This window comes from Bufo bufo, chromosome 6 (assembly GCF_905171765.1).
Source record: "Bufo bufo chromosome 6, aBufBuf1.1, whole genome shotgun sequence".
Taxonomy (NCBI): Eukaryota; Metazoa; Chordata; class Amphibia; order Anura; family Bufonidae; genus Bufo; species Bufo bufo.
Window position 1 is genome coordinate 299628202 of NC_053394.1, and position 72089 is coordinate 299700290.

The window sequence follows — 72089 nt, forward strand, 5'->3', positions numbered from 1 at the left end:
TTAACGCACTTAGTTGCGTAATTTCAGTGCAGATTCTGCAATTAAATTTCCAGGACAAATACGTGATGTGTGAACTCACCCTTAGGCTACATGCACACGACCATTGTTCTGGTCTGCATCAGAGCCGCAATTTTTGTGGCTTGGATGCAGACCCATTCACTTCAATGTGTGCTGTCCGCATCCGTTGCTCCATTCCATGGTCCGCAAACAATAAATAACCTGTCCTATTCTTGTCCGTTTTGCGGACAAGAATAGGCAGTTATACCAATAGCTAATTGCGGACTGCACACGGACGCCATCCGTGTTTTGCAGACCGCAAAACACACAACAGTCGTGTGCATGAGGCCTTAAAGGTCATTACACTTTGGCCACGTCAAGCCATCTTGTCTTAAGTCCATGCTCTGTGCCTTCATAGCGAATATAATGATTGTATATATCTATGTAGGGTGGACTGGCCATTTATCATGGCCAGGCAATAGCCAATGTTGTCACTGGATGAAATGATTATAATCAAGGCCATGCAAGGCTCAGGCCAAACAATGCCAAGGGCTGCAGGCAGTTGGGCAATGCCTGCCATGTGTAGCCGACCAGACCATTTCACCTTACCACAAAGGCCTTAAAACTGAATACATTTAGGAAAGGGACAGCCTGTTATTTATCCAAGTGCATGATATTCCTGCAGTTACTTCAACATGAGCAACCCGATTTCACTAAAGAGTAATTCCTTTTATTCTAGGGTTTCTCAAAGAAGAAAGTTTCATTGCGACGGGCGTGAAAAGAACGGACACCTTGACGCTAAAGCTTTCCTCCATACAACTGCAGCTGGTGGAAAGACCACAGAAAAGTGAAGAGGAAACCTGCAGCTGTAGACCTGGTGAAGATATTCCATGAGCCTAACCCATGTGAAACAACTGGCACAAAATGTGAACCCTTGATATAAGGCAAATGAATCCCCATAAACCCAAGCAGCATTGGGGGTTGGCAGTCACATACATGCTGCAGCTCTATACACAGATGACCAACATGCTGCAACAGCAAATGACAGTGAATGTCTCTACATGGTGCACTGTATGACAATGCAGAGTCTCTGCACTGGTGCTATATGTGCTTTTCTAACTACACGCTAAAAACGTCCAATACCCCGAGTGTGGTCCATTATAAACCTTAGTATTGTCATAGCTCGTCTACACATAACCAGAGAGGAAACTGGTAACCACAGCGCGTTCCTGATACATACGGGTGGCAAGGGGTTAATAGTACAGTCATGGTTATTGGGAAGCATAAAGAAAAGACAGGTGGGGTATTAAGATTACAGTCATGAACCATACGGCAAGACCAAAAACTAAGGTTGGGGGGATTCCAGTGACCTAAAAATGAAAAAAACACCACTTATGAATAACCCTCCTCTCATCATCTGCTCATCTGCATAGACAGCGAAGTGCATAACCACCAAAAAATAAAAATCGTCCCCATCACCGTATTAAACACAAACAACGTCCATTAAAACAAGTCACGCTTCAGAGACTCTTTGTAATCCGGCAATTCCGATACGTCCCTTGGTCTCTTGTGCCAGTGTCTTCTCCAGCCATGTCGCACAATTAGTGTTGCTGAAGATGCAATTGGCATTAATCACGCTCCCAGTTTCAACCAGTTGAGGTCCACAGCCCGAGTCCAAACTCCAGTGTCCTGACCCCGCAGCAGCCTGGAAATGGTTGTGCCAGGTCTCTCTGGGTAAGTTAAAAGTGCATTCTGTGGAGTATGAGGCCTGGGAGCGCTGGGCAGCTTCCGGGGAATCCTTATTCAACAGGTTACGTAATCCAATAGTATAACTGCTCTCCCTTATAGTGTCTACACTGTGGAGTTTTACTTACCCCTCAAAACCTCTTCCTACAGATGTATTAAACTATTCAGTTTCTCATGGCATTAGCAAAATTAATCATCTTATAAGTCTAACAAATATAGAATGGAAGGGGCAGGATCGTAAGCTCCTTGACCAGACCCAGGAGTTGGAACCGTACAATGCCCCCTCCCGTGCAAGGTGTGGAGAGGGCGGTGTCGGTGGCAAGGATATGGAATGCATAGACAGGCAGCAGGGGGCACCCAGCTCCTTTATGTTCACAAATGTTGTCATGCGGGAGCAACCCCACCCTGTAAGAGGCGGATGGAGAGGAGAAGGGCTGGGGTGAAGAGTCCAGGCAGCAGAGACTGGCAATCTCGTCTCACCTTGGAATGGGCGGCAGCGGAGGAGCTCCACGGGTTACTAAAAAGACAAAGGTATACTTGTCAAAGGAAATCTACCAAAATACACTTGACCTTACAGGCTGGGAAACACAGCCCGTGTTTTAGCTGCATGTCCTGGGCCAACCGGTTTCCCTGACCCAAACTGACTGCGTCATACTAATTTATAATAAAATCAGTCCGTATCTGATCGAAGGGCTACTGCCATGTAGTCATATTATGTGAGTACACTGCAGTAGCCCCACAATCAGAGAGAGATTGGCTGTACCATAAATTACAATCATACAGTCAGTTCAGGTTAGGGAAGTCGCTGTAAGCCCGGGAGATGTGGTTGAGATGAAATCTGTAACCATGATCATGGCAAAACAATATATGTATTAACACAGGGCTCCAGATGGCGACCAAAGCGGTCGCCAATGCGCCTTAAAATTTGCAGATGGCGACAAGACTTTTTAGTCTTGTCGCCATTTGCGACTATACAGCCGCGATCCTGCGCAGCCTACGTTCTCTTCACTAGCACAGTACACAGTGGAGAAGGAAGGAGTCCCTCCCTCTCCACTGTGACGCGGCCGACACTACCACCAATGGGGATATAGCAGGGAGGAGGAGGGGAGGAGCTGTCGCCACTGTGCCACCAATGAATGTAAAACATAAGTAGTATGGGCAGCGGTATCACAGACCCGGCCTCAATAACAGGGCATGCGATCCGCGGCCATTAACCCCTCAGGTGCCCCAGATCGCATGCCCTGTTATTGAGGCCGGGTGCCGGGTCTGTGATACCGCTGCAGACAATTGTATGAAGGAGTTAGAGGACCTTTCGTGGGTCCAAAGAATATGAACTTAGTAGCAGGCTGCATAGAGCGGCGCCCAGGAATCTAAGTGCACTTACTATTATTCCTGGGCGCCGCTCCGTTCGTCCGCTGTGGCCCCCGGTATTTTCAGCATTCAGAGGAAGGAGGAGGAGGAGGAGACGCCAGTGTCTCTCCTTCTCCCTGACAGCAGCGCTGTCCAATCACAGCGCAGAGCTCAGAGCCAGGGAGAAAAAAAACCTCCCTGGCTCTGAGCTCTGCGCTGTGATTGGACAGCGCTGCTGTCATGGAGAGACACTGGCGTCTCCTCCTCCTTCCTCTGAATGCTGAAAATACCGGGGGCCACAGCGGACGAACGGAGCGGCGCCCAGGAATAATAGTAAGTGCACTTAGATTCCTGGGCGCCGCTCTATGCAGCCTGCTACTAAGTACATATTCTTTGGACCCATGAAAAGGTCCTCTTTTTAATTACATTCATTGGTGGCGCAGTGCTCCCCCCCCCCCCCCCCCCCATTATCACTTGCCACAAGTGATATCCAGGTGCCATCTCTGACAGTCCCATAGAGAATGAATGGAACTGCAGGGCGCATGCTCGACTTGCTCATCCATGAGGATGGGGAACGGAACCCCCATTCTCAATTCGGCACAACCTCTTTAATGTGCAATATAAAGCGATCGAGACCCCTAGCTTCTTGATAAAATCCACAGGCTTTATTGAAAAGATAAAATGACACCATATAGCATAACACCGCATGCCTGGCCTACACGTTTCAAACCCTGCAGTTCTTATTAATCATGGCCCCCAGGCAGGGTTTGAAATGTGTAGGCCAGGCATGTGGTGGTGTGCTACATGGTATCATTTTATCTTTTCAATAAAGCCTGTAGAAGCTAGCCTGCTGGATCGCTTGCATGTTAACCTGGCACAACTCCGGGTCTTCCATGCACCTAGTGGTCTGGGTGAAGCAACAGTCTCACTCTCTTTGTAGGATAAACTTCACGCCTAAAGTTGACTATCCAAACTCTGCTCCCATCCAGGCCTTACCTCTGATTGATTTACTGGGGTAGATTTTTTGAAAGGGTCTGTAGTCCTCGGGAGCAGGAAACTCATCCACTGAATGGAAGGAGTATTTTGATTCAAAGTCATCTGTAATACAAAGTTACAAGTACATTACACACCAGACCAGATATAATATGGAGGAGGCCGCTCAACTGTTTTGAATATATTTAAAGGCAACCTGTCATGTTGAATATGGTATCTGAGCTATAGACATCATACCATAGAGCAGGAGGAGCTGAGCAGACTGATACATGGTTTTATAGGGAAATATTCAGTATAACTTGTATTTTATTCATTTAAATTCCTTCTCACTCTGGGCTTTGAAGTCGTGGAGGCTATATGTGTATGCACAGTCATGGAGGGCAGGCTGTCAAAGCTCACTAATCTGGGTGGAATAACGGGGGAAACAGTATTAACAAGGTTGTCCAGCTAGAAAGAAAATGAGTGGTAGCAGGCCCACAGTTAGTGTGCTCCTCATAGCCCCTGGCCTCCGCTCTGAGTCACAGCTATAGCGGTCTCCTGATTGGATGCTGCACCCGTCACTCAGGGCAGAGAGCGCTTCAGAGAAGCCCCGCCTCCTGGGCATTTGAAAGAGCAAAATTTGCCAGAATAAAATGTAACTACTGAGGAGAACATCTCCACAAAAGGTACGTTTGTACTGATCTTCCCGGCTTTACCTAGTTACTAGCAGTTTAACATGGTGAAAAGTGCTGTCAAAAATATGAAGACTGCCATGGCAGTGAAAGGGTTAGAGGACGTACTGCATTAGTGTATGGCTTCCTATTATTAAACACTTGGACATGTGCTTGTATGCAGTGTAATGGTCCTTATACCATGAGTCAGTGATATGGCCATGATCATTTATTCTGAAACATTCCTCCTTCCAGCTCCGCAGAAACCAACCCAGTGCCATCTACTGCATTTCCCTCACTACTACATTTTTCAGCATACTCTTACAGTGCCCTCTGCTGGCTGCTGTGTTCCTAGGCAAAGACCATTTAGGCCAAGCGTCTGGTTCACTGCTGTCCGTCCTGCTTAGGAGCTCCACCACGGACTCCATGTCCATAGGCAACAAGGGCAGCTGCGGCAACCTATATACGGTCACTTTACCAGTGAGTCTTGCAATTCATCCTCACAGTCCATGAAGGTAACAAACACCTTTATATATCTTATCTTCCTGTGTGACAATGTATCCAAACACCGTCCTTTCCGTAGGCTACATGGAGAATGCAGTTTCCTATACCTCTGCACTCCGCGGTTCGGAAACTCCGTGTTATCCATATAAAGGGGTTTGTTACCTGCATGGACTGTGAGGATGCATTGACAGACTCGCTGTTAAAATGACTGTATATAGTTTATCGCATCCGCGTTTGTTGTGGCATATGCCGTGTTCCTAGCCCAACCACAAGTCAAATCAGCAGCATATACAGTACGAGTTACAATAAAGTACAAACAGTGACTGCAGATAGTGTCTCGTAGCTGCAATACAATCATGTTACCACTTAGTCTACTTGGCTCTATGAGAACAGTGTACTGATGTTCTATGTACTGTACTGCCATCACTTTAGGACACCGCAAAAACGGAGAAAGAAGGGGCTGCAGTGCTACACGAGTGCAGTGTGCCCTTCAAAGCTTTCCTACACAGCACCGGGCCCCAGTCATTTACAATAAAGGGGATGCAGTGCTACAGCAGTGTTGCTTCCGTTCATTCTGAAAATTGAGTGGGGGGGGGGGGGGGCTGAGCTATGGGACCTTAAAGGGGAATTAATAAAATGAAAATACTTAAATATTACTTCATTATAAATATATTTCCAAATACCTTTCATTAGTTATAATGCCTCATTTTGTCTAGGGAGCAATGATTAGTAGAAACAAAATGGCTGCCGTCCTATTAGTACACACAGAACCTGTCCTAATCACACAGCAGGTCAAGTTACATTACAACACTGAGGTAAAGAGCTGCCTCATCCTCCTCTCTGCTTTGTTTGTCAGGGATTATGATCCTTACTACAGTTAAATATGATCTTCAGCTGAATCTCTGTAGTAATGAAGTTCATAAGGAGCCATGAAGTACAGAGCGGACGGGCAGGACAGACTGTGGTAATGGAGACTGCATACAAGTGCTGCTGCTCATTAGCCACATCTGCTCATGAACGCCATTCCTACAGAGATACAACTAAAGTTCAGCTGTATTCAGGAGAATAATCCCTGACAAGCAGAGCAGAGAGGAGGATGAGGCAGCTCTTTATCTCAGTGTTGTGAAGTAACTTGTCCTGCTGTGCGATTAGGACAGGTTCTGTGTGTACTGATAGGACGGCGGCCATTTTGTTTCTACTAATGATTGCTCCCTAGACAAAATGAGCCCTTCTAACTATTGAAAGGTATTTGGGAATATATTTATAATGAAGTAATATTTAAGTATTTTAATTTTCTTAATTCCCGGAGAACCCCTTTAACAGGATGTGAAATATGCCTCTTAACCACTTCAGCCCCCCTAGCTTAAACACCCTTATTGACCAGACCAATTTTTACACTTCTACACTACTTTCACTGTTTATTGCTCGGTCATGCAACTTACCACCCAAATGAATTTTACCTCCTTTTCTTCTCACTAATAGAGCTTTCATTTGGTGGTATTTCATTGCTGCTGACATTTTTACTTTTTTTGTTATTAAATCGAAATTTAACGATTTTTTGGCACAAAAATGAAATTTTTCACTTTCATTTGTAAAATTTAGCAAAAAAAACGACATCCATATATAAATTTTTCTCAAAATTTATTGTTCTACATGTCTTTGATAAAAAAAAAAATGTTTGGGTTAAAAAAAAAAAAAAATGGTTTGGGTAAAAGTTATAGCGTTTACAAACTATGGTACAAAAATTTGAATTTCCGCTTTTTGAAGCAGCTCTGACTTTCTGAGCACCTGTCATGTTTCCTGAGGTTTTACAATGGCCAGACAGTACAAACACCCCACAAATTACCCCATTTCGGAAAGTAGACACCCTAAGGTATTCGCTGATGGGAATAGTGAGTTCATAGAACTTATTATTTTTTGTCACAAGTTAGTGGGAAATGATTTTTATTTTTTTTTCTTACAAAGTCTCATATTCCACTAACTTGTGACAAAAAAGAAAAACTTCCATGAACTCACTATGCCCATCACGAAATACCTTGGGGTGTCTTCTTTCCAAAATGGGGTCACTTGTGGGGTAGCTATGCTGCCCTGGCATTTTAGGGGCCCAAATGCATGCAAAATAGTTTGAAATCAAAATCTGTAAAAAATGGCCGGTGAAATCCGAAAGGTGCTCTTTGGAATGTGGGCCCCTTTGCCCACCTAGGCTGCAAAAAAGTGTCACACATCTGGTATTGCCGTACTCAGGAGAAGTTGGGCAATGTGTTTTGGGGTGTCATTTTACATATACCCATGCTGGGTGAGAGAAATATCTTGGCAAAAGACAACTTTTCCCATTTTTTTATACAAAGTTGGCATTTGACCAAGATATTTATCTCACCCAGCATGGGTATATGTAAAATGACACCCCAAAACACATTGCCCAACTTCTCCTGAGTACGGCAATACCAGATGTGTGACACTTTTTTGCAGCCTAGATGCGCAAAGGGGCCCACATTCCTTTTAGGAGGGCATTTTTAGACATTTGGATCCCAGACTTCTTCTCACGCTTTAGGGCCCCTAAAATGCCAGGGCAGTATAAATACCCCACATGTGACCCCATTTTGGAAAGAAGACACTCCAAGGTATTCAATGAGGGGCATGGCGAGTTCAAAGAAAATTTTTTTGCCACAAGTTAGCGGAAATTGATTTTTTTTTAGTTTTTTCTCACAAAGTCTCCCTTTCCGCTAACTTGGGACAAAAATTTCAATCTTTCATGGACTCAATATGCCCCTCAGCGAATACCTTGGGGTGTCTTCTTTCCGAAATGGGGTCACATGTGGGGTATTTATACTGCCCAAGCATTTTAGGGCCCTAAAGCGTGAGAAGAAGTCTGGAATATAAAAGTCTAAAGAATTTTACGCATTTGGATTCCGTGAGGGGTATGGCGAGTTCATGTGAGATTTTATTTTTTGACACAAGTAAGTGGAATATGAGACTTTGTAAGAAAAAATAAAATAAAAAAATTTCCGCTAACTTGGGCCAAAAAAAATGTCTGAATGGAGCCTTACAGGGGGGTGATCAATGACAGGGGGGTGATCACCCCATATAGACTCCCTGATCACCCCCCTGTCATTGATCACCCCCCTGTAAGGCTCCATTCAGACGTCCGTATGTTTTTTACGGATCCACGGATCGGATCCGCAAAACACATACGGACATCTGAATGGAGCCTTACAGGGGGGTGATCAATGACAGGGGGGTGATCAATGACAGGGGGGTGATCAGGGAGTCTATATGGGGGGATCACCCCCATTATTGATCACCCCCCTGTAAGGCTCCATTGAGACGTCCGTATGTGTTTTGCGGATCCGATCCATGCATCAGTGGATCCGTAAAAAACATACGGACGTCTGAATGAAGCCTTACAAGGGGGTGATCAATGATAGGGGGGTGATCAATGACAGGGGGGTGATCAGGGAGTCTATATGGGGTGATCAGGGGTTAATAAGTGACAGGGGGGGTGTAGTGTAGTGTAGTGGTGTTTGGTGCTACTTTACGGAGCTGCCTGTGTCCTCTGGTGGTCGATCCAAGCAAAGGGGACCACCAGAGGACCAGGTAGCAGGTATATTAGACGCTGTTATCAAAACAGCGTCTAATATACCTGTTAGGGGTTAAAAAAAAAAAAAATCGCATCTCCAGCCTGCCAGCGAACAATCACCGCTGGCAGGCTGGAGATCCACTCGCTTACCTTCCGATCCTGTGAACGCGCGCGTTCACAGGAAATCACCCAGAATAGCAGGGCCGCCGCCAGGACGCAATCCTGCGTACGGCGGTCCTGAGGCGGTTAAAAATGTAATGGTGGAATGTATGGGTACTTTAAAAGGGAATGTGTCATCAGAAAATGAACTATTGTTTAAATTACATTTTTAGGTTTAACCTATCCCTTGGTCGAACTTGATAACTTATGTCTGTTTTCAACTGTATTAACTATAACATATTTTGAAGAATTTCTGATGTTGTTAATTTTCCATGTCAATATCTAAACATAAACCACAAAATTCAGCAGTTTTCGCACTGGCCGCTAGGCCTAATAGGCGCCACTTCTCAGTACAGATCACTTTACTGCAGTTACCTGCTTATCTGTCATTCTAACGTTGCCTGTAAGGATATCACCTCTGTGTATAGATAAGACAGAATCCACCATTCACAATAAGTGATATCACAGTTTATCAGCTGCCTCCTGACCTCTGCACAGGCCACAGAGCATGCCCAGAAAACTCTCCCATAGAAGTCAATGAGGTTACCTCCTGACCACTGCGTCTATGGACCATGGGGTTGCCATAAAGCAATTTTCTTAATGCTTTCTAAATGCTGTTAAGAACATCTCAGGCAAGATGGCTGCCCCCATAATCATGTTCAGAAAATAGAATAAAAAAACTCCATAATCTATAAATAAAAACTGATTAGAAAAAAGGAGGAGATGTGTATCTTGTTTCAGAAAACATTTTGGGTGACACATTTCCTTTAATCTCAGCATGGGGGTGGAAAGTAAGAAACAAGGAGGACAAGACTGGATGCTACTAGTCAGGGAGAGACAAACAGTTTACATCACAATATAGAGGTGTGAGACTATATACAAACCAACCCTACATGGAGATCTCATGTATTCAATATTCTTCCAAGTTCCAACACTGCGCGAGGGAATGCAATCTGCCATTAGAGCAGATCTTACCTGCAAATGACCTCCCAACAGAGATAGAGTCTCTGTGTCCATTCCTAACAGGAGGTGGTGGCGGCGGAGGTCCAGAAGGAGTTCGAGAGGGAGGAGGGGGTGGCTTTGCCCGGTTCTGTGTTGTATCCATTGTGCCATGCATTCGGTAAGGAGGGGGAGGAGGAGGAGGTGCATCACGACCTCCATTACGTATTATGGGAGGTGGTGGAGGTGGAGCTGCAAAACATGGTAGTAATGCAAAACCGTAACATTAAGACAATTATCAATAAAAGTAAGCAGAAGCCAGGGGTCAGCTGTCATGGCTAGGCGCACGGACTCTGGCATCTTCAATCACAGAGGAAGACCAGAGCCATGTTAAAACTTCACGTTTATTCTGAATGTATTAAAGCTTCCATTCACCATAGATAACCAACAAGAACAGATCAGTAAACCGGGTGCGGTTTCTCAGTAAGTGCCGTCATATGCTGGTCTGTTCTTGTTGCTTATCTATAGTGAATGGATTTCAATACATTTGGAATAAAGAATAAATATGAAGTTTAACATGGCGCTGGTCTTCCTCTGTGAATCACACAAAAAGGACACTGCAGTACAGTAACAATACTAGTTCAGTAATGCCCGCCGTGTCTCACCTGCTCCCCTAGAAGGAGGGTCCCTGGCCGGGGGTGGTGGTCTGTTACCACCCGGAGATAGATTTGCTGAAGGTGGAGGAGGAGCCAGTCCTCGCACTGGTGCAGGTTGCTTACGATGGAGAGAGTTGTGCCGTTGTGGTAGATCTGGGGGTGGCTCATTTATGGGGCTTGGTGGTCCATTCACAGAAGGAGGGGGTTGTCTGTAAGGTGGCGGAGGAGGAGGCTGTCCCTGAGAATTAGGGGTCCGCATGTTGACTGGAGAGGGAGGGGGCTTCACTGGAGGTGCAGCAGGGGCCCGATGTCCTGGGGTTGGAGGCAGGGGTTTATCCCTACTGTAGGGTTTGGCGCTTTGAGCGGGAGAAGGTGTTGAACTAGCATGGCGTCGCCCAGGAGGAGGTGGAGGAGGGGCTGAGGAACTGTGCTTCATTCCAGGACTAGTGGTATTAGGGGGGCGCGTAAGATCTGGCAAGGACGGCCTGTGAGCTCGTCCAATTTCCGGAGGGGAAGAACGGTTGCTGCTGCTGCTGCTATCAGTATCATCCTGGGGTCTCCCTCCTGAAACTGGGGGACGGGGAGCAGCTGGTCTTGTAGATGAACCCTGAAGAGGAGACCGACCAGATGGGCTTTCTGAAGAAGATAAAAATTACAAATTCAGGAAATGCTTTACAGAAATCAGAGTGAAAGGATAGCAAGTAGCACTGAAGACTTTTGCTGCCTGTCAGACCATCCCAGAACCAATTTGACATTAATGGATCAGCAATAAGAACTTTCAAATATATCATCAATAGAAAGAAAAGAAGATCATCGTGTACCTGAGATATCTTTGGTCCCCACTGGCCTCAGTTTGGGAACTCCTCCTTGGAAGAGACCTCCTTTCGGCTGCAGTGCTCCTCCACCAGTTGGTCCAAACCCAGAACCACCACTTGAACCTTTAGGTTCTGCAAAACATTACAGCAGTTATGGTACAGAAAATGGGCAGACATTTATTCCAGATTCAATAATACCATGGCACGGCAACTGTAAAAACATCCCCACAACACCTCCTTTACTTAACCTCTTATAATAAGGCAATAAACACGCACACTTGGCTAATCCAAGTGTGCATGTGTATGGTGTAAACAGCTGTTCACCTGATGTAAGACCACACAGGGCAGATTTTGTTGCAGAAATTTCAATGACTGAAAATCATCTTTATTCATCTGAATGGGGTTGTTTCCGCAGAGAGCACTCCGATATCTGCAAGACCCATTTGGCTGAATGGGACAGTGGCAGAAAATGTTGCAACAAATCTGCCATGTGTGAATATACCTTTAGGTGTATGGTCACTTTAAGACCTATGATTATCGAAAGTTTCAGAAAGACACCCTGCTGACTTTACATCGTGCCCATGGATTCTTATAGAGACTGGCCAAATAAATCGACAAGACTTCCTTTCAGTGCCATTTTCTTTAGTATTTGAGTGGCCATCCGAAGCCTTTTCTGCATGACATCAAACAACAAGTGCCTTGCCTAGTCCCCTATTAGCCCAGTCTAAAGCCCCCAATATCCTTCTGTTAATTTTATACTTCTCTTTTGTACCAGTTCTTTCTTTTATAAAAAACATTTGGATGTTTTTGCATCAATTCTGCAATCATTTTAGCAACTTTAGATCTCAATTAATTAAAGATGACCTGTCACCTGTTCATAATTCTAAATTTGTGCGCTTCTTTTCTGCACCCCCTACCCTCATTCCAGCGATATTGCACCCGATTTACTATTGAGGCAGTCATTTCCCAAGAGGGTGTGATCTTCACTGCTTTGACAATGTCTAATCAGACCAGACATCGTCTGCAGCGTCATCTCACAAGCCTGGCGCTGGGACTAACTGTGGCCATTACATCCGTAGGGGTCTGACAGTCGGGACCACCCCCCTTCCCTAACACAAGAATAGGGATCTTAAGTCCACCTGCATGAATAGAGCAGTGGTCGCGTATGTTCATCGCCACTCTATCCATCTCAAAGGGACAAATGGAGACACCCAAGTACAGCTCTCTCCAGCAGTCCCATAGGGTCTGACTGAAGCAGCAGTGCACATGTTTGACCGCTGCTCTATTCAAACAAGGGACCCCCATTCTGGAGACAACCCTCGGGGGTATATTAAACATTAGTTAGAGATAAATAATGACTCCCCTCACTTCTGTTCTCCTATGGTTCTCTTCTATAAACGTACACTGTGCTGACATCCAGTTACTAGGGTTAGCAGACTACTGCTTCTCCATACTGCCGCTGTGGGGAAGGACAGTGACAATGACATTTTTCACTATGACTTCCTATAAGGAAAGGATGCCAGGGGTGAATCTAACTGAATGTGAGGGTCACACCGGCAGGCTGGAATATATCTCCTATAGCTGCATGAGGAAAGTACAGAGTTCAGTAAACTGTACGGCTTCAAACACAGACATTTCACATCAGTCAATATTGATGTAGAAAGGGAGTGCCTAGATATTACATGAATATTTCCTGCTCTTCGCATACAGCAGTACATACTTTCCAACACTGGGGCACTCCGGTCATTCACCGCAGTGGTCTTCTTTAGCTGAGCTCCTTTACAGATATCGTTCAGAAGAGCCCCCCGGCCTCTCTGCTCGCCACGGGAAAGCCGAGGGGGCTCCGTGTTCGCCTGTTGACAAAGAACAAGGACAGATTAATGTATAGCGAGAGAAGCAAAACAAATCTACTCATGTTCGGCCCTCACACAGCGTGGCACACACAGAGCTCCAGCTCACTCAATACCTACGTGGCACAATCCATCTCATGACAACCCTATGATTTCTAATGAGATGCAAGCCACATCTAGAAATAAGAACAGACCTAATGGTGGATAAATCTCTTTGTCTGCGTTTTTTAAATAAATGATATCTTCATAAAAGAAGGCTGGTTACACACTGCCAATATCTATCCCTCCCAACTCCCCAGTCTATGTGCATGCTCAGCTCGAGTATGCATATGTCCTGAATGGGGAGAAGGGAGCAAGCCGCTGCCAGAGCTTCTCTCACCTAGAACAAAAAGATAGGACATATCAGTCCAATCCTTCTATCCCCCAACAAGTCCTCATCCACATCCGATGGTTGGCCAATCCCAGAAAAATCTGTCAGTGTATAGTCAGCTTAAAGGGACTGTCCACTCCTTTACTACTCAGGACAGACCATCAATATCCGATCAGTGGGGCCTTGCTAATCAGCGGTTTCCTTGTAGCTCTGGTGCCAGAACTACACAGCTTCGCCCATTGTATAGTACAGTGATGGCGAACCTTTTAGAGACCGAGTGCCCAAACCGCAACCCCAAAACCCCCTTATTTATCGCAAAGTGCCAACGTGGCAAGTTAACCTGAATCCTACAGTCCAATATAGTATATCTTTCATGTACTTTATCATGTAGTAGCTATAATAGCCTGTCTACATTCAGTGCGCTGCCTGTGCTGTTCATGGTGCGTCCTGCGCTGATGAATGGCAGGAAAGGTCTAAGGGCATATTGGTACACTCAGACTTTTTCCAGGGTGTGGGTGCCCACAGAGAGGGCTCCGAGTGCCGCCTCTGGCACCCGTGCCATAGGTTCGCCACCACTGGTATAGTAGGTCAGGCTGATTACAATGGACAGAAAGTGTAGCCCTAGCAGTGACTTCCAGCACCAGATCTACTCTGAAAAAGCTGACCGGTGTCTGACAACCAGATACGGCATATACTGAGAACAGACAATCGGAAAGAAGTGGACATCCTCTATAAAGGAGTTGTCAGAGAATTTTATACTGATGACCTATCCTCTGGATAGGTCATCAGTATCTGATCGGTGGGGGTCCGACACCCAGGACCTTCTGCAGATAAGCTGTTTGAGAAGGCACCGGCTTCTCTAGTGAACGCCATGGCCTTCTCTCCGCTTTTCCTAGGCCAGTGACAACATGTTCATCCGTCACATGGCCTAGGAGCAGCTCAGCCAAGTGAATGGGGTGGAGCACAATACCAATGCACAGCAGTGTGCCTAGTGAGCTTGGAGAAGGCCGCAGTACTCACAGGAGCTCCAGTGCCTGCTCAAAACAGGTGTCAGACCTCCACCGATCAGTATAAAAATCTTGGAAAACCCTTTTAAATTTAAATTAGCAGCAAAACAAGAACGAAAGCACACACATCAGACACGGATCTCTGTACCGATTACAAGTGGTTCCAATAAATTGACACGGGTTTTATGATGGGAGTAGTACAGAGGATAACAGACTTCACTAGTATTACCAGTCCTAGATATTGAACTTGGTTGTTTGCACTTACCTGGGAGAAGGTCGGAGGTGGGGGAGGTCCCGGTGGTGGTGGGGGGGCGATAGGCATCTTTCTTAATAATATTAACCTCTAACGATTAACTCCTGTAACCAGCCCCTATATGGGGTGGGGACCACACGAATCCTGTAATCAAAAGATGTATAGTCACATCAGAAAAGGACCAGTTTACAGGAGAAGGTGGGATATACGGGGATTACTGCAGTCTGTACTCTGTAAAAGAACTGTTCACAGCAATGCGTTTCACATTTATGTCATCATTTCTGTTGCACGTGGGGACTGAAGCACACAAAACGTACTTGCATTTTGCGGACTACAAAAAGGATACGGTTGTGTGCACACTCACTGAAACAGACGCATCTACATTGCGCCAAACTTATTAATACTGCGGTGACATAGCCACTCTAATCTGAGTATTAACCTCAAATACACCTGCAGCCATAAATGTATAAGCATATCAAACCTGCAGGTTCCTAAAGGCCACAACTTGGTAAGGGTCCATTCACACGTCCGTAGTGTATTGCGGATCCGCAATACACCCGGCCGGTACCCCCATAGAAATGCCATGTTCTATTCCCCCCCCAAGAGCCGCAGACCGGAAGATCGGCGGCGCTCTCCGGAAATGCGGATGCGGACAGCACACTGTATGCTGTCCGCATCCATTCCATCCCCATAGAGAATGAATGGGTCCGCACAATTGCGGAAGTGTGAATGGAGCCTAAGAATATACTTATCCTTCATATTCTAAGTTGTTTGTTAGGCAAATAAAGGCAAAATAAGAAAAACCTGTAGAAAATCACTAACGCTGCCGGAGTACTTGCCCGAGGTTTAATAGAACTGTAAACAGGAAACGGAGAACAAATTGAAGATGCAGATTCCTTCTCGACAAGCTCCTTGAACTTTAGCATACGTAATATCACATGCTATCTTTGCTGCCGTAATTAAAATGTTTATAGGAAACGCATCAGCGAAATCAAGGAAAGCACCATATACGCATGCATCATACAGCACCATTACATGGGAAAGCGGCGCTTGCACAGGAGGGTCATCCACTTGGGACCACCTCTATTAGCAAAACATCAAGTGGAGATTTATCATCTAGTGCTGCTTTTTTGGCGGAAAAAAAAAACCTTGTGTTTTTTTAAATACCACTTATCACATGTGGCATTTCGGTGGCGACCTCGCCATTTTCAGAAAAGGGATGAGGGCAGCAGGTCCGCCACATTTGTCTTCATTTGTTTCTTTGTTCTTTTCCTTATTTCTCCATCCACCTCAGTACCATCGCTGAGGGTATATACACCTATGCTCAGTTCCATCCTTGCAGCAGAAAGGACCTGCCCCACTGAGCTGCAAGCTTGATATAAATCTAGCAGAGCAATGAATGGGGAGATCTCTGGATCCATGTGAGGTACAGGGCTGGTTCTAGCTTTGTTAGAAAGAAGTGGTCATGTTCTATAGGACGTTTTTTACATTAATCATGGGATAACCCCTTTAACAGGTTAAAGGGGTTGTCCGGGCTTTTTCTATTGATGACCTATCCTCAGGAGACATCTTGCCCCGAGCCTGCGCTGCTGCTCCAAGTAACAGCACGAGCGCAGAGACTCTGCCTCCGATACTGGAGTAGTCACTGCACATGCGCCTCTACTAGGGATGAGCGAATGTCATATTTTAAAGTTCGTGTGTGGGTATATGCTGAATTGTGTTATAGATTCCGTTACCACGGACCATAACGCAACCCCATGATGGAATTCCTTTAGAGGCATTCCGTCATAATAGAAGTCTATGGGCTGCATAACAGAAACGGATCTGTTATGCAGCCCATAGACTTCTATTATGACGGAATGAATAACGGAATGCCTCTAAAGGAATTCCGTTAGGAATTCCATCATGAAGTTGCGTTATGGTCCGTGGTAACAGAATCCATAACACAATTCGGCATATACCCGCTCACGAACTGCAAAATATGAAATTGGCTCATCCCTAGCCTCTACACTCCAAGTCACAACTTCTATGAAATAAGTGATAAATCCAGCAGTATTGTTACACTGTGCGGCTATTTTTAATAAAGTATATAATCCTGGAGGATAACGTGCAAATAACTTCACAGATTATAAAAAGGGGGCGGATTAAGGGCCTCACCTTAAACACACAGCCACTAGGTCTGGAACATGGCCTGAAAGCAGAGAACAAATGGAAGGGCCAAGTGAATAGCTTAGAGGGCAAGAGAAATCTAAAGACATTTCCTGGACCGACGGCGGCCCATCTCACCCAAACTAACTGCATCACCCGAGTACGGGACAGCAGCGCCTGGGCCATGCGACCGATGAATGTGATGTCACTGGCCTAGACAGAGCCCCTTCGTACAGCTCATCAGCGGGGGTCCCAGGGGTCGGACCCCTGACGTTCTCATACTGATGACCTAGCCTAAGGATAGGTCATCATTATGTATATCTCAGAGAACCTCCTTTAAACTAGACACAATGGCTAATCCAAATGTAACCATATCTTTTATTTGGCGTTCCAATGCTTCATGGAGAAGAAATTAGTCTTTTTGTTCATACGTAAGTGCACTGTGGGTGGGTCCGAACTCCTTGGTGCACCCTAGCTCTGCTGCTGTCCCCCACCAGCTTCTCCATCTCCTTCTTGATTGACAGGCCAGGCTTAATGCATCACTGAGCTTTCAAACATTTTTTGATCTGTCACAGCAACATTCAAAAGGCTTTGATCTGTGGGGGTCTGAGTGCCGAGACCCCCGCTGATCATTAGAAAGAGGAGAGAGAAGTGCACACATAGTGCACCTACTCTGCAGGAGACAGGCTCAAGAGAAAGTCCAAGAGGTGGCGTTAAGGTGCACCGAGCGGCGCCCCCATGGTGCATTTAACAACTCCTTTAGACATGAATAAGACTTCTTTTTCCTTGGTAAAGCATCAGATCTCCAAATAAAAAATGTATGATTACAGAAATCTGAGCCAATCCTACCAGGCATTGTGCCTAGTCTAAGAGCGAGATTGCCAATGACAGATGCCCTTTAAAATCTCATCCACAGGCTGCAAAAAAATCTGCATCATCAACGGACCTGCGGTGCACATTGTAAAGGTCAGTTTATGCTGTGGATATACACTAAGGCATAGGGTGAAATTCACTGCCAATCAGCAGCAAAAATTCAGCCCCATGTGGCCATACCCTAAAGGCAAGCCCCCTACACCACTATGAGCCTACCCGAGAACAGACGCTTTACCGCAGCCTGTGAAGGTAGAAGTGCCCACGGGTAATAAGCGCTAAGTGCACCTGCTTTACAGACCAGTAACAAGGGGAAATACTGGAAGTACAAGTAAAACAGGACGTTCTCAAATGTGCATCCAAAAAAAAAACCGACTGACCCAAGAGCCTATACTGTACGCAACGCCTCCCAGCTACATCCAATACAACAAGCCCAAACCTGCAGCCACCCATACGAGGTTTCAGCAATGACAAGCCATGAGAGGTGACCATTGTGTGGTCTTCTTCCTGGAGATGGTAGCTACCCATAATTGGGCCACTCTTACTTTACCATTACACATCCTGTTGCAATCTGGCTGCTCGGTGCACATATTATCCTAGGTACGGACCCCATATACAGGTAATACCACCATGCCAGTCATTGCTGTCATACTTCAGATACCAGAATGTGACCTCTATCTCTCCGCTGTCCCCTCCCCATTCAGGAAGTGATCAAAATAAATTCCACACATCTGTATCACACCTTCTCGACGAAGGCAGAGATCTTATAATCCCCTGTAAGGCCTTGTTCACATTTCCGTTTTCCATGGACAGCACTCGTACCCACTGATTTTAGTGTCTGTTCACACATCAGACGTTTTCCACTGACCCACAGAGACATGCACTACTTGGGTAGTCTATGGGTTGGTGAAAAACCACTGACACAACACACATGGCTGTCAGTGCTTCTTCACAGATCATTTGTAGGACATGCTGTGGAAATTCATTTTCAGCCTAGCAGTGTCCATGGAAAACGGATGACACGCGGAGGGCAAAAATAACAATTCTTCATGGATGAAACATAGGCGGATTTTCCACAGACCTCAAGCGGACACAAAAAAGTGAGCGAGACCTAAAGCCCTTGTCTGTCAGGTTGTCCTTTAAGTCAGCCATATTTTTTTTTTAGATTTATATTCATTTCTGGGAAAGCTGGATGACAACGTGATCCACTAAAAAACCCACCTCATGTCTGACAATAAAAGTGAATCACATATGGAGGAGTCCGGGGAGATAGCCAAATATAATACATGTTCAGGACTTTACCTCAATGGGGAAGGGGCAGCTGTGTTGGGGAAGAAGATGGCTAGAAGGTTAGAGGAGTGTTTAAACTAGGTACTGGGGGGGGGGAGAATTACATTATAGAAGGGGAAGATAGTGCAGATAGAGACCGGGGGCAAGGTAGTGGGACTGGGGGAGGAATGGAAGGAGGGACTAGAACAGTTCAGAAGGAAAGGTGTAGGGCAAAAAATATACATAAACCTCTCAAATGTATATATACTAATGCCATAAGCCTGACTAATAAAACTGGGGAACTGGAATTAGTGATGTGTGAGGAGGACTATGACATAGTGGGAATAACTGAGACATGTCTGGATGATAGCTATGACTGGGCGGTTAATGTACAAGGTTACAGTCTGTTTAGAAAGAATCATCAAAACCAGAGAGGGGGAGGGGTTTGCCTTTATGTAAAGTCCTGTCTAAAGCCCACATTCCGTGAAGCTATAAGTGAGGGACATGAACATGTGGAGTCACTATAGGTAGAGATACATGGAGCTAAAAACAACAATAAATTACTAATAGGAGTTTACTATAAACCACCTAATATACCAGAGTCCACAGAAAATCTACTACTGGTTATTATGGGGGACTTCAACTACCCAGATATAGACTGGGAAACTGAAACTTGTATATCTCATAAGGGAAACAGGTTCTTGGCAATAAACAAAGACAGTTACCTCTACCAACTGGTTCAGGACCCGACTAGAGGGACAGCCATACTGGATTTCGTATTAACCAATAGACCTGACAGAACAACAGACGTGCAGGTTTGGGGACACCTGGGAAATAGTGACCATAAAGTAATAACCTTCCAATTATCATTCAAAAGAGCGTTTCTACAGGGAAGAACAAAAATACCAAACTTCAAAAAAGCTAAATTTAGCCAACTAAGAGAGGCCATAGGCCTAACTAACTGGGACAAAGTCCTCAAAAATAAAAATACAGCCACAAAATGGGATATCTTTAAAAGCATCCTAAAATCTCATTGTGAGAGGTACATACCGTATGGAAATAAAAGGTTAAGGAACAAAAAGAAACCAATGTGGATAAACAGAACTGTAAAGAAAGCAATAAATGACAAAAAGAAAGCATATAAATCACTAAAACAGGAGGGTAGCACGGAAGCACTGAAAAACTATAAAGGAAAAAAATAGAACATGTAAAAAACAAATAAAAGCGGCCAAACTAGAGACCGAGAGATTAATTGCCAAAGAGAGTAAAACTAACCCTAAAATGTTCTTCAATTATATAAATGTTAAAAAGTATAAATCTGAAGGTGTCGGCCCTTTAAAGAGTAATGAGGGGGAGTCACAGAGAGCGACGAGGAGAAAGCAAAGCTGTTAAATATTTTTTTCTCCAGTGTATTCACTGAGGAATATAAACTGTCAGATGACATGCAGAATGTAAAAATAAATTCCCCATTAAAAGTGTCCTGTCTGACCCAGGAAGAAGTACAACAGCGACTTAAAAAGATTAAAATAGACAAATCGCCAGGACCGGATGGCATACACCCCCGTATCCTAAGGGAATTAAGTAATGTCATAGCCAGACCCTTATTTCGGATATTTCGGACTCTATACTGACAGGGATTGTCCCACAGGATTGGCGCATGGCAAATGTGGTGCCAATATTCAAAAAGGGTCCAAAAACAGAGCCTGGAAACTATAGGCCGGTAAGTTTAACATCTGTTGTGGGTAAACTGTTTGAAGGTTTTCTGAGAGATGCTATCTTAGAGCATCTTAACGGAAATAAGCAAATAACGCCATATCAGCATGGCTTCATGAGGGATCGGTCATGTCAAACTAATTTAAATCAGTTTCTATGAGGAGGTAAGTTCTAGACTTGACAGCGGCGAATCAATGGATGTCGTGTATCTGGACTTCTCCAAAGCATTTGACACTGTACCACATAAAAGGTTAGTATATAAAATGAGAATGCTCGGACTGGGAGAAAATGTCTGTATGTGGGTAAGTAACTGGCTCAGTGATAGAAAACAGAGGGTGGTTATTAACGGTACACACTAAGATTGGGTCACTGTCACTAGTGGAGTACCTCAGGGGTCAGTATTGGGCCCTATTCTCTTCAATATATTATTAATGATCTTGTAGAAGGCTTGCATAGTAAAATATCAATTTTCGCAGATGACACTAAACTGTGTAAAGTAATTAACACTGAAGAGGACAGTATACTACTACAGAGGGATCTGGATAGATCGGAGGCTTGGGCAGATAAGTGGCAGATGAGGTTTAACACTGACAAATGTAAAGTTATGCACATGGGAAGGAATAATGCAAGTCACCCGTACATACTAAATGGTAAAACACTCGGTAACACTGACATGGAAAAGGACCTAGGAATTTTAGTGAACAGCAAACTAAGCTGCAAAACCAGTGTCAGGCAGCTGCTGCCAAGGCCAATAAGATAATGGGTTGCATCAGAAGGGGCATAGATGCCCGTGATGAGAACATAGTCCTACCAGTTTACAAATCATTAGTCAGACCACACATGGAGTACTGTGTACAATTCTGGGCTCCAGTGAACAAGGCAGACATAGCAGAGCTGGAGAGGGTTCAGAGGAGGGCAACTAAAGTAATAACTGGAATGGGGCAACTACAGTACCCTGAAAGATTATCAAAATTAGGGTTATTCACGTTAGAAAAAAGACGACTGAGGGGAGATCTAATAACTATGTATAAATATATCAGGGGTCAGTACAGAGATCTATCCCATCATCTATTTATCCCCAGGACTGTGACTGTGACGAGGGGACATCCTCTGCGTCTGGAGGAAAGAAGGTTTGTACACAAACATAGAAAAGGATTCTTTACGATAAGAGCAGTGAGACTATGGAACTCTCTGCCTGAGGAGGTGGTGATGGTGAGTACAATAAAGGAATTCAAGAGGGGCCTGGATGTATTTCTGGAGTGTAATAATATTACAGGCTATAGCTACTAGAGAGGGGTCGTTGATCCAGGGAGTTATTCTGATTGCCTGATTGGAGTCGGGAAGGAATTTTTTATTCCCCTAAAGTGGGGAAAATTGGCTTCTACCTCACAGGGTATTTTTTTTTGTCTTCCTCTGGATCAACTTGCAGGATAACAGGCCGAACTGGAAGGACAGATGTCTTTTTTCGGCCTTATGTACTATGTTACTACTATTATCACCCAGCATTTCTAAATTGTGGGAGTCGTAGAGGAAGCCATATTGTAACCAAGTGTTCCCTAAGGGTACATGCACAGCAAAAAAAAAAAAAAAAAAAAAAAAGCTAATAAATGGATTGCATGGAGGCCACTATTTGAGGTGGACCATATTACAGTATTGCTACAGGGTAGGGATCGACAGATTATCGGTTTTACCGATATTATCGGCCGATATTCCATCTATTTTGCCGATATACCGATAACGTATGGGGAACACAGATCGCGCTGCTCTCAGCGCTCTCTGTGTTCCCTCAGCAGCACAGGGGAGAAGGAAGCAGTGTCTCCCTCCCCCTGTGATGCTGCTGCCGCCAATTAGAGGAGAGAAGACAAGAGGAGGGGCGGGGCTGTGGCCACCGCTCCACCAATGAAGATAAGTCTTTCATTAATTCATATACAGGAGGCGGGAGCTGGCTGCAGAATCACATAGCCGGCTCCCGATCTCTATGAGCTGTAGCTGCGGTAATTAACCCCTTAGGTGCCGCGGATCGCAGCTACCGCTCATAGAGGTCGAGAGTCGGCTATGTGATTCTGCAGCCAGCTCCCGCCTCCTGTATATGAATTAATGAAAGACTTATCTTCATTGGTGGCGCAGTGCGCCCCCCCCTTCCCCCAAGCACCCCAGTATTAATCATTGGTGGCGCAGTGCGCCCCCCCCCCAGTATTAATCATTGGTGGCAGTGGCCACAGGATCCCCTCTCCCCTGCTCCTCCGATCGGAGCCCCAGCAGTGTAAGCCTGGGGCTCCGATCGGTTACCATGGCAGCCAGGACGCTACTGAAGCCCTGGCTGCCATGTTCAGCTCCATGCTGCTGTGTGCACAAAGCACAGAGCAGCAGGGACAGTGTGAGCTCCTATTCACCCTGATAGATCTCTATCAGGGTGAATAGGACAAGGGTTCTAGTCCCTAAGGGGGCTAAAAGTTAGTAAAAAAACAACAAAAAAATATATATATATATATATTAAGTATAAATGAAAAAGAAAGATTTACAAAAAAAAAAAAAAAAAAACACACGTTAGAGCAGGGGGTGCACAACCTGCGGCCCTCGATACCGTTCTGTGCGTCCCCCAACCGTCTGGTAGCAGACATTTATGTCTATGTCTTGTGGCGGCTCACATGTATTTTTTATGTATTTTCCCATTAGATGGGAGTCCTAGAAGTGTAACTAGACATTTATGATATATACTGTATGTTCACTATGCCATATAGTATTTTAGTTTCTCTCACTTCAACAAGTGGCATTCATCATGTAGAGAAAGTTAATACAAGCCACTTACTAATGATTGTCCATATTGCCTCCTTTGCTGGCTGGATTCATTTTTCCATCACATTATACACTGCTTGTTTCCATGGTTACGACCACCCTGCAATACATCAGTGGTGGTCGTGCTTGCACACTATAGGAAAAAGCATGAGCCTCTCTGGTGGCCAGGACTGTGGGAGCGCACATAGGCTAGTGCTTTTTCCTATAGTGTGCAAGCACGGCCACCACTGCTGGATTGCAGAGTGGTCATAGCCATGGAAATGAGCAGTGTATAATGTGATGGAAAAATGAATCCAGAAAGCGAAGGAAGCAATATGGACAATAACAATACATTAGTAAGTGCCTTGTATTAATTTTCTCTACATGATGAATGCCACTTACTGAAGTGAGAGAACCCCTTTAGGTTTTGGAATTGGTCCAGACTGACAATGTGGCCCCCAACCAGAAAAGGTTGTGCACCCCTGATTTAGAGCATGTTTTCCCCCATGGTGCCTTTGCCCTGGAGGAGACAGAGTGTACCTGCTCAAGCCATGTGCGAGATGTGGAGAGGCGAGGGGATGATGTTCCCACCGCACTGAAAGTCAATCAAGGGGCAGGAGCCCGGATTTGGGCACCACAACCATGACTTGGAGGATAAAGGAGCCAGGCTCCTTGACTTGAAAGCAAACATTAGCATACCACAGGAGAGGGAAATAAAGTTTATTTTCTCTGCAAACATGAAACCAGAACGGCACCATGGGGGACAACATGCTTGAATCGATAAGCTAGCTCAATGTGCATTGCGCCGCTGAAACCCGGCTAACAGCAGCAGCAGGAGATGGGATAGCGCATTACTACAGAGTGCTCCGCGCATGCGCGAGACTTGGGGAATTGTGGCCGCACTGCAGGCTGTTACTCTCAGGCAAAAGGGGATGGTTAGGCGGCGTGGTTACCTTGACTTTAAGCTGACCGGCATTATAGCGCTGATGGACAATAAAACAGCATTTTTTGAGCTTATGCAGCATCTGACAACAGGATGAAACATAAGATTATTATCAGGCTGCTATGAGGTACTGCTGGCGGGTGAAGATGTTGTTGGCATTATTGGTTTTCCTTGTAATAGCATCTGTTTTAATGGTTAAATACCTTTTTCTAACAGCCAGAACCAGCCCTGTACCTCACATGGATCCAGAGATCTCCCCATTCATTGCTCCAATTATTCTGCTGGATTTATTTCTAGCTGCCAGCTTATGGGGCGTGCCCTTTCTGCAGCAGCAAATGTCAGTTGAAGGATGGAACAGAGCACGTGCTTCAGTAAGGAGGACAGAGAAATTTGAAAAAGAGTAGGTGACGCTATACAGATTTAACAGAGTAACTCAGTAGCTATAATAAAAGTATTCAGATCCAGGTGCTGGTTTCCAAACTGTAGAATATTATTTGTGGGACATCCCCTTGTGCTGTCCGTTTCCGTTGTTCCGCATGTCAGAAAAAATATAAAACTTGTCCTATTCTTTTCCGCAAAAATCGGATCCTGGTACAATACAAAGTCAATGGATCCGCAAAAAACAGAAGACATTCGTAAGTCATTACATATGTCATCCGTTTTATGCGGATTCCGTTCCTGGAAATGTAATTTTTATTTTTAAACTTTTATTCACTTTTTTTTTTTTTCAATTTTTTTTCCAAAGAAATCCAAACAACTTTATTTGCTTATTGAAATTTATACATGTTTCCGTTTTTTGCGGATCCGCAAAAAACGGATGACATACGGAAACATTTTCAGGAACAACGGATCCGCAAAAAACGGACCGAAAATCGGGATATAGAAAAATACTGACGTGAGAATGTAGCCTTGCGTATATGTTTTTTGTATACATTAAACATAAGGGAAAACGTGACGTGAACCCAGCCTTAGGCCAAGTTCACACATCTGTGATTTGGTCAGTTATTCCCATCAGTGATTGTGCGCTAAAACCAGTAGTGGAGCCTACTCTGAGATAAGGTGTAAGGGAAAGATCTGCTCCTGTTCTGTCTTTAGACCCGCACCTGGTTTGGGCTCACAATAACAGATTGAAATCACTGACCAATCACTGAAGTGTGAACTTGGCCTAAGCTGTATGGCCAGCCTTACCTTTAGAGCTCATGCACGCGGCCGGCCAACCCGGAGATGCGGTGCGGAAGAACGGATCGGAACCCAATGGAAGCACTACAGAGTGCTTCCGTGGTGTTTCTGGCCGTGGCTCTGAAGCGCAAAAAAGTAGTGCATGCACTACTTTTTTGCAGTGCGGACCGTCGGATGCAGATCGCGAACCCCATTCAAGTGAACGGGTCCGCCATCTGCATGCGGCTGCCCCATGGTCAGTGCACGTGCATTGCGGACCACAATTTGCAGTCCGCAGCACGCGCCCGCCCAGCACACTTACCGAGGTCTTTTATAGGGGAGATTGCTCTTTGAAAATACATGTTTGTCCCCGCACTCGGCGGCAGATCCAGACACACAGCAGCTCGCTTTTTTTTTCTGGACAACCCACATTTTTTAAGGTTTTGTACTTTCCTTCTAGTAAGGTATGCAGCAAAGCTATGCGGTCACACCCGGGGCTCCCCCATCATACCTTACTAGAAGGCTGGGAGCGGGAACAAACATGAGCTGTAAAGCAACAACAACTCCCAGCAGTTTACAATGCATTTAACAGAAAATCATGCAGCATTTATGACCACCACCAGCTGCACATTTTTCCTCTAGTCACCTGATGTCACACGTGTGATGTCACCATGTAGCCTGTGACTAAGGCAGCGTGTACATGTGTATGATGCACTGGTAACTATGTCACTTGGTCACAATCTCCAGCACACTAACTACTGCTGACAACTCAGCGCTGGCTTTTCAGTGACAGGCTGTCTCCCGGGATCTTTAAAGGGGAAGTCCATCTTTAGTCACCTTCTGACACGTCTGCCATGAGACAGGTGTGCGGCAGCAAAATCTGCCAAAAACAGCGAGGACTTTGTGCACAAATGAAATCGATTACCAAGTACCTTGCCATCTGCCCATTGAATTCACTCCTGGTTTTGGCTTGTAAAACTGAAGGAAGAAACCCGACCACGTGGCCATAGCCTAAGGCCTCCTGCACACGACCGCGTGTCCCCCGTGGCCGTACCCTAAGGCCTCCTGCACACGACCGCGTGTCCCACGTGGCCGTACCCTAAGGCCTCCTGCACACGACCGCGTGTCCCCCGTGGCCGTACCCTAAGGCCTCCTGCACACGACCGCGTGTCCCACGTGGCCGTACCCTAAGGCCTCCTGCACACGACCGCGTGTCCCACGTGGCCGTACCCTAAGGCCTCCTGCACACGACCGCGTGTCCCACGTGGCCGTACCCTAAGGCCTCCTGCACACGACCGCGTGTCCCACGTGGCCGTACTCTAAGGCCTCCTGCACAGGACCGCGTGTCCCACGTGGCCGTACCCTAAGGCCTCCTGCACACGACCGCGTGTCCCACGTGGCCGTACCCTAAGGCCTCCTGCACACGACCGCGTGTCCCACGTGGCCGTACCCTAAGGCCTCCTGCACACGACCGCGTGTCCCACATGGCCGTAGGGTTGGACGATATCAAAAATATTCCCACGATAACGATATTAAGAAATTTATCGCGATAACGATATATATCGCGATAAATGCCCATTTAGAAGAAAAAAACACTTGGGGCCACAAGGAGACATTATACTGTATGGGGCAGCCACAAGGAGACATTATACTGTATGGGGGGCAGCCACAAGGAGACATTATACTGTATGGGGGCAGCCACAAGGAGACATTATACTGTATGGGGGCAGCCACAAGGAGACATTATACTGTATGGGGGCAGCCACAAGGAGACGTACACTGTATGGGGGCAGCCACAAGGAGACGTTACACTGTATGGGGTCAGCCACAAGGAGACGTTACACTGTATGGGGTCAGCCACAAGGAGACATTATACTGTATGGGGTAGCCACAAGGAGACGTTATACTGTATGGGGGCAGCCACAAGGAGACGTTATACTGTATGGGGCAGCCACAAGGAGACGTTATACTGTATGGGGTCAGCCACAAGGAGACATTACACTGTATGGGGTCAGCCACAAGGAGACATTACACTGTATGGGGGCAGCCACAAGGAGACGTTATACTGTATGGGGGCAGCCACAAGGAGACGTTATACTGTATGGGGCAGCCACAAGGAGACATTATACTGTATGGGGTAGCCACAAGGAGACGTTATACTATATGGGGGCAGCCACAAGGAGACGTTATACTGTATGGGGGCAGCCGGGCAGCCACAAGGAGACGTTACACTGTATGGGGGCAGCCACAAGGAGATGTTACACTGTATGGGGGCAACCGGGCAGCCACAAGGAGACGTTATACTGTATGGGGGCAGCCACAAGGAGACGTTATACTGTATGGGGGCAGACGGGCAGTTCCCCAGCCTCTGATCAGCCCCCCCCCAGCCTCTCCCTCTTGTAACCCCCCCCCCCTAGTATTAATCATTGGTGGCAGTGGCCACAGGGTCCTCCTCCCCATCATTGGTGGCAGTGCCCCTTCCCCCCAGTATTAATCATTGCTGGCAGTCGCCACCGGGTCTCCCCCCCCCCCCATCATTGGTGGCAGTGGGCAGTGCACCCCCCCCCCCAGTATTAATCATTGGTGGCAGTGGCCACAGGGTCCCCCTCCCATCATTGGTGGCAGTGGGCCTCCCCAGTATTAATCATTGGAGGCCACAGGGTCATCCCCTCATCATTGGTGGCAGTGGGCCCCCCCTCCTTCCCCAGTATTAATCATTGGAAGCCACAGGGTCTTCCCCCCGATCATCGGTGGCAGTCGGCCCCCCCTCCTCCCTCCCCAGAATTAATCATTGGAGGCCACAGGGTCGTCCCCCCATCATTGGTGGATGTGGGCAGTGCCCCCCTCCTCCCTCCCTCCCCAGTATTAATCATTGGAGGCCACAGGGTCGTCCCCCCATCATTGGTGGCAGTGGGCCCCCCTCCTCTCTCCCTCCCCAGTATTAATCATTGGAGGCCACAGGGTCGTCGTCCTCCTCCTCCCCCCATCATTGGTGCCAGTTTGCAGTTCCGATCGGAGTCCCAGCAGTGTAATGCTGGGGCTCCGATCGGTTACCATGGTAGCCAGGACGCTACTGAAGCCCTGGCTGCCATGGTATGTTAGTGAGCAGCATTATACTCACGTGCGTCGTGGCCGCCGGTCGCTCCTTCTTCTGTCTGTGCGGCGCATTGCTAAGGCTTATAGCATTAGCAATGCGCCGCACAGACCTATGAGAAGAAGGAGCGCCCGGCGGCCACGACGCACGTGAGTATAATGCTGCTCACTAACATACCATGGCAGCCAGGGCTTCAGTAGCGTCCTGGCTACCATGGTAACCGATCGGAGCCCCAGCATTACACTGCTGGGACTCCGATCGGAACTGCAAACTGGCACCAATGATGGGGGGAGGAGGAGGACGACGACCCTGTGGCCTCCAATGATTAATACTGGGGAGGGAGAGAGGAGGGGGGGCCCACTGCCACCAATGATGGGGGGACGACCCTGTGGCCTCCAATGATTAATACTGGGGAGGGAGGGAGGAGGGGGGCACTGCCCACATTCCCGGCACCCGACCTCTGAGAGGACGCTGTGATCACCTGAGGGGTTAATTGCGCTGATCACAGCGTCCTCTCAGAGGTCGGGTGCAGGAAATGCGAGTGACAGAATTCCTTCCCTCCCCCACGCCGGCCGAACTGCTAAGAGCGCCGCCGCAAGCGGCCAGCAGGTATCGGGGACATTTGCACGAGTAGAAGTACTCTGCAAATGTCCCGTATCGGTTCATGCTAGGGCGGGCGGCCGCAGATTTAGAAGCGGTCAGCGTACATGACCGCTCCTATGACGTCACGAAATACCGCGGTATTTACAAAACGGCGATATCGCCGTTTTTTTAATACCGCGGTATATCGTGATACCGGTATATCGCTCAACCCTACGTGGCCGTACCCTAAGGCCTCCTGCACACGACCGCGTGTCCCACGTGGCCGTACCCTAAGGCCTCCTGCACACGACCACGTGTCCCTCGTGGCCGTACCCTAAGGCCTCCTGCACACGACTGCGTGTCCCCCGTGGCCGTACCCTAAGGCCTCCTGCACACGACCGCGTGTCCCCCGTGGCCGTACCCTAAGGCCTCCTGCACACGACCGCGTGTCCCCCGTGGCCGTACCCTAATGGTCATACACTCAGGTTTTTTGAGGCAGTTTCTGAAGCCAAAACCAGGAGTGAATTCAACGAAGAGGAGAAGTCGTATCCCTCCTTTATACTCTCACTCCTATCAAACACTCCTGATTTTGGCTCACCAAAAACCATTAGTAACACACTCAGTCTTGATGCAGATTAGGTGCGGAAATGCCTGACAATGGGGGAGACTGGTGTAAAGTAGAACTGGCTTAGTTGCCCATAGCAACCGATCAGATTCCACCTTTCATAGGAGCTGTGAAAAATGGAAGGTGGAATCTGATTGGTTGCTGTGGGCACCTAAGCCAGTTCTACTTTACACCGGTTTGATAGATCTCCCCCAATGTGCGTGGATTTTCTGCATGTAAATGCAGCTCTCACCTCTTCTGACGAGCAGGCAATTATCGGGATTGAACTGATGTTTCCTGACACTTGCCTTTACAGAGGATGAAATCTGCATCATAAATTGCCATAAAATCCACACCACAAGTCTTGTATGGATCTGGATTTTCCCGACACAATCCCACTGAGATATCAGCAGCCACGTGTGGCCACTGCCCTAAGAATGACCCTCATCTCAATGGTGCCTCTGCCCTTTCTATGGAGCGGAAATCACAGCTGTTGAATTCCTATTCATATCATCTTCCGACGTTAGGTTTGCTTGCATGGTTATTTTTTTATTATTCCTTTGAATTTTCAAGCTCTCTGCTTTCTGTCAATGAATGGCAACATTCTTGTTTACATCCTAAGGCTTTGTTCACACTAGATGCTCCACTCCGTTGGTTCGGACATATAATGGATCCCACCAACACCCAGCGTATAATGGCGGGCCATCGGGTGTTGTCATGGTTTCTGTCATTTTGGCGGGAAGAACAGCGAGCGTGGCATCAAACAGAGCCATTCACTGGCTACAGTTACATCTACTCATGGCAGTAGGCATTACCTGCGCTGATACACTGCAGCAAACTCGGGGGGGGGGGGGGGGGGGGGGAAGAACACTGGGGGTCATTTATCAAACTGGTGTAAAGTAAAACTGGCCCATAGCAACCAATCAGATTCCACTTCCCATTTTGGTCAGCTCCTTTGGGTCCCCCCGCACCCCCATAGAAAGCATACTGACCTGCTTCCCCACTTGGAGGGGGTCAAGTGTTCTGCCCCTTTACGCTTCGCTTGTGTGAGAGGCTCAGGTAGTCGCACATTAATGCACCAAGCGATCAGACGGTCGGCAGCTCAGGGGACAAGTCGTGGCGCCCACACTGGGCAATGCAAAGCTTTCACGGTATGGATTTCTGTTACAATCAGACTATTGCGCCACCATGGCAATGTCATGTGCACCAGGCTGGCGTCTCAGCATGCATGTTATAGGCTACTTTCGGCAGAGGATTCCGGCAATACGGACGCAAACTGATGGCATTTGTCAGACGGATCAGGATCCGTATGACAAATGCATTGAAATGCCCGATCCGTCTCTCCGGTGTCATCCAGAAAAACGGATCCGGCATTTATTTATTTTCAGTCTGAGCATGCGCAGACCGCAATGCCGGATCCGTTTGGCTGGATCTCTCTGCCGCAAGTGTGAAAGTAGCTTCATCTCCGTCCTCAAAAGTCAAAAAGACTGAACTGAAGGCATCCTGATCGGATCACTCTCCATTCAGAATGCATTAGGATAAAACGGATCCGTTATTTTCCGGTATTGAGCCCCTAGGACGGAACTCAGCGCCGGAAAAGAAAACCGCTAGTGTGAAAGTAGCCAAGACGACTAGATCTATAGTCAACGCACGGATACAATCCCCAGGTATGGAAACGTCCAATAATAACACTACTGGAAATGAGGAGAGCGCCACTACAACTCCCATCATGCCCAGGCTGCAACTCTCACTGAAGCCCTATCATTTCCCGGAGAAGAGGAGGGTAACTACAAGTCTCAGCACACCCCCTCCTGTCTGCAGCTGACAGGAGACGATGGGAGTTGTAGTTCCCCCGCCTAGCTGCCGTGCTTTCCATCCGCAATGTGCCTGCACACGTCCCACACTCCAAGCCCCTGCACTGCTGCCTCCGCCACCTCTTCCCTCCCACAGGGCGCCCGACAGCAGCGCTGCCCATCTCTGAAGAGCGCTTACCCTCTCTCCGCTGCTCCCTTCGGTTTCCGGTCTGCCCGGTCTCCGACAACCCGGAAATACAACCAGCAGCTCCTTCCACTAGCACAAAATGGAGTCACCGCAAGGGGCGTGGCGCTCGGCCGAGTGACGTCATCACGCTTGCGGAAAACGAGGGCGGCCATGTTTAGGAGGTCAGAGTTATGATGTCTGAAAGCTGCCATGTTGGGAAGGTCCACTGTGCTGTTATGGTGAGGAGGGGGAGGAGGCACAACACCAGTGTAGAAGTTTGGGGGTACTGATACATTATTTTGTAATTGATATTATTTATTTATCTTTTTAGTTTCTTTTTTAAAGTGTTCACGCTAAAGAATCTGTTCAAATTCAAAGAATGGTTTCAAAAGGCTGTTCATATTTCTCTCTCCAAAATATGGACTTGTGTGGACGCCCGGGTGCTTTATTTTTTATTTCTGGACTCCGTCAAAAATCGTGCCTGCGTTTTGTAGCTGAACGGAGAAAGGACTGGGCTATGGGAAACTTCTATCTTTTATGTCCTAAAACAGGCGTAAAAGAGAAGTAAAAACTACCGTAGTCGGGGGCTGGGGTCGTTTTACAGCAGGTGCACGGACTCCTTTTTTGGGGTTTTTAGTGGCAGTTTATGCATCTGCTTTTTGGTGAATTTTTAGCTATGCTGGACACACTTTTTTTCTTGCTACTGCTGATTTTGTTACTTAGGTGGTATTTTTTGTTGCCATAAAAATCACATGCAGTATGAAAAAAAAGGCAAGCGGTTTCTATGGGTTTTTAGTTTTTTTTTTTTGTTGAAACAATAGTCATGTGTTACAATGACAAGGTGGTGAACGCCTAAGTATAATAGTAAGGAAGTATCAGCATAGGTGAAAAAGGCCCCTTTTACACGAGTATGACGGATTAGGTCCGGGTGCGTTCAGTGAAACTCGCACCATTGTGCAAGCAAGCTCAGTCAGTCAGTTATGTCTGCAATTGCGTTCAGTTTTTTCCACGCGGGTGCAATGCGTTTTGATGCGTTTTTCACACGCATGATAAAAAAAACTGAAGGTTTACAAACAACATCTAGCAACCATCAGTGAAAAACGCATTGCATCCGGATGCAATGCGTTTTTCACTGAAGCCCCATTCACTTCTATGGGGCCAGAGCTGCATAAAAAACGCAGAATATAGAAGATGCTGCGATTCTCTCGCAACGCAGAACTGATGCGTGAAAAAAAACCGCTCATGTACACAGACCCATTGAATCGAATGGGTCAGGATTCAGTGCGGGTGCTATGCGTTCATGTCACGCATTGCACCTGCGCGGAAAACTCGCTCGTGTGAAAGGGGCCTGAGACATGCTATCCTGCCACACAGGGGTTAGGGCATCAGAGACATACCATGTAGGAGATCAGCACTGAAGAATAAGTCGCTGACCCATCCAGAAGAAGTCCCACTCCACATTTGTAATGTAAAAGCATTAGAACCCAATGTACATCACCAGGACCCATAGCTATGTAGGACGGGGAGGTCTAAGGGAATCAAAGGAAGTCCGAAAGCCACGCTGAGTATAAACTGTTAGTGGAGATTGACACCAGACATCCCATATTTTGTGAAAGGTGTGTAGTCTATTCCTATTCTTATACACAGTGCGCTCATAGGATATGACAGTGTTAAAAAGGGATGGAAAGGGAGCCTCTTGCCATCCACCTTAGCGCAATTGCCTTCCAGGCAACAGGGATCTATGTAAGAGAATTTGATTATGGAAATCCTAGTGGACCTCATCTAAAAGACCCAAAAGACAAGTCTGGATTTTTTTGGGCACTGTGCGCCTTAATACAGTACATAGTAAAGTTGTCAATCCCCTCCAGAATGTCTGTAAGTCAGGGCATGCCCAACAAAGATGGCTAACATCATCCTCTGGGGCTGAGCACCTATGGCAGTTAGCAGATGGAATCGGAGTAAGATAACACTGATGCTGTATACACAGTTGTATATCTGTTGGATGCCGTAGATGTCTGGAGAGGGACAACGCAGATGACCATTCGTCAGGTGTGAGATCGGGGATCACCGAGCTTCCACCAGCAAGAGTGTGGCTAGTAGCCTAGACTGAATTAAATAGGAATAGATAGTTGATATTCATCCCCTAGGACCCTGTTTCCTAAGTATGCCTATCATGGGGTGGGAGGATATAGATAAATCAGGAGATGGGAATTGAGCAGGCAGAGCATGCCGTAATTGGAGATACCTGTAGGACCCCGATGTTAGGATATTGTACATGGTTGGTAGTTTTGAAAAATATTTAAAAAATATTGTTCCGATATAGGTAAGATAGTGAAATAACCCCATACTGCACCCAAAAGCTCGAATCAGGGATGGAGAAGACTTGACGGGGGCCTCGGTTGCTCCATAAGGGGGTCTCAGCAGGGACATCAGTATAGCCCGAAATTCTTTTCCCAAGAGTCCAAAGCTGCAGGGCTGACTTATGTGGGGGCAATAAGGATCCTGCCTACATTGAAGTGCATTCAAGGATCTCCCATAAGGAAGTATCTGACAAGTAATGCTGGAGAAAAGGACTATCCGATAACCATGATCTAAGGTGTCGTAGCTGCCTCGCTAGGTAATATAAATGAAAATCAGGCAACGATGCTCCTCCTTTATCCTTAGGCCTTATGCACACGACTTGAATGGGTCCGCAAACCGTTTTCCGTGAAAAAAATAGGACAGGTTATATTTTTTTGACGGACTGGAACCACGGATCACGGACGCAGATGACAAACGGTGCATTAGCCGAGTTTTCAACTGACCCATTGAAAGTCAATGGGTCCGCAGAAAATCACGAAAAACGGATCAACGGACACAGAATAAAACAACGGTCGTGTGCATGAGGCCTTAGGATGCTGGAGTGTGGTAACACGCAAGATATAAAGGACGCCGTGAGTGAGTTAACCCTAGTAAAGAATCTACCCGGAGTTGCCACATCCCCGTGTTCCAGTGAGTATAGAAACTTGGGTAAAGTTCTGATTTTGCGGAGATTAATCCTGCCTGCCACAGAGAGGGGTAACGAGCTCCAAGTTCTGGTTTATCTCTGAGATATGTTAATAAAGGGGAAATGTTGAGAGAATAGGAATGAGAACTGTCCCGAGCAATATGTATACCCAGGTGTTTAAAATAAGGAACAATGGCTGACTGACCCAACACCTCCACAGTTCGTCCTCCAGACCTGGATAAAGGAATGAGATAGGATGTTTGCCAGTTTATAAGCAATCCTGAATATCTCCCAAAAGTATCAATGAGAGAGATAGCATAGGGGGAGACAAGACAAGAATCATGTCGTCTGCTTACATGCCTATCTTTTCTACCCTGGAGCCTATAGTAATCCCTGGAACGGATGTATCCTGCCTGATAGCCAATGCCAGAGGCTCAACAAAAGTGGTGATAATGGGCAACCCTGTCTCGTTCCCCTACGTAGTTGGAAGGAGGAGGATAGAAGCCTATTTACCAATACTTTAGTAGACTGCACATAAATAATGGACATCCATTTGAGAAACACCCCCCCAAAGCCAAATTGTCGGAGGACCTCTATGACATTGGGCCATTCCACAGAATCAAAAGCCTTAGCAGCATCCAATGATACCAAGGCCCAGTCGTGCTGATGGCGCTATCCTATTTGGGCACGGACCTGGACTCTTCTAATGTTATCGGTAGTAGACTTGCCTGGCATAAAGCCTGATTGACCAGACTGAACAATGTCTGAAATGACACGATTAAGTCTACTTGCAATAATGTTTGTGATAATCTTGTAATCAGTATTAAGGAGCGATATAGGAGGATACGAACTACAATGTTCAGGGTCCTTATCTGGTTTCAGTAAGACAATAATGGTGGCATCTTTCTGTGAGTCCGGAAAGCGTCCGGAGGTGAAAACGGCATAAAGCTACTTTCACACTCGCGTTTTGTGCGGATCCGTCCTGGATTTGCACAGATGGATCCGCACCGATAATACAACCGCATGCATTCATTCAGAACGGATCTGTTTGTATTATCTGTAACATAGCCAAAACGGATCCGTCTTGAACACCATTGAAAGTCAATGGGAGACGGATCCTTTTTCTATTGTGCCCTATTGTGTCAGTGCCTCCGCATCGTCAGGCAAACACCAAAACGCTGCAAGCAGCCTTCAGAGCGGAATGGAGACTGATCGGAGGCAAACTGATGCATTCTGAGCGGATCCTTTTCCATTCAGAATGCATTAGGGCAAAACTGATCCGTTTTGGACCGCTTGAGAACGGATCTCACAAACGGAAAGCTAAAACGCCAGTGTGAAAGTAGCCTTATAAAGGGAAAGTAGCTGTGGAGCTATAACATCCTTATACACTGCTCAAAAAAATAAAGGGAACACAAAAATAACACATCCTAGATCTGAATTAATTAAATATTCTTCTGAAATACTTTGTTCTTTACATAGTTGAATGTGCTGACAACAAAATCACACAATAATTCAAAAATGGAAATCAAATTTTTGAACCCATGGAGGTCTGGATTTGGAGTCACACTCAAAATTAAAGTGGAAAAACACACTACAGGCTGATCCAACTTTGATGTAATGTCCTTAAAACAAGTCAAAATGAGGCTCAGTAGTGTGTGTGGGCTCCACGTGCCTGTATGACCTCCCTACAACGCCTGTGCATGCTCCTGATGAGGTGGCGGACGGTCTCCTGAGGGATCTCCTCCCAGACCTGGACTAAAGCATCTGCCAACTCCTGGACAGTCTGTGGTGCAACGTGACGTTGGTGGATAGACATGATGTCCCAGATGTGCTCAATTGGATTCAGGTCTGGGGAATGGGCGGGCCAGTCCATAGCATCAATGCCTTCGTCTTGCAGGAACTGCTGACACACTCCAGCCACATGAGGTCTAGCATTGTCTTGCATTAGGAGGAACCCAGGGCCAACCGCACCAGCATATGGTCTCACAAGGGGTCTGAGGATCTCATCTCGGTACCTAATGGCAGTCAGGCTACCTCTGGCGAGCACATGGAGGGCTGTGCGGCCCTCCAAAGAAATGCCACCCCACACCATTAATGACCCAATGCCAAACCGGTCATGCTGGAGGATGTTGCAGGCAGCAGAACGTTCTCCACGGCGTCTCCAGACTCTGTCACGTCTGTCACATGTGCTCAGTGTGAACCTGCTTTCATCTGTGAAGAGCACAGGGCGCCAGTGGCGAATTTGCCAATCTTGGTGTTCTCTGGCAAATGCCAAACGTCCTGCACGGTGTTGGGCTGTAAGCACAACCCCCACCTGTGGACGTCGGGCCCTCATATCACCCTCATGGAGTCTGTTTCTGACCGTTTGAGCAGACACATGCACATTTGTGGCCTGCTGGAGGTCATTTTGCAGGGCTCTGGCAGTGCTCCTCCTGTTCCTCCTTGCACAAAGGCGGAGGTAGCGGTCCTGCTGCTAGGTTGTTGCCCTCCTACGGCCTCCTCCATGTCTCCTGATGTACTGGCCTGTCTCCTGGTAGCGCCTCCATGCTCTGGACACTACGCTGACAGACACAGCAAACCTTCTTGCCACAGCTCGCATTGATGTGCCATCCTGGATAAGCTGCACTACCTGAGCCACTTGTGTGGGTTGTAGACTCCGTCTCATGCTACCACTAGAGTGAAAGCACCGCCAGCATTCAAAAGTGACCAAAACATCAGCCTGGAAGCATAGGAACTGAGAAGTGGTCTGTGATCACCACCTGCAGAACCACTCCTTTATTGGGGGTGTCTTGCTAATTGCCTATAATTTCCACCTGTTGTCTATCCCATTTGCACAACAGCATGTGAAATTGATTGTCACTCAATGTTGCTTCCTAAGTGGACAGTTTGATTTCACAGAAGTGTGATTGACTTGGAGTTACATTGTGTTGTTTAAGTGTTCCCTTTATTTTTTTGAGCAGTGTATTTACATAGACTTCAATCGGTAGGCCACCAGGACCCAGTGCTTTGCCCTTTGCTATATAGAGGATTGCAGTGGTAATCTCTTCCATTGTAATAGGGGAATCTAACAATGTGGACGGGGTAAGAGTAGGAAATTGTACACTAAGGCCTCTTTCACACGGGCGTGTCTGGATTAGGTCCGGATGCGTCCCGGTGCATTGCGGCAAACCCGCGCCAGTAGGAACGCAATTGCAGTCAGTTTTGACTGTGATTGCGTTCCGTTGTTCAGTTTTTATCGCGCGGGTGCAATGTGTTGTGGTACCCAGACCCGAACTTCTTTACAGAAGTTCAGGTTTGGGTTAGTTGTAGTGTAGATTGTATTATTTCCCCTTATAACATGGTTATAAGGGAAAATAATAGGATTCTGAATACCGAATGCATAGTAAAATAGGGCTGGAGGGGTTAAAAAAAAAAAATCAAAAAATGTAACTCGCCTTAATCCACTTGTTCGCGCAGCCGGCATCTCTTTTGTCTTTAACTGTGAGCAATAGGACCTTTGATGATGTCACTGCGTTCATCACATGGTCCATCACATGATCCATCACCATGGTGATGGATCATATGATGAGCGTAGTGACGTCATCAAAGGTCCTATTTCTCACAGTTAAAGACAGAAGAGATGCCGGCTGCGCGAACAAGTGGATTAAGGTGAGTTTTTTTTTTTTTTTTTTTTTAACCCCTCCAGCCCTATTTTACTTAGCATTCTGTATTCAGAATGCTATTATTTTCCCTTATAACTAGAGATGGGACGGGGGATTCATCGAATCCACGAATCCCTCGAATCTTGCTGGATTCGTGGACTCGAATCCTGACGTAATTTACCGGATACGAATCCGACGAATCCCGGTGGTGCCCAGACTGGTGGTGGCGGCGGCAGGGCACTCTAGAAGATGAGCGCTTCGCTGCTGCGACAGGGGAGGGTGAGGCGTTTCCTTTCCCTGTTCCTCTGATAGGCTGCCGGCACAAGGCCCGCAGCCTATCAGAGGCCGGTGCAGGCGGCGCGATGACATCATTGCGCCTCCTGAGCCGCACAGCGCGGGACACAGGCCAGAAGAGGCCTGCATCGCAGCGGAGGTAAGTAAAAGTTATCTGTTACCGGCACATTGGCGAGGGGGAGAGGTGAGAGGCACTATGATACTACTGGCACATTGGGGGGGGAGGCACTATGATACTGGCACATTATGGGGGAGATGGCACTATGATACTACTGGCACATTGGGGGGGAGGCACTATGATACTGGCACATTATGGGGGAGATGGCACTATGATACTACTGGCACATTGGGGGGGGAGGCACTATGATACTGGCACATTATGAGGGGCGATGGCACTATGATACTGGCACATTATGGGGGGAGATGGCACTATGATACTGGCACATTATGGGGGGAGGTGGCACTATAATACTGGCACATTATGGGGGAGATGGCACTATGATACTGGCACATTATGGGGGGAGGTGGCACTATAATACTGGCACATTATGGGGGAGATGGAACTATGATACTGGCACATTGGGGGGAGATGGCACTATGATACTGGCACATTATGGGGGGAGATGGCACTATGATACTGGCACATTATGGGGGGAGGTGGCACTATAATACTGGCACATTATGGGGGGAAATGGCACTATGATACTGGCACATTGGGGGAGATGGCACTATGATACTGGCACATTGGGGGGGAGATGGCACTATGATACTGGCACATTATGGGGGGAGATGGCACTATGATACTGGCACATTATGGGGGGAGATGGCACTATGATACTGGCACATTGGTGGGGAGATGGCACTATAATACTGGCACATTGGTGGGGAGATGGCACTATGATACTGGCACATTGGGGGGGGAGATGGCACTATGATACTGGCACATTATGGGGAGAGATGGCACTATAATACTGGCACATTTGGGGGGAGATGGCACTATGATACTGGCACATTGGTGGGGAGATGGCACTATAATACTGGCACATTGGTGGGGAGATGGCACTATGATACTGGCACATTGGGGGGGGAGATGGCACTATGATACTGGCACATTATGGGGGAGAGATGGCACTATAATACTGGCACATTTGGGGGGAGATGGCACTATGATACCGGCACATGGGGGGGAGGAGAGAGGCACTTCGCACTTGATACTGGCACATGGGGGGAGGAGAGAGGCATTTGATATTGGCACATTATTGGGGGGCACTATGGGGGCATCTACTGAGGCCACAAAGAAGGGGTATTTTATATGGGGGGCTCTGTGTGGTACTAGTATTATCAGGGGTATTATCTGTTTCTGCAGTATAGTATTGGGAAGCACAGCGGAACAGTATTGGGGGTGTTAGGATGATTTGTCCAGAAGATGGGAGGATGATGGAAAAGTAGTAAACGAAGATTTTTTTTTTTTGTCAAACTGCAGAGACGAAAAATGGCTGAAAAATGGTGGTCTGGTCTGAAGGTCTGAAAGGAGAAGATGAGGAAAGAGAACATCTACATCAAAGGAGACGTCACTGGATGTAAGAGGTATGTGGCGCTGTATTACCCTGTATGTTCTGTAGTGATAGGAGCAGGGGCGTAACGATCGCGGTCATATAGGGTGCGACCGTGACTGGGACGTGGAGGTTCAGACAAACTGACGCGGTCTGACTTTGTTTCTTACACCGTTCACACAATTATGTACAGGATTCGTAGGATTCGAGATTCAATAGATTCAATATATTCGAGAACCTATTCGGATTCGGATTTGAAAAAAATTGGATTCGTCCCACCTCTACTTATAACCATGTTATAAGGGGAAATAATAATGATCGGGTCCCCATCCCGATCGTCACCTAGCAACCGTGCTTGAAAATCGCACCGCATCAGCACTTGCTTGCGGATGCTTGCGATTTTCACGCAACCCCATTCACTTCTATGGGGCCTGCGTTGCGTGAAAAACGCTGAATATAGAACATGCTGCGATTTTCACGCAACGCACAAGTGATGCGTTAAAAATCACCGCTCGTGTGCACAGCCCCATAGAAATGAATGGGTCGGTATTCAGTGCGGGTGCAATGCGTTCAACTCACGCATCGCATCCGCGCGGAATACTCGCCCGTGTGAAAGGGGCCTAAGTATCTATGGAGATCATCCAACATATAACTGACCTGGGAGCCATAGAGATTGCAATAAAGTCTCCTAAAGCAGTTTAGCACATCAGATTGGGCTGTTAATAAAGCGCCATCCATGTCTCGTATGCTCAGTATAGGTGTGGAAGCAGAACTTTGGCGGACTATATGTGCAAGAAGCCTGCTCGAAGAAGTCCTCCTCACTCGCCGTGGCCTTCTTAACATAAGTTCAGACACGGCTCGTGGCAATAGAGTACTGTCAGATAGCACATATAAACGAGGACCCAAATATGTAATCAATTCTACTGAGAGAGTGACGATTCGCTGCATGACATAAATAGGCTCGGAGTGTGGGATGTGCCACTCTCCACATGGCCACCCACCCCCACTGTAGTCATGATACCGACTAGCCTAGACCTCTCCCCCACGTGCAATACAGATGGGGAACCCCAAATTTATCCATTGGGGGAACCATGAGTAAATTCAAATCTCCCATGCACAGCACCTTTGCGTCTGGTTAAAGGGAGTCTGTAATCACAGTTTCACCTTTTTAACCCTTCCCATAGCTTTCTAGCAACATTACAGTTGATAAAAACGTTACCTTTATAAGCAATCGTGGACTTATAAAACTGGCAAAAATCATCTTAGTAGGATATGCAAATGAGGGCTCGCAAGTGCCCAGGGGCGGCATCAACCTCGTAGGTGCCCAGGCAGCTCTGCCTTATCGTCGCTTCACCCCGCCCAGTCTTTCCCTCTGCCCGCCCACCCTTTCCCTCTGCCTGCCCATCTTCTTACTTCTTCTCTCGCCGAGATCCCGCGCCTGCGCGCTGAGTCCGTCGGCCGGCACATGCGCACTGCGATGTCCATTCCTGGTACGGCATCACAGTAATTAATGCGCATGCGCCGGCTAACTTCAGCCGCCGCATGCGCATTAATTACTGTGATGCCGTACCAGGAATGGACATCGCAGTGCGCATGCGCCGGCCGACGGACTCAGCGCGCAGGCGTGGGATCTCGGCGAGAGAAGAAGTAAGAAGATGGGCGGGCAGAGGGAAAGGATGGACGGGGGGAAGCGACGATAAGGCAGAGCTGCCTGGGCACCTACGAGGTTGACGCCGCCCCTGGGCACTTTGCGAGCCCTCATTTGCATATCCTACTAAGATGATTTTTGCCAGTTTTATAAGTCCACGATTGCTTATAAAGGTAACGTTTTTATCAACTGTAATGCTGCTAGAAAGCTATGGGAAGGGTTAAAAAGGTGAAACTGTGATGACAGACTCCCTTTAAAGGGGTTCTCTCACTTCAGTAAGTGGCATTTATCATGTAGAGAAAGTTAATACAAGGCACTTACTAATATATTGTTATTATCCATGTTGCTTCCTTTGCTGGCTGGATTCATTTTTCCATCACATTATACACTGCTCGTTTCCATGGTTACAGACCACCCTGCAATCCATCAGTGGTGGTCGTGCTTGCACACTATAGGAAAAAGCATCAGCCTCTCTTGTGGCCGGGACTGTGGGAGCGCACAGTGCACATAGTGCTTTTTCCTATATTGTGCAAGCACGACCACCACTGATGGATTGCAGGGTGGTCGTAACCATGGAAACGAGCAGTATATAATGTGATGTATAAAATGAATCCAGCCAGGAAATAAGGCAATATGGACAATCACAATACAGTAGTAAGTGCCTTGTATTAACTTTCTCTGCATAATAAATGCCACTTACTGAAGTGAGACAGCCCCTTTAGGGTACTTTCACACTTGCGTTTTTCTTTTTCGCCATAGAGTTCCGTCACAGGGGCTCTATACCGGAAAAGAACTGATCAGGCATATCCCCATGCATTCTAAATAGAGAGTAATCCGTTCAGGATGCATCAGGATGTCTTCAGTTCAGTTGTTTTGACTGATCAGGCAAAAGATAAAACCGTAGCATGCGAAAAAAGATACAAGACGGATCCGTCTGTCCGCATGACAAGCGGAGAGACGGATCCTCTCTTGCAATGCATTTGTGAGACGGATCCGCATCCGGATCCGTCTCACAAATGCTTTCAGTCACATGCAGATCGGAGGATCCGGCGGGCAGTTCGGACGACGGAACTGCCCGCTGGATCACACTGCCGCAAGTGTGAAAGTAGCCTTAAATAGTGGCAAAGAGAATACCCGCATTAATAACTGTTAGTGTAGCAGGTGAGGGAATATAAATACAGTCCTGATCAAAAGTTTAAGACCACTTGAAAAATGGCAAAAAATCATATTTTACATTGTTGGATCTTAACAAGGTTCCAAGTAGAGCTTCAACATGCAACAAGAAGAAATGAGAGTGATACAAAACATTGTTTGAGCATTCAATTAATTGAAAATAACGATTAAACTGAAACAGGCTGTTTTTTAGCTGATCCAAATTTTAGGACCACATGCCTTTAAAAGGCCAAATCTGTGCAAAGATGTGGATTCATTGTCATTTTCTGTCAGGTAGTCACACGTCGTGATGTCAAAGGCAAAAAAACTCTGCCTTTTTGAACGTGGTCGGGTTGTTGAACTGCATAAGCAGGGTCTCTCACAGCGCGCCATCGCTGCTGAGGTGGGACGCAGTAAGACAGTCATTTGGAATTTCTTAAATGATCCTGAGGGTTATGGAACAAAAAAGTCAAGTGAAAGACCCCAACAAAAATTTCATCAGCACTGAGCTGGAGGATCCAATTGGCTGTCCGTCAAGAGACTGGACGATCCTCGACCCAAATTCAGGCCCTTACTGGTGCTGACTGCAGCCCCATAACCATCAGACGGCATCTAAGACTGAAGGGCTTCAAAAACAAAAAACGTCTTCAAAGACCTCGTCTCCTTGAACGCCACAGAACTGCTCGTTTGGACTTTGCAAGAGAGCACCAAACATGGGACATTCAAAGGTGGAAAAAAGTTTTATTCTCTGATGAGAAAAAATGTAACCTTGATGGTCCTGATGGTTTCCAACGTTACTGGCATGACAAGCAGATCCCACCTGAGATGTTTTCTACGCGCCACAGTGCTGGGGGCGCCATAATGGTCTGGGGTGCTTTTTCCTTCAGTGGAACAATGGAGATTCAGGAAGTGCAGGGGCGTCAAACGGCCGCTGGCTATGTCCAGATGTTGCAGAGAGCATTCCTCATGACTGAGGGCCCTCGTCTGTGTGGTAACGACTGGGTTTTTCAACAGGACAACGCTACAGTACACAATGCCCGCAGGACAAGGGACTTCTTCCAGGAGAATAACATCACTCTTTTGGCCCATCCTGCGTGTTCCCCTGATCTAAATCCAATTGAGAACCTTTGGGGATGGATGGCAAGGGAAGTTTACAAAAATGGACAACAGTTCCAGACAGTAGATGTCCTTCATGCGGCCGTCTTCACCACTTGGAGAAATGTTCCCACTCGCCTCATGGAAACGCTTGCATCAAGCATGCCAAAATTAATTTTTGAAGTGATAAACAATAACGGCGGAGCTACTCATTACTGAGTTCATGTTTGGAAGTTGGATTTATGTTTTGGGGGGGTTTCGTTTTTTTTTGGAGGTGTGGTCCTAAACTTTTGATCAGCTGAAAAACAGCCTGTTTCAGTTTATTTGTTGTTTTCATTAAATTGAATGCTCAAAATATGTTTTGTCTCACTCCCATTTCTTCTTGTTGCATGTTGAAGCTCTACTTGGAACCTTGTTAAGATCCAGCCATGCTAAATATGATTTTTTGCCATTTTTTAAGTGGTCTTAAACTTTTGATCAGGACTGTACCAAGTATTACATAAGACGTTCCTTGTATCTTTGACTTAATACAGATTTATCAACCCTCAGGATCAACCCTACACTGTTCTACTTCCCATCGCAAGTTATTACTGATTACACTCCTCAAGAGGATGAAGTATATGTGGAGTGATATGAACAGCTAACCCATGGTTTAGCAAGATAGCGAACCGTCGATGCAGTGAGGTGTGTTTCCTGAAGACATATGACATGAGGTCTTGTGGATAGTAGTAAAGAAAACACAATAGAACATTTTTGAGGGGAGTCCAAACGCCGGATGTTCCACGCTAAGAATTTAATGTCAGCCATTGTGAGCGTGGAGGATCATAGGGAGCATGATGAAGGGTATGCCTCTGACACATGACACAGAAAGACCAATACAGAAACAGTGAAAAAATAGTGATCTAAGAATCAACTATTGTAACTTGTCTCAAACAGAAGTGTGGACAGTGAACAATACCAGCAGTGAGCTAGGGAGGCTCACAGGCACACTGTCTATACTAGTGGCAGAATATAAGGGAAGTCTGTATGGCTACTATTGTGACTATGCCGCACAGACCCTAACAAAAATAATCAATGGTATTATCTAAGTACAGCTGAAAAATAATGGGAACCGATCAAGCAATAAAAAGTTCACTGAAACTGAAACAAAAAAGATAGCCAAACAAGTTATAAGAGCTTCTAAAGCACAGGCAGAAGAGAAATTAGCTCAGTCAGGGGAAAAAGGCGATAAGGCATTCTTCAGATACATAAATGAAAAAAGGAAACTAAAACAAGGAATTACAAAATTAAAAACAAAAGAAGGAAGGTATATGGAAGAAGATAAAGAACTAGCTGACTGCCTCAATTAATACTTCTGTTCAGTCTTTACGAAGGAAAATGAAGGAAATGGACCTCAGTTAGGAAAGAAGACTAATGAATCTTTTGATGCATGTGTCTTTACAGAGGAAGAGGTCCTAAGTCAGCTGTCTAAAATCAATACAAATAAGTCACAGGGGCCTGATGGGATACACCCAAAGCTATTAAAAGTGCTCAGCGGTAAACTAGCAAAACCATTAACAGATTTATTTAACCAATCACTGGCAACAGGAGTCGTCCCAGAAGATTGGAAATTAGCAAATGTTGTGCCGATTCACAAGAAAGGTAGTAGGGAGGAATCGGGCAACTATAGGCCAGTAAGCCTGACATCAATAGTGGGGAAATTAATGGAAACCATACTTAAGGAGAGGATTGTGGAACATCTAAAATCCCATGGATTGAAAGATGAAAAACAGCATGGGTTTACTTCAGGGAGATCATGTCAAACTAATCTTATTGATTTTTTTGATTGGGTGACTAAAACAATAGATGGCGGAGGTGCAGTAGACATCGCTTATCTAGACTTCAGTAAGGCTTTCGATACTGTCCCACACAGAAGGCTTATCAATAAATTGCAGTCTTTGGGCTTGGACTCCCATATTGTTGAATGGATTAGGCAGTGGCTGAGGGACAGGCAACAGAGGGTTGTAGTAAATGGAGTATATTCAGACCAAGGTCTTGTTACCAGTGGGGTACCTCAGGGATCTGTTCTGGGACCCATATTGTTTAATATCTTTATCAGCGAAATTGCAGAAGGCCTCGATGGTAAGGTGTGTCTTTTTGCTGATGACACAAAGATTTGTAACAGGGTTGATGTTCCTGGAGCGATACACCAAATGGAAAAGGATTTAGGAAAACTAGAGGAATGGTCAAAAATCTGGCAACTAAAATTTTATGTGGATAAGTGCAAAATAATGCACCTGGGGCGTAAAAACCCAAGAGCAGAATATAAAATCAGTGATACAGTCCTAACCTCAGTATCTGAGGAAAGGGACTTAGGGGTCATTATTTCAGACGACTTAAAGGTAGGCAGACAATGTCATAGAGCAGCAGGAAATGCTAGCAGAATGCTTGGGTGTATAGGGAGAGGAATTACCAGTAGAAAGAGGGAGGTGCTCATGCCGCTCTACAGAGCACTAGTGAGACCTCATTTGGAGTATTGTGCTCAGTACTGGAGACCATATCTCCAGAAGGATATTGATACTTTGGAGAGAGTTCAGAGAATAGCTACTAAACTGGTACATGGATTGCAGGATAAAACTTACCAGGAAAGATTAAAGGACCTTAACATGTATAGCTTGGAAAAAAGACGAGACAGAGGGGATATGATAGAAACTTTTAAATACATAAAGGGAATCAACAAGGTAAAAGAGGAGAGAATATTTAAAAGAAGAAAAACTGCTACAAGAGGACATAGTTTTAAATTAGAGGGGCAAAGGTTTAAAAGTAATATCAGGAAGTATTACTTTACTGAGAGAGTAGTGGATGCATGGAATAGCCTTCCTGCAGAAGTGGTAGCTGCAAATACAGTGAAGGAGTTTAAGCATGCATGGGATAGGCATAAGGCCATCCTTCATATAAGATAGGGCCAGGGGCTATCCATAGTACTCAGTATATTGGGCAGACTAGATGGGCCAAATGGTTCTTATCTGCCGACACATTCTATGTTTCTATGATAACTAATCAGGAAAAAGTATAGGCACGAATCAGAAGCCTGTACATGCTTAGTAGTGAAAGTGAGGTTCTGCATGGCGCTCAGGCCACCTCCCCGCAAATAATGACAGTATGAACAGAGCTGAACTATAGGATACAGGAGTGCACCTCCAATGAGGCCAGGTGAGGCGACTGCCTCAGGTGGCGAAACCTGGAATCAAGTAGGGGCGGTTGCAGGGCCATGGGAAATGAGCGCTTCCATTGTGGAAGTGCTCATCTCTCTATAGTCAACTGTATCACAGTATGCCTTTAACAGTAGGGCTGGGGGGAGGCTGCCGTTTAAATTTTTGCCTCAGGCAGCAGAAAGGCTAGGTGCACCCCTGATAGGATAGTCTTTTATAATCGAAAAGGATATGAATGTCGAAGAGGTCCATCATGTGCGGTAGAGCTTGACCTTCATGTAAGAACGTCGACGAGAAGAGATCTACTCTTCTGCTTCCGGTGGTGTATTGAAGAACCGCACTCTGTCCTCATCCACAATATAGAAATAGACTGAGTAGGCCATAGAGTAAGAGATCTGAAGTTTCTTCAACCAGCGTTTCACCCCAACAAATGTGGCTCTATGCTTTTGTAATTCCGCCAAGAAGTCCAGAACTCTTGAAACTGTAGCATGTACGAATTTACTCTCTCCATGGCGACGCGCATGTTGCAAAATGACATCTTGATCTCTGCAGTTCAGGAGCCTTGCCAGAAACGTGAGCAGAGGTGCACCCGGAATAAGAGGCTTCACTGGGACCCAGTGGGCCCATTCCTCAATAAATGCTGTAGAGAGTGGGGCCTTTGGAAATGGGTCTTGGAGCCACTTTTCAATAAATTTCTCTGGTCGTTGGACTTTGGCCCGCTCAGGAAGACCAATAACACGAAGATTATTTTTCCTGCAGCGATTTTACGGGTCATCTGCCTTGTGCCACCATAACTGAGCCTTGCGGGTCTCTGCAAGGAAGAAGAGCTGTGATTCTCTTAGGAGAAAGGACCTTTGATGACATCATCACCATGTGACCAGTAACATCGATATTACTGGTCACATGGCTACGAGGTAATTGAAGGTCCTTTCTCTCTTAAGGAGTGTTGCTGCAGGTGAAGTTTGCCATAATTGTGGATCTTTTTGGTGAAGATTACATCAGGAAAAGGTGACAGGGGCTGTTATGCTATTATACTGTAAGCTACTGTATAGTGTGGGTTGCTGTACTGCTCTGCTGTATACTGTGGGGTGCTGTATACTGTGGGGTACTATATACTGTCGGGCGTTGTATACTGTGGGGTGCTATACTATATATTGCATACTGTGGGGTACTGTATACTATAGGGTGCTATACTGCATACTGTGGGGTGCTATACTATATATTGCATACTGTGGGGTGCTGTATACTATAGGGTGCTATACTGCATACTGTGGGGTGCTGTATACTATAGGGTGCTATACTGCATACTATGGGGTACTGTATACTGGGCGGTGTTATATACTGTATACTGTGGGGTATTACGCTATACACTATGTGGGGCTCGGGGTGTTATACAATAGACAACAATTCAACAAATCTGACCTAGATAAATGAAGGGTATTAGGTTCTGCTAAATAAAAACTGCCCCCCACCCTACGGCTGCTAACCCCCAATTTACATGTATCCTATAATCTGTAATAATAATTCCACTCTATAAGTCCTCCGACCACTAAACACTGGCGAGCTATTGTATCTTTCACTCCTGCACCAGGGATGTGATTCTGTGCAGTCACCACTCGTCAGCACTGACAATAGCCGTCCTCTAAAATCGCTTCGTATATTGCCCCCAAAATGTTTGCCAGATCCCTGGCATCCTCAGGGGTAATGGGCAACGACACTATATACGTGGCATAGTTTTCTTTAATATTTGCCAGAAAAAAATTAACATGGGGCACAACGCGAAAGAGGGGACGGTCGGGGCTAATGGACAGAGGAGGCTCAAGATGGGTAAACAGCCCCCGACCTATGATATACTTAATCCGCCCCTGGTGCGTGCTCTGAAAAGCCAGGGAGTGCGCCTATCTCACTTATATGCTCGCCGCCAGCCGCTGCTCAGCTTCCAGATGGGAAAACCTCCTATCTTCCTTGTAGCCACTTGCTCCAGTGCTCCTGATCAAGAAAATGGCTGTGCTGTGCGGCCTGTGCCTTCTAGTGAAGGGACCACCTCACCAGTGTTGTGTGTGTCACAGTGTGTGTCTGCAAATACACTGCCGCCGAGCTGAGCCTGCAAAAAGCATTGTGGTGTGTGGCAGTTAGGAGTGGTGCAGTTACAGGGGCACTGTGGTGTGTGGCAGTTAGGAGTGGTGCAGACAGTCACAGGGGCACTGTGGTGTGTGGCAGGAGTGGTGCAGACAGTCACAGGGGCACTGTGGTGTGTGGCAGTTAGGACTGGTGCAGACAGTCACAATGGCACTGTGGTGTGTGGCAGGAGTGGTGCAGACAGTCACAGGGGCACTGTGGTGTGTGGCAGTTAGGAGTGATGCAGACAGTCACAGGGGCACTGTGGTGTGTGGCAGTTAGGAGTGGTGCAGTTACAGGGGCACTGTGGGGTGTGGCAGTTAGGAGTGATGCAGACAGTCACAGGGGCACTGTGGTGTGTGGCAGTTAGGAGTGGTGCAGACAGTCACAGGGGAACTGTGGTGTGTGGCAGGAGTGGTGCAGACAGTCACAGGGGCACTGCGGTGTGTGGCAGTTAGGAGTGGTGCAGACAGTCACAGGGGCACTGTGGTGTGTGGCAGTTAGGAGTGATGCAGACAGTCACAGGGGCACTGTGGTGTGTGGCAGTTAGGAGTGGTGCAGACAGTCACAGGGGCACTGTGGTGTGTGGCAGTTAGGAGTGATGCAGACAGTCACAGGGGCACTGTGGTGTGTGGCAGGAGTGGTGCAGACAGTCACAGGGGAACTGTGGTGTGTGGCAGGAGTGGTGCAGACAGTCACAGGGGCACTGTGGTGTGTGGCAGTTAGGAGTGGTGCAGACAGTCACAGGGGCACTGTGGTGTGTGGCAGGAGTGGTGCAGACAGTCACAGGGGCACTGTGGTGTGTGGCAGTTAGGAGTGGTGCAGACAGTCACAATGGCACTGTGGTGTGTGGCAGGAGTGGTGCAGGCAGTCACAGGGGCACTGTGGTGTGTGGCAGTTAGGAGTGATGCAGACAGTCACAGGGGCACTGTGGTGTGTGGCAGGAGTGGTGCAGACGGTCACAGTGGCACTGTGGTGTGTGGCAGTTAGGAGTGGTGCAGACAGTCACGGGGCACTGTGATGTGTGGCAGTTAGGAGTGGTGCAGACAGTCACAGGGGCACTGTGGTGTGTGGCAGGAGTGGTGCAGACGGTCACAGTGGCACTGTGGTGTGTGGCAGTTAGGAGTGGTGCAGACAGTCACAGGGACACTGTGGTGTGTGGCAGTTAGAAGTGGTGCAGTTACAGGGGCACTGTGGTGTGTGGCAGTTAGGAGTGATGCAGACAGTCACAGGGGCACTGCGGTGTGTGGCAGTTAGGAGTGGTGCAGACAGTCACAGGGGCACTGCGGTGTGTGGCAGTTAGGAGTGGTGCAGACAGTCACAGGGGCACTGTGGTGTGTGGCAGTTAGGAGTGATGCAGACAGTCACAGGGGCACTGTGGTGTGTGGCAGTTAAGAGTGGTGCAGACAGTCACAGGGGCACTGTGGTGTGTGGCAGTTAGAAGTGGTGCAGTTACAGGGGCACTGTGGTGTGTGGCAGTTAGGAGTGATGCAGACAGTCACAGGGGCACTGCGGTGTGTGGCAGTTAGGAGTGGTGCAGACAGTCACAGGGGCACTGTGGTGTGTGGCAGTTAGGAGTGGTGCAGACAGTCACAGTGGAACTGTGGTGTATAGCAGTTAGGAGTGGTGCAGACAGTCACAGGGGCACTGTGGTGTGTGGCAGGAGTGGTGCAGACAGTCACAGGGGCACTGTGGTGTGTGGCAGTTAGGAGTGATGCAGACAGTCACAGGGGCACTGTGGTGTGTGGCAGGAGTGGTGCAGACAGTCACAGTGGCACTGTGGTGTGTGGCAGGAGTGGTGCAGACAGTCACAGGGGCACTGTGGTGTGTGGCAGTTAGGAGTGGTGCAGACAGTCACAGGGGCACTGTGGTGTGTGGCAGGAGTGGTGCAGACAGTCACAGGGGCACTGTGGTGTGTGGCAGTTAGGAGTGGTGCAGACAGTCACAATGGCACTGTGGTGTGTGGCAGGAGTGGTGCAGACAGTCACAGGGGCACTGTGGTGTGTGGCAGTTAGGAGTGATGCAGACAGTCACAGGGGCACTGTGGTGTGTGGCAGGAGTGGTGCAGACGGTCACAGTGGCACTGTGGTGTGTGGCAGTTAGGAGTGGTGCAGACAGTCACGGGGCACTGTGATGTGTGGCAGTTAGGAGTGGTGCAGACAGTCACAGGGGCACTGTGGTGTGTGGCAGGAGTGGTGCAGACGGTCACAGTGGCACTGTGGTGTGTGGCAGTTAGGAGTGGTGCAGACAGTCACAGGGACACTGTGGTGTGTGGCAGTTAGAAGTGGTGCAGTTACAGGGGCACTGTGGTGTGTGGCAGTTAGGAGTGATGCAGACAGTCACAGGGGCACTGCGGTGTGTGGCAGTTAGGAGTGGTGCAGACAGTCACAGGGGCACTGTGGTGTGTGGCAGTTAGGAGTGGTGCAGACAGTCACAGTGGAACTGTGGTGTATAGCAGTTAGGAGTGGTGCAGACAGTCACAGGGGCACTGTGGTGTGTGGCAGGAGTGGTGCAGACAGTCACAGGGGCACTGTGGTGTGTGGCAGTTAGGAGTGGTGCAGACAGTCACCGGGGCATTGTGGTGTGTGGCAGTTAGGAGTGGTGCAGTCACAGTGGCACTGTGGTGTGTGGCAGTTAGGAGTGGTGCAGTTACAGGGGCACTGTGGTGTGTGGCAGTTAGGAGTGGTGCAGACAGTCACAGGGGCACTGTGGTGTGTGGCAGTTAGGAGTGGTGCAGACAGCCACAGTGGCACTGTGGTGTGTGGCAGTTAGGAGTGGTGCAGACAGTCACAGGGGCACTGTGGTGTGTGGCAGTTAGGAGTGGTGCAGACAGTCACAGTGGCACTGGTGTGTGGCAGTTAGGAGTGGTGCAGACAGTCACAGTGGCACTGTGGTGTGTGGCAGGAGTGGTGCAGACAGTCACAGGGGCACTGTGGTGTGTGGCAGGAGTGGTGCAGACAGTCACAGGGGCACCGTGGTGTGTGGCAGTTAGGAGTGGTGCAGACAGCCACAGTAACACTGTGGTGTGTGGCAGTTAGGAGTGGTGCAGACAGTCACAATGGCACTGTGGTGTGTGGCAGGAGTGGTGCAGACAGTCACAGGGGCACTGTGGTGTGTGGCAGTTAGGAGTGGTGCAGACAGTCACAGGGGCACTGTGGTGTGTGTCAGTTAGGAGTGGTGCAGACAGTCACAGGGGCACTGTGGTGTGTGGCAGTTAGGAGTGGTGCAGACAGCCACAGTGGCACTGTGGTGTGTGGCAGTTAGGAGTGGTGCAGACAGCCACAGTGGCACTGTGGTGTGTGGCAGTTAGGAGTGGTGCAGACAGTCACAGTGGAACTGTGGTGTATAGCAGTTAGGAGTGGTGCAGACAGTCACAGGGGCACTGTGGTGTGTGGCAGGAGTGGTGCAGACAGTCACAGGGGCACTGTGGTGTGTGGCAGTTAGGAGTGGTGCAGACAGTCACAGTGGCACTGTGGTGTGTGGCAGGAGTGGTGCAGACAGTCACAGGGGCACTGTGGTGTGTGGCGGTTAGGAGTGGTGCAGACAGTCACAGGGGCACTGTGGTGTGTGGCAGTTAGGAGTGGTGCAGACAGCCACAGTGGCACTGTGGTGTGTGGCAGTTAGGAGTGGTGCAGACAGCCACAGTGGCACTGTGGTGTGTGGCAGTTAGGAGTGGTGCAGACAGTCACAGTGGAACTGTGGTGTATAGCAGTTAGGAGTGGTGCAGACAGTCACAGGGGCACTGTGGTGTGTGGCAGGAGTGGTGCAGACAGTCACAGGGGCACTGTGGTGTGTGGCAGTTAGGAGTGGTGCAGACAGTCACAGTGGCACTGTGGTGTGTGGCAGGAGTGGTGCAGACAGTCACAGGGGCACTGTGGTGTGTGGCGGTTAGGAGTGGTGCAGACAGTCACAGTGGCACTGGTGTGTGGCAGTTAGGAGTGGTGCAGACAGTCACAGTGGCACTGTGGTGTGTGGCCGGAGTGGTGCAGACAGTCACAGGGGCACTGTGGTGTGTAGCAGGAGTGGTGCAGTCACAGTGGCACTGCGGTGTGTGGCAGTTAGGAGTGGTGCAGACAGTCACAGGGGCACTGTGGTGTGTGGCAGTTAGGAGTGGTGCAGACAGTCACAGTGGCACTGTGGTGTGTGGCAGTTAGGAGTGGTGCAGACAGTCACAGTGGCACTGGTGTGTGGCAGTTAGGAGTGGTGCAGACAGTCACAGGGGCACTGTGGTGTGTGGCAGGAGTGGTGCAGACAGTCACAGGGGCACTGTGGTGTGTGGCAGTTAGGAGTGGTGCAGACAGTCACAGGGGCACTGTGGTGTGTGGCAGTTAGGAGTGGTGCAGACAGTCACAGTGGCACTGTTGTGTGTGGCAGGAGTGGTGCAGACAGTCACAGGGGCACTGTGGTGTGTGGCAGTTAGGAGTGGTGCAGACAGCCACAGTGGCACTGTGGTGTGTGGCAGTTAGGAGTGGTGCAGACAGTGAAAACTCCAGCCCGCTCTATAAAAATATAACATGATCCGTCCCGTCAGGTGAACCTGTAAAAAATAAATATAAAAGCTGTTCAAAAACAGCCGTTTTTTCTTCACCTTCCTTCACAAAATGTGTAATACCAATATTGTATTTTCATGGTGACAGATTCCATAAAAATTTTCATTTACCAGCAATTTTCGGTTTACTAGCGATACAAAATGTTATTTCAAACTAAATAAATATTTCAGTATATTTAAATGTAAAAATAAAGTTTCTTATGGTTTTGGCGGGGAAAAGGGGAGTGCCAGAGAAAGTACCCACCCCGGGTGCCAAATACCCTAGGCACGCCACTGCCTTGAGAGGACTCCTCTTTGGCATATTCCCTCAAGTTGGCCTGTCATGTGGGGCTTATTTTTACAGCTGGTCTTCCACTTCTTGAAAGGCATGATGGCGCAGTGCATTTACCACAGGGCCCCTTATATGGAGGTCTGATGTGGGGAGATGGGAGCTGTTGAGATGCAGTCAGCTAGCAGGTGCTCACTCATATATTGGTGGAACAGAGGAGCCTGCAGCAGAGACCAACAGCCATTGCACCATGTGGCATAACACAGGACCGGGTCATCACAGGGAGTGGCGCAACATGTGTGGTTGAACAGACCAGGCCTCAGTATGGCCTCTCACCGTGGCGCTGAAGTAACCACCGCTGCCTGTACAAGCAGCCTCAGCAGCGTGCTGAGCAGAATTGGCATTGGAGGCCCGCTGCTCAAATCCCTGACAGGGGAACGGGAGAGCTGCGGCAGATGGAGAGCAAGATGAGCAGAACTGGAAGAGGAAGCAAGATGGCGGAGGAAGCGGTCTTCAAGAGAAGTGGGGCGGTGGAAGCGCCACCTAATACACAGTAAGGGGCCCAGGAGAGTGGGGAGTGAGGAGCTCAGGATAGCAGATTTAGCTGGCACAGGATGGAGCTGCTAACGTGTGCGTCCCGCCATTACAAGCGCAGACCATGCCCCCCTCTATGGCTATTTTTAGTGGTAAAAAACACATAAATTCATATATGTAGGAACCCTAGGGCTGGTTTCACACCAGCGCTTGTAATTTCCATTTCCAACACAATTTTAGTTCAATACAAGTTACTGTATATGGTATCAACATAAATGGGTTTCCATGTACAGTCAGGTCCATAAATATTGGGACATCGACACAATTCTAACATTTTTAGCTCTATACACCACCACAATGCATTTGAAATGAAACGAACAAGATGTGCTTTAACTGCAGACTGTCAGCTTTAATTTGAAGGTATTTACATCCAAATCAGGTGAACGGTGTAGGAATTACAACAGTTTGCATATGTGCCTCCAACTTGTTAATGGACCAAAAGTAATGGGACATAATAATAATCATAAATCAAACTTTCACTTTTTAATACTTGGTTGCAAATCCTTTGCAGTCAATTACAGCCTGAAGTCTGGAACACATAGACATCACCAGACGCTGGCTTTCATCCCTGGTGATGCTCTGCCAGGCCTCTACTGCAACTGTCTTCAGTTCCTGCTTGTTCTTGGGGCATTTTCCCTTCAGTTTTGTCTTCAGCAAGTGAAATGCATGCTCAATCGGATTCAGGTCAGGTGATCGACTTGGCCATTGCATAACAGTCCACTTCTTTCCCTTAAAAAAACTCTTTGGTTGCTATTGCAGTATGCTTTGGGTCATTGTCCATCTGCACTGTGAACAGGGCCGGTGCAAGTATTTTTGCCGCCCTAGGCAAGATAAAAATTGCCGCCCCCCCCCCCCCCCTTTATCAGATGATCTGCCCATATCATGACATCACATATGTTCCACCCCTTTCTCAGCTTTTAAATTAAAAGAACTGCTATGTTTCCCTTACGGTTAATCAAGCTTCTTGTAGCTGTCTCTTTTTGCGGAACGGAATTGCGGACCCATACACGGATGTGTAAATGGACCCTAAATGTTAGGTAAATTAGTTTCCAATGTAGTATTAATAACTAAACAATTAAAGGGAACCTGTCATGTGGATATTTGATTATAATCTAACTAATTATATACAATCATTAACTACTAAAAAGTGCCTTAGATATATTCACTTACTGGTGTGACAGATGGTTACCTCATAATATACACACAAAGATGCCGCATGCTAATGAGCTGATTGGAGTCCGGCGTGATGTCATTGAGTCCAGCCTATATTTAATTCAGAGCTATAGCCACTCCCCTGCCCACCTGCTGCTGGTTCATATGGAAACAAACTGTCATTCAGCAGCAGGTGGGCGGGGAGAGTCAGGAGCTCATGAATATTCATGACTCATCATTATCAGCTGGAGCTTTTCAATACAAGATGTTGGCAGATTGACTGGGTCAATTAAAGAAAGTGACCCAGCATTGTGCTAAGAGAATTAGTCACTTATTTATGTTGCCCTTAGTTAGGACACCATAAAACTGGTGACAGGTTCCCTTTAAATAATAAACATATTGCATTGTCTACTTACCACCAGGACAATAAGATGATCTGGTCTCTGGCTGCAGTCTGGCTCTGGGGACTCCCTTGTCACTCTCTTCTCCCCCCTCCCTCCCTTGTCAAGTCCGGCCGGGTACAGGAAACAAAAGCTCCTGTACCGCGGACCGAACAGAGCTCGGCCAAGCTACATTAACAACAGCAGTAGCACAGAGCAGACACAGCAGGTGCAGGCAGGCTGCGCAGCACTGAGCCGGCGGCCAGAGATTCTTTAGAGCGGCAAGCGCTCAGGAGGCGCAGCATGAGGGGCGCCGCCGGCCGGCCGCCCGAACTTATATAACCAACTTTTTTTTTTTTTTTTACACCGCAAAAGGGCGCCCCCTGCTAAATGGCGCCCTAGGCGACTGCCTAAGTCGCCTTACTGGTGGCGCCGGCCCTGACTGTGAAGCGCTGTCTAATGAGTTCTGAAGCATTTGGCTGAATATGAGCAGATAATATTGGCCGAAACACTTCAGAATTCATCCTTCTGCTTTTGTCAGCAGTCACATCATCAATAAATACAAGAGAAGCAGTTCCATTGGCAGCCATACATGCCCACGCCATTACACTACCACCACCATGCTTCACTGATGAGGTGGTATGCTTAGGATCATGAGCAGTTCCTTTCCTTCTCCATACTCTTCTCTTCCCATCACTCTGGTACAAGTTGATCTTGGTCTCATCTGTCCATAGGATGTTGTTCCAGAACTGTGAAGACTTTTTTAGATGTCGTTTGGCAAACTCTAATCTGGCCTTCCTGTTCTTGTGGTGAACCCTCTGTATTCACTCTGGTGAAGTCTTCTCTTGATTGTTGACTTTGACACACATACACCTACCTCCTGGAGAGTGTTCTTGATCTGGCCAACTGTTGTGAAGGGTGTTTTCTTCACCAGGGAAAGAATTCTTCGGTCATCCACCACAGTTGTTTTCTGTGGTCTTCCGGGTCTTTTGGTGTTGCTGAGCTCACCGGTGCTTTCCTTCTTTTTAAGAATGTCCCAAACAGTTGTTTTGGCCACGCCTAATGTTTTTGCTATCTCTCTGATGCGTTTGTTGTGTTTTTTCAGCCTAATGATGGCTTGCTTCAGTGACAGGTCTTGGGATCTCATCTTGAAAGATTCCAAATGCAAATAGCACACTTGAAATAAACTCTGGACCTTTCATTTGCTCATTTTAATTGAGATAATGAGGCAATAACACACACCTGGCCATGGAACAGCTGAGAAGCCAATTGTCCCATTACTTTTAGTCCCTTAACAAGTGGGAGGCACATGTGCAAACTGTTCTAATTCCTACACCGTTCACCTGATTTGGATGTAAATACCCTCAAATTAAAGCTGACAGTCTGAAGTTAAAGCACATCTTGTTCATTTCAATTCAAATCCATTGTGGTGGTGTATAGAGCCAAAAATGTTAGAATTGTGTCAATGTCCCAATATTTATGGACCTGACTGTGTGTGTGTGTGTATATATATATATATATATATATATATATATATATAAATCCAGAAAATGGACGGCACTCCAGTTAGAGGAAAGTGAATGTTCCTTTATTCGACCATAGGGTGCAACGTTTCGGCTCCAAAAATAAGCCTTTTTCAAGCTTGAAAAAGGCTCATTTTTGGAGCCGAAACGTTGCACCCTATGGTCGAATAAAGGAACATTCACTTTCCTCTAACCGGAGTGCCGTCCATTTTCTGAATTCATTTGTTGGGGTAAGAAGTCGACTCCCCTGGAACGTGCACCCATTTTTTCTGATAGTAGTCAGTGCCGCCATTTTTCTTTTATATATATATATATATATATATATATATATTGTGGTGATGTGGACAGTATAAGTGCTGGAAGGCATGTATATCCCATCCAGATACCTCAGCTGGGTGAAATAAATAAAATCCAGAAAGCTGAAAGAGACAGTTTTGTTTACATTTTGTTCTGGGCTGGATTTTATTTGGACTAGTGGATAGGTTTGTGGTAGTAGGATCTGCCAGTCCACACCCTTCCAGTACGAGTGTTGTCTTTTACCTGAGGTGATCGCAGGTGAGGCCTGCTGTAATCAAGGATGGATAAAACCAACCCTCTGTGTGTCAGTCTGGGAAGAGAAAACTTGGAAACAGAGGCCTACAGAGGCTCTGGGTGGTCTCAGCCAGGAGGGCTGAGGGGCCACAAGGCTATGTGAAGCCTGATCTCTTCCCTGTCTGGACTTGTGTCTGATGAGCAGACCTGCTAAGGCTTGGAGCCTGAGACCCTGTGTACAAGCTGTGCTTAGAGGTGAGTCAGGGAAAACTACTGTGTATTAGGAAGGGCCTAGACGGGCAGGTGTTTATTTGATGTTTATGTTTGTGTGGGTGCTGAAGTGCCAAAATAAAGCACCAGTTTGGACATTAAATCCTGTTGTCTGCGAAGAAGTTTGTGATTGCGACCCCCTGAGAGAGAGCGATCCCTTACAATATATATATATATATATATATATATATATATATATATACTGTGTATATATATATATATACAGTACAGACCAAAGGTTTGGACACACCTCATTCTAAGAGTTTTCTTTATTTTCATGATTATGAAAATTGTAGATTCACACTAAAGGCATCAAAACTATGAATTAACACATGTGGAATTATATACATAACAAACAAGTGTGAAACAACTGAAAATATGTCATATTCTAGGTTCTTCAAAGTAGCCACATTTTGCTTTGATTACTGCTTTGCACACTCTTGGCATTCTCTTGATGAGCTTCAAGAGGTAGTCCCCTGAAATGGTTTTCACTTCACAGGTGTGCCCTGTCAGGTTTAATAAGTGGTATTTCTTGCCTTATAAATGGGGTTGGGACCATCAGTTGCGTTGAGAAGAAGTCAGGTGGATACACAGCTGATAGTCCTACTGAATAGACTGTTAGAATTTGCATTATGGCAAGAAAAAAGCAGCTAAGTAAAGAAAAACGACTGGCCATCATTACTTTAAGAAATGAAGGTCAGTCAGTCAGCCGAAAAATTGGGAAAACTTTGAAAGTAAGGGCTATTTGACCATGAAGGAGAGTGATGGGGTGCTGCGCCAGATGACCTGGCCTCCACAGTCACCGGACCTGAACCCAATCGAGATGGTTTGGGGTGAGCTGGACCGCAGAGTGAAGGCAAAAAAGCCAACAAGTGCTAAGCATCTCTGGGAACTCCTTCAAGACTGTTGGAAGATCATTTCAGGGGACTACCTACTGTATATCTATTGTAGGAAGGTGCAAGGGTCTGTCGTTGCTAGTGCTGGCAGCTAGTGCTGGTTGACACGTTGCTATTTTAGTATGGCTGTAAGCTGATCCAGGCTGGCTCTTACTGGGAGTAGCCAAAGTGCTGGGTGGGTGGCTTCTTCCAACGCTCCAGGCCGGGTCTTTACTGGCCTATATCAAACCCAGCCAGCAGTCTCAGCTGGGTGTGGATTACTCCTTTCCTTCTTTTTTTTTTTTTTATCAAACATAATTTTTATTGTAAAATATTTTTTAACCAATATAACAAATAAGAGGTGCTTCATTTTACCCTTAGGTTCCCGTGCATCATACAATATTTAACATAGATTGAATCAGTAGTGCAGTCAGTCCGTGAACAGGTTATACTACAAACCGGATTCCAAAAAAGTTGGGACACTATACAAATCGTGAATAAAAACTGAATGCAATGATGTGGAGGTGCCAACTTCTAATATTTTATTCAGAATAGAACATAAATCACGGAACAAAAGTTTAAACTGAGAAAATGTACCATTTTAAGGGAAAAATATGTTGAATCAGAATTTCATGGTGTCAACAAATCCCCAAAAAGTTGGGACAAGGCCATTTTCACCACTGTGTGGCATCTCCCCTTCTTCTTACAACACTCAACAGACATCTGGGGACCGAGGAGACCAGTTTCTCAAGTTTAGAAATAGGAATGCTCTCCCATTCTTGTCTAATACAGGCCTCTAACTGTTCAATCATCTTGGGCCTTCTTTGTTGCACCTTCCTCTTTATGATGCGCCAAATGTTCTCTATAGGTGAAAGATCTGGACTGCAGACTGGCCCTTTCAGTACCCGGATCCTTCTCCTACGCAGCCAGGGCCGTCTTTACCGCAGGGCAAAAGGGGCAGCTGCCCCGGGCCCAGTTGCTCCTGGGGGGCCCAAGCAGCATTTTACTTGGGCCCCCTATATTTTGTTGCCGCTGCCGCCCGCCGGCCCTGTAACATAACAAAGTCATGGTCCCGGTCCGGAGTCCGGACTATAGAAAGAGAGAGTGAGGAGGGGGCGGGGCCCGGGGCCGCTCTGCGCTCCGCTCTGCTGCCTGGCCTGCCTGTCTCTTCAACAGAGCAGACCAGTGGCTGCTGGAGCGTGATGCAGCTGCCGCACAGGCAGAGAGAAGAAGGAGGCGGAGCCCCAGCCAGCAGCCACAACAGACAGCCTGAGCCAGCCAAGCAACAACAGAACTTACAGGTATTTGGTAGCCATGGGGGGGGGGGGGCTCATATAGGACAGACAGGGGGGGGGGCTCATATAGGACAGGGGAGGGGGGGGGGCTCATATAGGACAGGGGAGGGGGGGGCTCATATAGGACAGGGGGGGGGGGGCTCATATAGGACAGACGGGGGGGGGCTCATATAGGACAGGGGAGGGGGGGCTCATATAGGACAGGGGAGGGGGGGCTCATATAGGACAGGGGAGGGGGGGGCTCATATAGGACAGACGGGGGGGGCTCATATAGGACAGACAGGGGGGGCTCATATAGGACAGGGGGGGGGCTCATATAGGACAGGGGGGGGCTCATATAGGACAGGGGGACAGTGTGTGCTTTCCTGCTACTACATCAACCCCCCCCCCCCAGGGATCTTGGGGGCATTAAGGGTTGGACTTTAACTCCTTGCTGCTGATTTTGAGTGTGCCAGTGTGTGTGTCCGTCCCTGTGTGTGTGTGTCCGTCCCTGTGTGTGTGTGTCCGTCCCTGTGTGTGTGTGTGTGTGTGTGTGTGTCCGTCCCTGTGTGTGTGTGTGTGTGTGTCCGTCCCTGTGTGTGTGAGTGTGTGTGTGTGTCCGTCCCTGTGTGTGAGTGTGTGTGTGTGTCCGTCCCTGTGAGTGTGTGTGTGTGTCCGTCCCTGTGTATGTCTCTCGCTGTGTGTATCACCATGCCCACAGTGTTCCTATGTCTTGACGCAGCTGCTTCAGAACGTTCTGTGCGGGACAAGAGGAAAGAGATGGAAGAGGAGGCAGCGCCAGCATGGAGTCTGTGCGATAGACACAGGGAGGCACACTAAGGACGAAGGTAACACTTCCACATGATCTACACTAGTGTTATCTGTGGTTTTACATAGGACTGCAGGTAACACTACTACATTATTTAGCACTAGTGTTATCTGTGGTTTTACATAGGACTGCAGCTAACACTACCACAAGGTTAGCTCGCACAGGGCGCCTGAACACCTAAGGCCGGCCCTGGCTGCGCACCCCAGCGCCAAGGGATGACGTCACTGATGTAATATGCCTCTTATATGTGGAGAGCGGTGATGTCACAGATGTAATATATCACCTATATATGGACAGCGGTGATGTCACTGATGTAATATATTACTTATAAGTGATATATTACATCAGTGACATCACCACTCTCCACACATAAGTAATATATTACATCAGTGACATCACTGCTGTCCACATATACCGGTAAGTAATATATTACATCAGTGACATCACCGCTCATCACATATATGTGGAGAGTGGTGATGTCACTGATGTAATATATCGCCTATATGTGGACAGCGGTAATGTCACTGATGTAATATATCACTTATATGTGGAGAGCGGTGATGTCACTGATGTAAAATATCACTTATATGTGGAGAGCGGTGATGTCACTGATGTAATATATCATTATATGTGGAGAGTGTTCATGTCACTGATGCAATACAGCGCTCCAGATGGCGAGCAAAATGGTCGCCAATGTGCCTTAAAATTTGCAGATGGCGACAAGACTTGTCATAGACTACAGGCCTGAGGTCTATTTGGTAGTGAAATCCCAGCGCAGGCAGGCGTGATGATGTCATCACGCCCGCCTGTGCCAGGACGCGGTGAGGTGTGCGCGTCTGCGTTGCACCATCCCTCGCCGTACCAGCAGCTAGTGAGCGCCAGTGAAAGGAAACAGGTGAGTATAAGATTTTTGCTTTTTTTTAAGGTGTGGGAAGGCGGGATCCAGGGGGCCCAAGTAAATTCTTGCCCAGGGTCCAATCAATATTAAAGACGGCCCTGTACGCAGCCATGATGTTGTGATTGATGCAGAATGTGGTCTGGCATTATCTTGTTGAAAAATGCAGGGTCTTCCCTGAAAGAGATGACGTCTGGATGGGAGCATATGTTGTTCTAGAACCTGAATATATTTTTCTGCATTGATGGTGCCTTTCCAGACATGCAAGCTGCCCATGCCACACTCACTCATGCAACCCCATACCATCAGAGATGCAGGCTTCTGAACTGAGCATTGATAACAACTTGGGTGGTCCTTGTCCTCTTTGGTCCGGATGACATGGCGTCCCAGATTTCCAAAAAGAACTTCGAATCGTGACTCGTCTGACCACAGAACAGTCTTCCATTTTGCCACACTCCATTTTAAATGATCCCTGGCCCAGTGAAAACGCCTGAGCTTGTGGATCTTGCTTAGAAATGGCTTTTTCTTTGCACTGTAGAGTTTCAGCTGGCAACGGCGGATGGCACGGTGGATTGTGTTCACTGACAATGGTTTCTGGAAGTATTCCTGAGCCCATTCTGTGATTTCCTTTACAGTAGCATTCCTGTTTGTGGTGCAGTGTCGTTTAAGGGCCAGGAGATCACGGGCATCCAGTATGGTTTTACGGCCTTGACCCTTACGCACAGAGATTGTTCCAGATTCTCTGAATCTTCGGATGATGTTATGCACAGTTGATGATGATAGATGCAAAGTCTTTGCAATTTTTCGCTGGGTAACACCTTTCTGATATTGCTCCACTATCTTTCTGCGCAACATTGTGGGAATTGGTGATCCTCTACCCATCTTGGCTTCTGAGAGACACTGCCACTCTGAGAAGCTCTTTTTATACCCAATCATGTTGCCAATTGACCTAATTAGTGTTAATGCTCAAATTTACTTTTTCCAGCCTCTTATTGCTACTTGTCCCAACTTTTTGGGGATTTGTTGACACCGTGGAAATTGGAATCAACGTATTTTTCCTTTAAAATGATACATTTACTCTGATTAAACGTTTGATCTGTCATCTACGTTCTATTACAAATAAAATATTGACATTTGCCATCTCCACATCATTGCATTCAGTTTTTATTCACAATTTGTTTAGTGTCCCAACTTTTTTGGAATCCGGTTTGTACATAAAGATAGTCTTATCACTTGTCAACAAAACAGTGAATTGGAATCCACTCATCGGTAACCTCCTAACATAACATTTTAGACCCCCCACCCTTATCCCAACTGCATCCCTTGGGGGAGACACTTCACATACTCCATCTATATACCACATAGAGCTCTTCACGTATGAGAGCAGAAATTGCGTAAGTTGTTAGGGTAATGTATTGTAAGGCCACCAGTTTAGTCTTAGAAAAATTCTATAGTAGGGACGTCAACCGGTCTCTCAGACAGTCTCTCAGTAGTGCTGCAGACGCCATTCCAGGAGTAGCCAGCCAGTCCTGCCATATTGTAAAAAATTTGGTGAGACATTTTCTTTTCAAATAAATTCCCTTTTCAAATTGTATCACGGTATTCATCCTGTTTATATATTCTCGTACAGAGGGGGGGCACGCTTGTATCCAGTGCTTAGCAATCAGGACTCTTGCCTGAAAAAGCATCCTCTGTTGAGACAGTCTTTGGGACTCGCTAAGTGGGAGAGCAGGGGTTAAGGCGAGAACGTCCTCCCAATGTTCTTGGGAGATCACACCTAAGTCTTGTTCCCATTTATTTTTAACTGTTAGGGGGCCTGGAGAGGTGCATTTGTCAAGTAGAGTTTTATACAGTATAGATATTAGTCCCCTAGAGGTCCCTCCCTGTAACAGTTGTTGTTCTATAAGAGGAGGGGCAGATATTTGTATGGTATCCTGAAATTGCGTCTGGAAAGCATGTCGTAACTGCAAATATTGGAAGAACATGTTTCTGGGAATACCAAACTCCTCTTGCAGTTGAGTGAAGGACTTCATGCTTCCTTCCAGTAGGATGTGGTCAAGGGTTAGAATACCTTTATCTTCCCAAGGAGAGAAGCCCTCCAACCTAAATATCTCCGGGAGCTGCGGATTTCGCCATAGCGGCGTGTTGCTCATAAACCCCACCAGACCCAGCATCTGTTTGAATTTAGACCATATTCTTGCAATCAACGAGATAGTCGGGTACCTCCCAATGCGCTGTAGTGCTCCATCTAGCTCCGCCACCGCAATAGGGAGTTTCTGTTTTGTGATCACATGCCCCTAACCTCTAAAATGTTGTAGCTGTGCAGAAATAAAGTACAGCCAGGGGTTTGGGGCTGCCAGACCTCCCTCCTCTTTATATATATATATATATATATATATATATACTTCGTACCCTGTAGAATATACGTTGTGGGATCCACATTGGGGAGTTGTGCAGTATATAGAGTAATTGGGGTATAAATACCATTTTAATCAGATTACATCTACCAATTACCGATAACGGCAATTTACACCAAGTGTTAGTTTTCTCAACAAATTTAGAGACCAGGGGTTCTACATTCCTTTTGACATCTATTGGATTTGGCGTTATTACCACTCCTAAGCATTTGAAGTCACTGACAATTTGTAATTGGGTATTGGGTGGTTCTTGGGCCACGGACGGGTCAAGCGGGAGGATTACCGACTTATCCCAGTTAATAATTAAGCCTGAGTGTGTCCCAAATTCATTAATGTCGTTCATAATTGGAGTAACAGAGTGCTGCCAGTTATCGACATAGAGAAGTAGGTCATCAGCATATAGGGACACTCTCTCCTCCTGGGCTCCCAATGGGAATCCCTTCCACTCAGTAGAGGTACGCAAGCAGCAGGCAAGGGGCTCAATCGCCATCGCAAATAGCAGAGGAGACAGGGGGCACCCCTGTCGTGTACCCCTATGGAGGGGGAACTGTGCAGAGAGCATACCGTTTGCCCTTATTTTCGCTACCAGGGACCGATAGAGCAATTTAACCCAGGAGGTGAAAGTTGCCCCAAAGCCCATAGCCGCCATAACTGACCACAAGTAATCCCACTCTATGCTGTCAAAGGCTTTGGCAGCGTCTAGGGAAATTATCGCTCTACAGCCTTCAGTATCCATCGGCCTCTGCAGATTTAAAAATAATCTACAAAGGTCGACAGATGTACTTCTGTCAGGCATGAAACCCGATTGATCCTCATGTATGAGGGACAGAGGGACAGAATTACCTTGTTGAGCCTGTTGGCCAATACTTTAGCCAATATTTTCACGTCAGTTGACAGAAGAGAGATGGGCCTGTATGAATCAGGGATGGACAGATCTTTATTGGGCTTTGGAACAACCACCACTATTGCTTCCCTCATGGATGCTGGCAATATACCCAAGGTCAAAGCTTCGTTAAAGGTTTCTAAGAGTCGGGTAAGAAGTTGGTCTTGATATTTTTTATAAAACTCTACCGGCAGTCCATCCGAACCTGGGGCCTTATCATTGGGAAAGGAGGCGACGGCTATCTTAAGCTCTTCCAAATCTAAGGGTGTATCCAAATTACAGACATTCTCAGGCGATAACTTGGGCAGTGATAACCCGTCTAGGTAAGCTTTGATATTATCAGGGGTGGAGGACAGTTTTGAGGAATATAGTTCTTTATAGAAACTATGAAATGTTCCAAGAATTTCCATATCTTCAGTAGTAAGATGTCCTTCTCTAGACTTTATGGATGCTACCCACAGTCTCCCCAGACTCAAAATATCTTTGTTTGACAAAGAATCGTTTATTATCAGCTATCTGCAACAGATGATCACTGAGCTTGCGCTGCGCCTCCTTCCAGATTGACTCAGTGTTTGGAGAAGTCGCTCCTACATAAGTAGTCTCACTATCTCTCACCTTTCGCTGGATTGCCTCAGTAAGTGCTCTAGTTTTACTCTGACGTCTTCTAATTCGCTGTATATATAAGCCCCGTGTATATGCTTTCAGGGTGTCCCATACTGTCCCCATAGCCGCAGAGCCAACATTGGAGTTAAAAAAGTCTAGTATCTGTTGTGAAAGAGGTTCTTCCTCATCTAACAGAGTTATCCAAAACGGATTGAGCTTCCAGAGGGAGGGGCTGACACCTCTTCCATCCCTACTGAATTGTAGGCTGACATGGAGTGGGGAATGGTCTGAGAGGGTACGGGGAAGATACTCTATGCGTGATATACACTCACCTAAAGAATTATTAGGAACACCTGTTCTATTTCTCATTAATGCAATTATCTAGTCAACCAATCACATGGCAGTTGCTTCAATGCATTTAGGGGTGTGGTCCTGGTCAAGACAATCTTCTGAACTCCAAACTGAATGTCAGAATGGGAAAGAAAGGTGATTTAAGCAATTTTGAGCGTGGCATGGTTGTTGGTGCCAGACGGGCCGGTCTGAGTATTTCACAATCTGCTCAGTTACTGGGATTTTCACGCACAACCATTTCTAGGGTTTACAAAGAATGGTGTGAAAAGGGAAAAACATCCAGTATGCGGCAGTCCTGTGGGCAAAAATGCCTTGTGGATGCTAGAGGTCAGAGGAGAATGGGCCGACTGATTCAAGCTGATAGAAGAGCAACGTTGACTGAAATAACCACTCGTTACAACCGAGGTATGCAGCAAAGCATTTGTGAAGCCACAACACGCACAACCTTGAGGCGGATGGGCTACAACAGCAGGAGACCCCACCGGGTACCACTCATCTCCACTACAAATAGGAAAAAGAGGCTACAATTTGCATGAGCTCACCAAAATGTTGCCTGGTCTGATGAGTCTCGATTTCTGTTGAGACATTCAAATGGTAGAGTCCGAATTTGGCGTAAACAGAATGAGAACATGTATCCATCCTCTGATGGCTACTTCCAGCAGGATAATGCACCATGTCACAAAGCTCGAATCATTTCAAATTGGTTTCTTGAACATGACAATGAGTTCACTGTACTAAAGTGGCCCCCACAGTCACCAGATCTCAACCCAATAGAGCATCTTTGGGATGTGGTGGAACTGGAGCTTCGTGCCCTGGATGTGCATCCCTCAAATCTCCATCAACTGCAAGATGCTATCCTATCAATATGAGGTATGCAGCAAAGCATTTGTGAAGCCACAACACGCACAACATTGAGGCAGATGGGCTACAACAGCAGAAGAACCCACCGGGTACCACTCATCTCCACTACAAATAGGAAAAAGAGGCTACAATTTGCACGAGCTCACCAAAATTAGACTGTTGAAGACTGGAAAAATGTTACCTGGTCTGATGAGTCTCGATTTCTGTTGAGACATTCAAATGGTAGAGTCCGAATTTGGCGTAAACAGAATTAGAACATGTATCCATCATGCCTTGTTACCACTGTGCAGGCTGGTGGTGGTGGTGTAATGGTGTGGGGGATGTTTTCTGGGCACACTTTAGGCCCCTTAGTGCCAATTGGGCATCGTTTAAATGCCACGGGCTACCTGAGCATTGTTTCTGACCATGTCCATCCCTTCATGACCACCATGTACCCATCCTCGGATGGCTACTTCCAGCAGGATAATGCACCATGTCACAAAGCTCGAATCATTTCAAATTGGTTACTTGAACATGACAGTGAGTTCACTGTACTAAAATGGCCCCCACAGTCACCAGATCTCAACCCTTTAGAGCATCTTTGGGATGTGGTGGAACGGGAGCTTCGTGCCCTGGATGTGCATCCCTAAAATCTCCATCAACTGCAAGATGCTATCCTATCAATATGGGCCAACATTTCTACAGAATGCTATCAGCACCTTGTTGAATCAATGCCACGTAGAATTAAGGCAGTTCTGAAGGCAAAAGGGGGTCCAACACCGTATTAGTATGGTGTTCCTAATAATTTTTTAGGTGAGTGTATAAGGTGACATTTCTAATGACCCAACCGCCAGATCTATTCTGGAAAGAAAATTGTGTGAGGTAGAGAAACATGAGAATTGGCGCTCCTGCGAGTTTCGAATTCTCCATAGGTCATGTAGGTCTAATTCCCGTAAAAGTTTAGACAGTGAAGTGTCTGTGGCACTAGAGGATATAGGGCCCTGGTGAAATTTGTCCATCACAGTGTTCAGGAGATTATTAAAATCTCCTACCATAAGTATGGGGGCATGTGGAGACCGGGCCACAAACTGCATCACCAGCTTCAAAACCTCACATGAATACGGTGGTGGAATATATATTGCTATCAGGAAGAACTGGACATATCTACCTTCAGGGTCAATGTCACTAGCATGACAGTCAAAAGGAACTGCTCTATGTACTAGGACACTGACCCCTCTGGCATGTGTAGAGAACGTGGAATGTTAGGCGCAGGACACCCATGGTTTATGTAGGGGCTTCTGGGATTGTTTAGGTAAATGAGTCTCAGTGAGACAGACTATGGCTGGTTGAAACTTTTGCAAGGCCATAAAGACTGCCTGGCGTTTCGTGGCATTACCCAAGCCCCTAACATTCCACGCTATAATAGATATCTTATCCGCCATCATTATAAACTAGTGATGGACGTGACACAGTTAGATCCGTATCGATGAAGCTGTGGTATTGGAGTATAGTATAAAGTGTAGATCGTGTCTCCCCATAGGTTCCCACCTGAACAAACTTAAAAACATAACATTTTCCAGCAAACCAGCTAAGACAGTGAGTAATACGAGGCAATTTAAAGTTCCTGTAGCCGTCAGGGATATCGGTAGCAGTGTCTCTACCCACACAAAACTAGAACAGCAGAAAGAACATATCAACTTTCTAAGAAAACTCTGAGCAAACAATATATAGCAATAGGCTCCTGAATGGAGAATCTGAGTATTCTAAACAGCTTTCTGGCCTGTAGGCGGCAAATGTACTTCAGTCTCATGACCAAATTCGGGGCAGAATATATTAATGCGCAAGGAAAGGTCATTAACCACCTCAGCCCCCCTAGCTTAAACCCCCTTAATGACCAGACCACTTTTTACAATTCTGCACTACACTACTTTCACGGTTTATTGCTCGGTCATACAACTTACCACCCAAATAAATTTTACCTCCTTTTCTTCTCACTAATATAGCTTTCATTTGGTGGTATTTCATTGCTGCTGACATTTTTAAATTTTTTGATATTAATCAAAAATGACCGAAATTTTTGCCAAAAAATGACATTTTTCACTTTCTGTTTTCAAGTAAAACTACATTTCTATATAAATTTTTCTCTAAATTTATTGTTCTACATGTCTTTGATAACATGCAATAAGTGTATATTTATTGGTTTGGGTAAAAGTTATAGCGTTTACAAACTATGGTGCAAAAAAATAAATTTACGTACTTTGACTTTCTGAGCACCTGTCATGTTTCCTGAGGTTCTACAATGCCCAGACAGTAGAAACACCCTACAAATGACCCAATTTCGGAAAGTAGACACCCTAAGGTATTCGCGGATGGGCATAGTGAGTTCACGGAAGGTTTTATTTTTTGTCACAAGTTAGCGGAAATTGAATTATTTTTTTTCTTACAAAGTCTCATATTCCACTAATTTGTGACAAAAAATAAAATTTTACATGAACTCACCATACCCCTCACGGAATACCTTGGGGTGTCTTCTTTCGAAAATGGGGTCACCTGTGGGGTATTTATACTGCCCTTGCATTTTAGGGGCCCTAAAGCGTGAGAAGTAGTTTGGAATCCAAATGCGTAAAAATGCCCTGTAAAATCCTAAAAATACTCATTGGAATTTGGGCCCCTTTGCGCACCTAGGCTGCAAAAAAGTGTCACACATGTGGTATCGCCGTACTCAGAAGAAGTAGGGCAATGTGTTTTGGGGTGTATTTTTACATACATCCATACTGTGTGTGAAAAATATCTCTGTAAATGACAACTTTTTCCATATTTTTTATACAAAGTTGTCAATTTACAGAGATATTTCTCTCACCCAGCATGGGTATATGTAAAAATACACCCCAAAACACATTGCTCTACTTCTCCTGAGTACAGCGATACCACATGAGTGACACTTTTTTGCAGCCAAGATGCACAAAGGGGCCCAAATTTCAATGAGTACTTTTTAGGAGGGCATTTTTAGGCATTTGGATTCCAGACTTCTTCTCACGCTTTAGGGCCCCTAAAATGCCAGGGCAGTATAAATACCCCACATGTGACCCCATTTTGGAAAGAAGGCACCCCAAGGTATTCCGTGAGGGGCATGGCGAGTTCATAGAAGTTTTTTTTTTTTTGGCACAAGTTAGCGGAAAATGATTACTTATTTATTTTTGTTACAAAGTCTCATATTCCACTAACTTGTGACAAAAAATAACATTTTACATGAACTCGCCATGCCCCTCACGGAATACCTTGGGGTGTCTTCTTTCCAAAATGGGGTCACTTGTGGGGTATTTATACTGCCCTGGCATTTCAGGGGCCCTAAAGCGTGAGAAGAAGTCTGGAATCCAAATGTCTAAAAATGCCCTCCTAAAGGTACTCATTGGAATTTGGGCCCCTTTGCGCATCTTGGCTGCAAAAAAGTGTCACACATGTGGTATCGCCGTACTCAGGAGAAGTAGGGCAATGTGTTTTGGGGTGTATTTTTACATATACCCATACTGTGTGTGAGAAATATCTCTGTAAATGACAACTTTTTCAATTTTTTTTGTACAAAGTTGTCAATTTACAGAGATATTTCTCTCACCCAGCATGGGTATATGTAAAAATACACCCCAAAACACATTGCCCTACTTCTCCTGAGTACGGCGATACCACATGTGAGACACTTTTTTGCAGCCAAGATGCGCAAAGGGGCCCAAATTCCAATGAGTACCTTTAGGATTTCCAGGGCATTTTTACGCATTTGGATTCCGTGAGGGGTATGGTGAGTTCATGTAAGATTTTATTTTTTGTCACAAGTTAGTGGAATATGAGACTTTGTAAGAAAAAAAAAAAAAATGTTCTATGAACTCGCCATGCCCCTCAAAAGTGATCTTTATAGCGCCGCAGCGATTTTACGGTGTTTTTGCAGTGATCAGAAAAAAATAAAATTCTGGCACTGCGGTGGGGCGGACTGAACGCAAGTGTGCGCACAAGATCAGGCCTGATCAGGCGAACACTGCGTTTTTTGTAGAGCCTATAGAACATGTCCTATTCTTGTCCGCAATTGTGGACAAGAAAAGGCATTTTCTATATAGTTCTGGCAACGTGCGGATCCGCAAAATGCGGAAAGCACATTGCCGGTGTCCGTGTTTTGCGGATCTGGA

At 46.7% G+C, this 72089-nt stretch overlaps 1 protein-coding gene across 1 annotated transcript; it reads right to left on the reverse strand.

The window, feature by feature from the left end:
• Positions 1 to 243: 243 nt before the first annotated feature.
• WIPF2 (WAS/WASL interacting protein family member 2) lies at positions 244 to 32128 on the reverse strand. Its single transcript, XM_040434580.1, has 8 exons — positions 32015 to 32128; positions 14879 to 15010; positions 13107 to 13239; positions 11393 to 11518; positions 10581 to 11207; positions 9952 to 10167; positions 4090 to 4191; positions 244 to 2260 (listed from the first exon to the last, which is right to left on the reverse strand). Exons 2-8 carry the CDS (start codon positions 14933 to 14935, stop codon positions 2220 to 2222), a joined length of 1302 nt encoding a protein of 433 aa, XP_040290514.1. The 5' UTR covers positions 14936 to 15010; positions 32015 to 32128; the 3' UTR covers positions 244 to 2219.
• Between the last annotated feature and the right edge of the window lie 39961 nt (positions 32129 to 72089).

What these genes read in the sequence shown, in the direction of transcription:
- WIPF2 (XM_040434580.1), bottom strand. Translation starts at nt 14,935, where the DNA reads ATGCCTATCGCCCCCCCACCACCACCGGGACCTCCCCCACCTCCGACC. An exon ending in CCCTCCTTCTAGGGGAGCAG is followed by an intron (nt 10,168 to 10,580) that starts GTGAGACACGGC and finishes CATGTTTTGCAG; the next exon opens with CTCCACCTCCACCACCTCCC. An exon ending in TGTTGGGAGGTCATTTGCAG is followed by an intron (nt 4,192 to 9,951) that starts GTAAGATCTGCT and finishes TTTGTATTACAG; the next exon opens with ATGACTTTGAATCAAAATAC.